Below are 71,379 nucleotides of genomic sequence, written 5' to 3'. Positions count from 1 at the left end.
ACCAACATTCAACATCAACCGCCAGCCAGGTAAGTGAGCCATCTGGGTTGTCTAACTTAGTTGAGCAGTTAGATGACTGCAGTCCCTGTTGACCTACAGCTGCAATTGCATCAGAGACACCAAGGAAGAACTGCTGATCTGAACCCAGTCAACCCACAAAACCACAAAAGATAATAATAACTTGTTGTTTGAGGGTAGCTTGTTACACAGCCATAAAGAACTGGAACAAAGAGAGCCTGAATAAAGAATTTCATTTGACCATGTAGTTCTAAACCCATCCTCAATTGCTTAGAATCTTTAAAAACAGGAAGCAGGTTTTATTCAAGAGCTAGCATAGCAGCTGGTACCTAGCAGACATTAGTGAAGTATTTTTATGAATTAATGAATGATTAATCCCAGATTTTTAAAAAGAATGTTGACTAGCTCATTTACAAATCAAACACATGAGAATTACTCTTCTTCCTTAATTTATCTGGCTTCCTAGGCATGGCCAGATCTCCAGACCAGTATCAAGACAACCTGTTTGATCACAAGTTTGAGTTTGTGTAGGAGGATATCCTAGAACTGGTTTTGCTATTGCTGGGCAACAGTTGGAATTTGATGTTATGACCCTAGCATGGAGGCTCATTTGTCACCCCTTTTAAAGCTTTGAGAATGTTAGATTGAGATTCTGGGGATACAATCTTCAGATCTATGAGCACAAAGTGTTTTTTGTCTCAAAAAAAAAAAAAATCATTCTGAAGCAGTGGACAGCAATCTCCTCCCCACCCCCCAGCCAATTAGCTTATCTATGTGCCTCTATCCTCTCAATCCGTGTGCTCCAGCCTTGCTGACCTTTCAACAAGTCCTGGAATACACCATGTTCCTTCCTGCTGCGGGACTTTTGCACATGCTATATTATCCTCCCATCCCCACTTGTCCATTTCTTCCTCAAGCCAAACTCATCATTTTGCATCAGTTTAAACACAAGTTCCATAAAGATGCTTTTCCTGGCCTTTGCAGGGTAGGTGAAGTGCCCGAGTTACATGCCCCCATAACACCATATATTTGTCCATCACAACATATTTTGCAATTATAATTAATAATTAATTGTGTAATCACTTTATTTCCCCTAAGGTGCATATTTTTCACATGTTTATAAGCCCACCTACATAGCTTACTCCATACATTAACATGACTTTACTATTCCTCTGCTGTCATCAACATAATTTTACTATTCTAGGAAACTCTTGACCAGGAAGATAAAAGTTACAAATGACTTTATTGTTGATTCCAGGGACTTCTTGAAAGACCCATAAACTCTTCAAAATAAAGCATCAAACGACAATTTATACTCCAAGACTCTTTGAGCCCATTGCCTCAATTTCTGTGTCTACCAATCCTAAACTATTTTATCATGATCCTTATCCAGTGCTAACCAAGACTTCCCTCTTTCCTCAGTGACAGACCCACCTTAAAACAGACTTTTAAAGTTCAATAAATAGCCCAATTTGCCCTTACTCCTCTTTGAGATGCTATGAAGGCTGTCTAGTGTTCTCCCTTACTTTGGTAAGCAATAAACTGAGTTTTGTCATAGCAACTCGTTGCCTTGGTGATATTTGCAGGGAGGCATTTTTGATGCTAACATCCAATCAGTGTACATGTTTAGTACTTTTTTTCTTGAAAAACTGCTATTAAATCCATGATGGAAATCAATGACGCCTTAGCTTTGAGGAAATACAGTTGTTCATTGATAGACTTCTCATGAGAATTTACATTCTTTGTAAGGACATAGACCTGGTCAGTTTTGCTCATTGGTTTATCTCTGTGTCAGAGCAGAATAGGTGCTTAATATACAACTGTTGAATAAATGAGTGGATCGAAGAGTAGATGAGAGACCAAGACGGATTTCATGGCGTGCAAAGGCAACTCTTAGTGATGAGACTTCCTGACTGAGACTCTTGTGGCAAAGTGACTCAGAAAAGATAACTCCACTTTCTTACCTTTCCACTCTAGCCCAATTCCAGAGAACATCATGCAGTCATACAGGATTTTACATGGAGTGCTTATGGTGATCTCATATTGTCCTACAGCTGCTTATCTGCTAGAACATAATTTTTATTTGCTCAGCCTACTTACATAGTATTGCTATTATATGAAATAGAAGTTGTCCACACAGGTTGCCATTGTTTGAAAAGTGAGTAAAAATGAGTTCCTTGCATATGATATGTCATTGTGGCTTGGCTGATTGAAGAATGAAGGGGAACAGAATATGCCATCCCAAAATATGCCACATTGGCATAAGGATTATTTTCAGCTGAAGGCAATAGAGAAGAAGCAGATGTAAGAAAACGTCTCTACCCTCCCATAGTTGCCTAAAAGCAGGACATAAATTTGTAAAGATGTACCACTCTCTCCTCTCTACCTGGAAGGACAGAAGTTAATCATCAGAGACAATTCTAGACCCTTATCAGCCCAGAGATGGCACCAGAGGAATCTACATAACAAATCTCACTAATTAGCCCTTTTCTTCCATTGGTTCCCCCATATATATACCTTTCCACAATTTGCCGCTGCTAGAAACTCAAAGTCCTTTCCCTTCCTCTTGACACTTCTCTAAAAGTTTATTATTCTTTTGTTAAAGTGCTAACACCCATGTGAGAAACTCATCTCTGAGTTACTTTCTCTGAGTGCGCCCATGTGTATGTACAATGCACATGTTAATAAACTTCTGTTTGTTTTTCTCTTGTTAATGTCTTTTATCAGTCTAATTTATGGGGCACTAGCCAATGAACCTAAAATGAGTAGAGGAAAAAGATATTTTCCCTCTACAAGAGCATCAGCTGAAATTTGAGTGATCCTGTGCAGAAGTTTATGGTGCTATGCCCATAGGTGGTGCCATGGCAGCAGCACTGGGACATGCCGCATAAGAAGAGCCATCATTGAGATTTGTCAGTCAATGGTGTGGTCGATAAAAGCCAGTCACTGTTATGTGTTATACATTCAGCCTTTGTCCTGAATATAGTCTCTCGTGGAGAAAGACACCAACACCTGTGTGTTCAATATAATTGAACATTTGTTAAAATATATTTGTTGATTTTACAAACAAGTCAAACACTAGATATTTACAGAAGATCTGTTATGGGCTAAGCCCTGGAGACATAAAGAAATTTACAATCCTCAAGAAACATACACGGCTGGGAATGTAAATTGATACAGCCACTATGGAGAACGGTATGGAGGTTCCTTAAAAAACTAAAAATAGAACTACCATACGACCCAGCAGTCCCACTACTGGGCATATACCCTGAGAAAACCATAATTCAAACAGAGTCATGTACCACAATGTTCATTGCAGCTCTATTTATAATAGCCAGGACATGGAAGCAACCCACGTGTCCATCAACAGATGAATGGATAAAGATGTGGCACATATATACAATGGAATATTAGCCATAAAAAGAAATGAAATTGAGTTATTTGTAGTGAGGTGGATGGACCTAGAGTCTGTCATACAGAGTCATGAAGAACCTAGGGGCAGGACAGGAATAAAGACTCAGACCTACTAGAGAATGGACTTGAGGACACGGGGAGGGGGAAGGGTAAGCCGGGACAAAGTGAGAGAGTCGCATGGACATATATACACTACCAAATGTAAAATAGCTAGCTAGTGGGAAGCAGCCGCATAGCACAGGGAGATCAGCTCGGTGCTTTGTGACCACCTAGAGGGGTGGGATAAGGAGGGTGGGAGGGAGACGCAAGAGGGAGGAGATATGGGGATATATGTATATGTATAGCTGATTCACTTTGTTATAAAGCAGAAACTAACACACCATTGTAAAGCAATTATACTCCAATAAAGATGTTAAAAAAGATAAAATAAAATGATACCACAGAAATAAAAAATTTAAAAAAATAAAAAGAAGCATACACAGAAGGGTAACTAACAAAATACCCAGGCCAGCAGAGTCGTGAAGGACTCAGTGATGTTGGTAGTGGAAGTTCAGTGGAGAGAGAGATCATTTCCCACTGGGTGGTCAAGAGGGACTTCCTGGAGAGAAAGGGGACTTTAAATTGCATCTTTAGAATGGGGGAGACTTAGAGGAACGAGGAAAGGAGGCGTAGCTCTGGGCTAGATGCCAGAGAGGGAGACAACAGCAGAGGGAGTTGACATTTTTGAGGTCTCGTCCGTGGCAGGCAATTTCACAAACATTGTCTTCATTTAATCACCTCAAAAAATGTGGAGGACAGTGATGGCAATGAGGTCTCTGCTCTCAAGGGTACAAGTATTACGCTTAAAACAATTAGAAAATAAAAGAAGCTGTTAGAGGAGAAAATACTGGACTGAATATAATCAAGCATGGTTCAACTCTTACTTGCTAGTGGACTTCTGGGAGAGATTAGGTTTTAGTAACTGAGTCCAGAAGCCCAATTGATTGAGATCAGGTTGGTACCTGAGAGCTGGGGAAAGTCAGGCTGTTGGAGGTATGCTCTGTTGGAGGTCCAAGTTCACTAGCTGAGTCCTTTGTCACTCTGGGCCTGGGGTGTCTGGAATGGTTCTGAGAGCTATTTAGGGAATTTTCAATCTGATTTTATTTGACACACCTGTGGCCTGCCCTACTGATTGCTGAACACTGTGGTGGTCTTGGCAACACAGAAATATTGCAGATTGGAGACAACTCCACAGGAGGTGGAAGTCAAGGAACTAGGCATTCAGAGAGAGTTCTTTTCAGAGGGTCAAAGGCCTGGAGTTTGATATGCATGCCAGCCATAGTACACTGTAGCCAATCTCTTCCTTTGCCCTTTCTTCCTGCTGACCATGCCTGGGTGGACAGGAGTTTCTTATCTGTTAGGCTTCGATGCATTGTTCCTCTTTCTGGGAAGATGGACTGAGATTTATTTTTGGCTGAGGAAAAAGCAAAAAGATTTAAGTAATCCTAGAGCTTACTAATAAGGCAATGCTTTCCTGAGGACCCAATCAATGAATATGTTGGATATTTATTAGGTATAAATCACTATGTTAAGTGCTGGTGGGAAGGGATACAGAGTTTGGTAAGGTGTGGTCCCTGCCCTCATGGAGCTCATAGTCTAGCTGGAAAAAATAAAACATATATATAAAATATTATAACTAATGGTAAGTAGTCTAATAGAACTTTCTGTGATGATGGAAATGTTCTATAATGTGCATTGTCTAATAAAGTAGGCATTAGCCACATGTGACTGTTGAGTATCTGAGCTGTGGATAGTGCAATTTTTAACTTACTTTTAATTATTTTAAATAACCATATGTGGGTCATGGCTTCTGAATTGGACAGCTTTGTATGAGGAATTATGTGAGCACTAATAAAAGAGCTGAGGTAAACAAGAGGGCAAAGGTAACCCACTTCAGGTTGATGTGGACAGGAAAGGCTTCCAGGAAGGGGTGTGATTATAGTTGGGTCCTAGGAATATGTGGAATTCTGACGGGAGAATAAGTAGAAGATAGTACCAACTTATGGGAATTTTCAGAGCCCTGTTGGGGGTACTAGAGAGTAAATATTGAACAGAGTAGAGTCCTCTTCTGGTTTTCATTTCATCTATTGTGTTAAAAAGGTGGTTGGGTTTGATGAGACAGTGCTCTTTTTTTTAAGTGCCCTCTGACACTTCCTTTCCAGGGACCTCAGCAAATAATCCTAAGGGCAATGGGAAGAGCACTAGAATGCGAGTTGGGAGGGATGGGTTATACTCCTCCTGTGTTGTTAACTCACCCACAGGATTTAGTTTTCTTGCCTAAAATTAATCAAGTGTTCTTTAGTAAATATTCTCCAGGGTTCTCTCCTGTACCAGTGTTCCCTGATTCCCACCACATTTTAGTGAAACAGGATGGGTCAGCCAATGCCATCCAGCTTCAAGTCTTGCTCAAGGTTGAGAAGACTCGATGCGGGGGATGCAGAGAAGCAAGAGTCTACATCCTCTCCACCTTCCTGTTTTGGAGGGAGAAAGCAGAGGTGAAGTGGTAACCTTGCCTTGAAACTCTCTCTCAGCCCTAAGGCAATAGGAGATCTTCTGTAGGTTGCGAGAGGTGAGGAAAAGTAGAGGAGGAGTGGAAAACCCCTTAAACTGAATTGGGGATGAGCTGAATGTGTGTTGTGGGTATACTTTTAGGGTAAAGTTGGGTATGGGGAGGGGGTATCTGGAGGAAGGGGCAGGTGGTGACAGAAGTTCAAGTCCCGGAAACCTTTTCCAACTTTACTAAGATTTTTCACCATTGCTGCCTACTATCTGTATCAAATGTGGTACTTTAGAGTCATTGAAATAAAGGGATGGTTCTCACACAATTGTTGGACATCTTTTTTTTTTTTTTTTTTTTAATTTTTGGCTGTGTTGGGTCTTCGTTTCTGTGCGAGGGCTTTCTCTAGTTGCGGCAAGTGGGGGCCACTCTTCATCGCGGTGCGCGGGTCTCTCACTATTGCGGCCTCTCTTTTTGCGGAGCACAGGCTCCAGACATGCAGGCTCAGTAGTTGTGGCTCACGGGCCTAGTTGCTTCGCGGCATGTGGGATCCTCCCAGACCAGGGCTCGAACCCGTGTCCCCTGCATTGGCAGGCAGACTCTCAACCACTGTGCCACCAGGGAAGCCCAATTGTTGGACATCTTAAAGCCAGAGTTCTGTCTTGACAAAAACTCTCTCCTTGGCCAAAATCTGGTCAACTTCCTTTGAGCCCTCTTCTCAACTAGGTCTCAACCTTGGCCTGTAAATACTATGGACTTTCAGCACAAATGATTTTGTCTACACCACCCACCCCACCCACTCACCCCTACACACCAAGAGATTTGAACAAACACCAGGATAGTTTCTAACAGCTCGAGGCCACATTCTTAGAATGACCCCAGCCCCCCTTAAAATGCCTGCCTGAGAAAGCGCAATACTGCCTGGAGAATTTACTGTTTATTCCAGCCAAAACTTGGTGACAGCCAGACAGGCCACAGGACCCCCTCTTAGAGCAGTTACTTTAGAAAGCTTGCAATTATAAATCTTTTTCTGCTTCCTTTATCTTCGAAATGCAAACATTCAAAGAGATAACTCTTACTCCCAGCTCAGTGGACAACTTGCTCTAACTTGCTCTACGGCCTCTTGTGATAAAGATGCAAAAAGTTTGCCTTCTGCAAAATTCAACATCCATTCATGATAAAAACTCTCATCAAAGTGGGTAAAGGGAACATATCTTAACATAATAAAGGCCATTTACAACAAACCCACAGCCAACATAATGCTCAACAGTAAAAAGCTAAAAGCCTTCCCACTAAATTCAGGAACAAGACAAGGATGCACACTCTTGCTGCTTCTATTTAACATAGTATTGGAAATCCTAGTCACAGCAATCAGACAAGAAAAAGAAATAAAAGGTATCCAAATTGGAAGGGAAGAAGTAAAACTGTCACTATTTGCAGATGACATGATACTTTATATAGAGAACCCTAAAGTCTCCACCTAAAAACAATTAGAACTAAGCAATGAATTCAGCAAGGTTGCAAGATTAATATACAGAAATGCATTGTGTTTCTATATACTAATACTGAAATATCAGAAAGAGAAAGTTAAAAAAAAAATCCCATTTAAAATTTCATCCAAAAAATCCCCACAAAACTTAGGAATAAACTTAACCAAGGAGCTGAAAGACCTATACTCTAAAAACTATAAAACATTGATGAAGGAAACTGAAGATGATTCAAAGAAGTGGAAAGATATACTGCGCTCTTGGATTAGAATAATTAATATTATTAAAATGGCCATACTACCCAAAGTAATCTACAGCTTTAATGCAATCTCTATCAAAATACCCATGGCATTTTTCATAGAACTAGAACAAATGATCCTAAAATTTATTTAGAACCACAAAAGATACTGAATCACTATGTTGTACACCTGAAACTAACACAATACTGTAAATCCATTATGGTTATGGTCTTCTAGATAAGTGTCAATTAACAAACCCAGATGGTCCAGTCATATGGACCAACCCCCTTATCACTCCTCAGTGCCTTTTCCTTAGCACACTCCAGCTTTTAAAAAGCCTGTCTTGGGTTTCAGCTACTGTTGACTTCAGTTCATACTGGGCCCTCTTCCCTATTACAAGAGTTATTACTGAATAAATCTATCCTTACCGCTTTAACTAGGTGTCTGGCTTTGTCTTTGGCCATCTTCTGGTTTCTTGTGCTTATTCAGAAGGGGGACAGTTTCTGGTAGTTCTTGTCCTTCCACACCAGGGCAGCTTTAACTTTGACCTCGAACCACACAGCACTGCCTGTCTTCCTCCTTCTCTACCCCACTCCAAGCCCCTCTTCCCCTGTTCTCTGACTTGGTTGGGGCCTTGTTCCCAAGCTGTCAGTTAAACTGGATATCTCTGGGCCAATTTTAGCCCCTCACTTCCCTTCACATCTTCAGATTCTATCTCCTCTTCTCTGGAATCTCCCCTCCCTTCCATTCTATATGCATTTGCCCTAGGTCAGAACACATCATCTCTCTCTCTCTCTCTCTTTTAAAATTTATTTTATTGAAGTATAGTTGATTTACAATGTTGTGTTAATTTCTGCTGTACAATAAAGTGATTCAGTTACATATATATATATTCCTTTTCATATTCTTTTCCATTGTGGTTTATTACAGAATATTGAATATAGTTCCCTGTGCTATATAGTAGGACCTTGTTGTTTTTCCATTCTCTATATAATAGTTTGCATCTGCTAATACCAAACTCCCAATCCATCCTTCCCCCCACCCCCATCCCCCTTGGCAACCACAAGTCTGTTCTCTATGTCTGTGAGTCTGTTTCTGTTGTAAAGAACACATCATCTCTTTGGGTTTTTTTTCCAGGTAAAATGCTAATGTGTTATATTTTAAAGAAATTTTATGTACAGTTTTTATTTTTCACTTATGAGCACTGAAGAATGTATGTTCTTCAGAAACACTATATTTAATGTTCATACATTACTTTATTATTTGGATATTTCATGATGCATTATACATCTACTCATTTTGGTTATTTCTATTGTCTTGTTGTTTATTTATTTATTCATTTATTTTTTTAAAACATCTTTATTGGAGTATAATTGCCTTACAATGTTGTGTTAGCTTCTGCCCTACAACAAAGTGAATCAGCTACACATATACACACATCCCCATATCTCCTCCCTCTTGCGTCTCCCCAAGAACACTTCATGTCTTGCCTAAATGAATCTAATTACCTTTTAACTAATCTCCCTACCTCCAGTCTCCACAGAACTCCAGAGTGCTCCTTTTAGAATACTGAGCTGATCACCTCACTTTGCTTCTTGGAAACTTTCTTGGCTCGCCACTGCCTACTCCTTAGCAGGTATTTAGGGCTCCCCATGATCTCACCTTAACCTAACCATCTCCCACCTCAACTCTCGTGGAACCTGTGATCACCATTCCCTAAACACATGGGTGTCTTCACATTTCTAGGCTTGTGCTCACTTTCTTTTGTCATTCTGGGATAAATGGCTCCCTCTCCCCCCATCTCTGCCAATGATCAAAATTTTATTCTTTTTCAAGACCTAATTCAAATACCACCTCCTTCATGAAGGCATTCCCAATAGTTTGAGTTGAAATTGTTTCCTTCCTCTGTACTTCTACCTCATATCATTTTTGATGGTCAGGTTCATAATCCGGGTATAATTTATATACTATTAAATTTACCCCTTTTAGGTGTATAGTTCTATGAGTTTTGACAAGCATATACAGTTGAGTAACTAACCATCACCACAGTGAAGCAATAGAGTATTTCCATCAAACCCAAAAGTTCCCTTGTGTCTCTTTGTGGACAATTCCCTCCTCCCATTCCTAGGTCCTAGCAGTCACTGATCTGATTTCTGCCTCTATACACATTGTATTATTTAAATTTATTTTTGCATTTTCCCCCTCTAAGCCTTATTTGTGTACACATCTTTCTCTCAGTAGGTTGTTATCTTGCAGCTAGAGAGCTGTAATCATTCCCCTTTGTATTCCTCATCGTTCCAAGCACAAGTTCCAAGCACATTTATTACATGCCAGGTCATAAATATTTAATAAAAGAAAAAGGGAAGAAAAGGAAAAGAAGGAATGAAGAAAGAAAGAAAGAAAAGAATGAGCCAGAGAACAAATAGCCAAATGGCCCTAGGAGAGTTCTGATTTAACAATAGGGCAATCAACAGGGCTCGTGCTAGTTTAATGAATTATAGAGTTATTCATCTGAACTATAAAAGTAGCTACTCAAACACCTAATATAAAATATATTAAAGTTTGAATCAGCAAAACTGTCACTTTTTTGGGGAAGGAAGTCTTAATGTAAATGACATATAAGGTGTAGTATGGGGTGGGAAACACCCACCCACCACTGCCTCTGATCTCCTTGCATACTACAACATCACAACTATGATATGAGGCATTCTGGCCTTGGTATACAGCAGGTACACTTAAAACTTTCAGGAAGGGGGCTTCCCTGGTGGCGAAGTGGTTGAGAATCCGCCTGCCATTACAGGGGACACGGGTTCGATCCCTGGTCCGGGAAGATCCTACATGCTGCAGAGCAACTAATTCTGTGCGCCACAACTACTGAGCCTGCGCTCTAGAGCCCATGAGCCGCAACTACTGAAGCCCGCGCGCCTACAGCTTGTGCTCCACAATGAGAGAAGCCACCACAATGAGAAGCCCGCGCACTGCAACGAAGAGTAGCCCCCGCTCGCGCAACTAGAGAAAGCGCGTGCGCAGCAACGAAGACCCAACACAGCCAAAAAAAAACTTTCAGGAAGGTAATTACCATTTACTAAGTGCTCCCAAAGTCATTGTACTACATGCTTTTCAATGTTTCATTTAAATCTAACAACTACTGTCGCTTAGGTTAAAGTTACTAGTTATTTCTTGGGAAAGGAAACAAGTAATTAAAGGAAGTATAGGGGTATACCTCCAAGGGGAGGAACAGGTTAGAATTTTTATCTTTGGCTCAAGATGAATTCTTTTTTTTTTTTTAATAAATTTTATTTATTTATTTATTTTTGGCTGCGTTGTGTCTTCATTGCTGCACGCGGGCTTTCTCTAGTTGTGGCTAGCGGGGGCTACTCTTAGTTGAGGTGTGCGGGCTTCTCATTGCAGTGGCTTCTCTTGCTGCTGAGCACGGGCTCTAGGTGCACGGGCTTCAGTAGTTGTGGCATGCGGGCTCTAGAGCGCAGGCTCAGTAGTTGTGGCGCACAGGCTTAGGTGCTGCGTGGCAGGATCAAACCCGTGTCCCCTGCATTGGCAGGCGGATTCTTAACCACTGCACCACCAGGGACGTCCCTTAAGATGAATTCTTTAGAGATTTTCTGAGGTTTTCTTCTGTGAAATCACAATAAGCAGGAAGGGACGAGAGTCTAGGGTAATAAACACTTTTTGACGTCTATCATTGATCCATTCTGGGTACTTCTGATGTGTTGACCACGTTCATTTCAGAAGCCAACATGATGAGAAGGAATTCTAGTGTACTGTTTGATGAGGTGGTCAACTAAAGCGCATGCGTTAAATTTGTGCGTTAAAGGGGTGTAGTTAGTAAATGGGTAGAAATAAGAACTGCCTTCTTTCCATATTTTGGTGTCATGGAAATTTAAAGTGATCATGCAACCACTCTTTTGAGATAATTTTCTCGGTTCTTAGAACAAGTTGGAAGATAAACTTTGGCCAATGTATTACACTATGCCCTTTGTAATTAAGTAACCCAAGATAATGTGTTAAAGTTTAGTGGAGATTTAAATTCCTGAGCTGATTAAAGAGAGCTGTTAAGACAATAAGCTTTTTTAAAAATGTAGTTAATATTACTCCTGAAGTTTCCAGATATTGTATAGTGATGATCTGCGCTATTGCTTATTACTTGTCAATCTTGTAGAATGGCTCAGAATTAAATAACAACTAAAAATAAGTATAACTCAACCCGAAGGCTGGAACCAGGGCACGATTTTTGTCTGGCTCCGGGTTGTGCTCCGTCCACACAACGTGGAGGCACTGAAAGATGTGGGGTTAGGGATGGAAATGTTGTTTCAGGAAGATACGTCTGGATATGGGTGCAAATGGCATGGGGCAGAGAAGAGACAGAGGCAGACAGTCCACTCGGAGGCTGCTGCAATATCCAGGCTGACGTGATCAGAGAGGGGCTGGAAAGGGAATGTAAGAGATCAAACAAGAAAATGGTAGTGCCTGCGGCCAACACTGGTCGATGACCAGACCCAGTGGGGTTGGGTGAGTGAGGAAGAGAACTGAAAGAACGGCTTCGTGTTTTCCAAAGACCCAAAGTTTTCCGCAGAGGCCCCTGGACTCTTCTTCCATCCTTAGAGCGGAGGTCCTGGGACCAGCCGGGAAGCTCAAGCCTCAAGCTGGTCAGGCCAACAAAAGGCGCACAGGAGGCAAGACCTCTAGTCCCCCTTCCCTCCGCCTAGACACTCAGGCGTCCCTCGGGTTCCAACCCCTCTCTCCCCGCCGCTCAGGGTCCCCTGATCCGCACCCCCTTCTTCCGCCAGCGGCCAGCACAGCCCTCAGTCCCTCCCCTCCCCCGTGGGGCGCTGACTCGCCTGGCTGCCACGTCTCACTGATGACATCACCAGGGCCGCTCGGCCTTAGCCAATCCGCTAGGGGGAGTCCTAGCGAAGTCCTAGCCAGCGAGTCCGAGGGGAGGGGAGCAGGGAGGGGCGGAGCGGGGGTTGTTGGGAGAGGGGGGGAATAGGGCGGGCGACAACCCCTCAAGTACGCGTGCGCCAGAAACGCGAGGCTTGGCGGGAAGCTGAGTCCGGGTCGCGGCGCCGTACCGTCGTTCCCCAGCGCCCGCAGCCACGCTCGCAACTCTCTTTCCCGGCATGCCACGCGGTGCGGCCGCCCTTTGGGCTGTGTAAAGGCCCCTTGGTCTAAGGCTTTCCTATTTCCTGGTTCGCCGGCGGCCATTTTGGGTGGAAGCGATAGCTGAGTGGTGGCGGCTGCTGATTGTGTTCTAAGGGGACGGAGTGGGGGGAAGACGTTTGCTCTCTCGGAACAGCGTATCTCATTCCTCTCCCTTCGACTACCCGTGGCGCGGAGAGTCAGGGCGGCGGCTGCAGCAGCAAGGGCGGCGGTGGCGGCGGCGGCAGCTGCAGTGACATGTCCAGCATGAATCCCGAATAGTGAGTGCAGGAGAGCACCGGTCGGCTGGGTCCGTGGGCCAGCTTGGGAAAGCTTAGAGGGGGCGAGGAGGGCGGAGGCGGGGGCCTCGGCCGGGGTGAGGTGGGGGTGATGGGGCAGGAGAGGTTGGCGGCGGGGAGTCGGGCCCCATTGTCTGACGGAGGAGGGGCGGTCGAGGGGAGGGATCGGGTCGGAGGGGTGAGCCGCCCGGGCCTGGACCCGGTCTGGTTGGAGTCCTGGCCTGAGTGCCAGGCCGGTGCGGAGGAACAGTCTGGTAAGGGGGTTGGGGCGTCGGGGAGTCGGTGGTGGGGTCGTGGGAAGGGGTAGCTTCTCTTGGAGGCAGTGACTTTTGAAGGAGGACCTGTTTTTAAGGGGAGGGAGGGGATGGGGTGGGAGAACTCTCCTAGAGGACACTGTTAGACCCTGCGCCCGCGGTCTGCGGAGCTGTCAGAGCCGTCGGGGTGGAAACCAGCTTTACTTGCAAATCTTGAGCTTGTTGGCTCTCTCTTCCACCCTCCGCGCCAGGTTGTAGGTAATATGGATGCTTTTCAGGATTGCGTGGGATTTAGGGGAATGGGTAGATGGTGAGAAGCGATTTAAAATTTTTAGTTCTCTTTTTTAGTTTTTTCCTGGAGTTCTTTACGAACTCAGCGGTCCCATTGCCCTCCCAAAAACCTGGGCATTTGTGAGAATTTTTTATTTTTTTGAGGACACATTTTTTTGAGGACACAGTCATTTTGCCATGTGTAGGTCAAGGGAAAAACAAAACACCAGCACTAAAACCTAGGGACATCTTTGTGATATTACCAACTGAAAGGAAGGCTTTGCTTTCAAGTTGAAAGAGAAACGAATGGGCCCTATGATAGATCTGTAGGGTTTGGATTACCTACTTGAATGCTTGCAGATAGGGAATGAGGTTCCATGACGTGTCATGAAAAGTTAATGCATTTCTTTTTCTTGCTTACTCAGTAAGTCATCACAGCAGATGTGACACACCTGGCACCTTTCCTGGGAACTGGTGTTCGCTTTCCTTGGGAAGACTTTCTTGGGTTCTCCTTAATGGCCCTTAAAAACATCCTTCTACAGTTTGCATATTGAAATTTAGGAATAATTGAAGGAGATTTAATTGGTATTCGTCTTCAGTGTCAGAAGGCTTTGAGGGAAACGGGGGAATTTTTTAAAGCAAAGATCAGTGTTTGACCTAAATGTTGAGTTTATTTGCTGCTTTGGTCAGTTACTGCTGAACATTTCCCCTAAAAGGTCCGCCCATGGGTTTAGCTGACTGTCATGTGTGTGTCACATGGCTCTTGCAAAATGCATTCTGACTTCAAGTTTTGTAATACTGTGGTTTGACGCTGAAATGTCCCTTTTTGTTCTAAATAGAAGCCATAGTATTTTATTAAAATTTTATATACCTTAAGAAGTTGAAGACAGTGTTCTAGTAGTGTCAGATTTGCTGTGTTGGCAGTTTTTTATCAAGGGCTCCAAGGACAAAGTTGGTTTTGCATAGTTGGGCAGAGTTGAACTTGAGGTCCCTAATTTCGTAGTTTTCCTGGCAACAGTAAAGTACATGGATTTTCCATTTTATGGAGGTTTTTCTTCTGTTCAGGGAGTTTCTTAAATTTGCTACATATATTTAGTACTGTAAATAGCTCTTGAAGATTAGTTGGACAGAACCGTGACAAATGATTTAGACTCTGAATTTGTTTCTCCTTTTGTAAAGTAGGACAGTCATCTTTATTCCTATCCGGGTAGTTGTGAGGCTCAAGTATATGTAGAACAATTTGGTAACCTGTAAGAGGGCTGTAGATGGTGTACATCATTATGTGAGGCATTCCAGTAGTGCTGGGATTTAGGAATATAATCCTTACCTGCAAGGAACTTATAATGGAATATAAAAAATAGATTTTATATATGTTAAATACCAATACGTATGGCAAGTTCCAGATGTGTGGCATGGATTGGAGCCACAAGATTTTAAAAGAAGGTATTATGGGATTGTGGTTGGCTAGTAGGGTTTAGAAAGACCTTATAGAAAACAAACCAGTAAGGGAGTTACTAGCATTAGATTTGGAGAAGCAGAGGGAGTGAGAAGGATTGTTCAAGAGGGAAGAAGAAAGAAGAATGGTTAATAAATGGCAAGGGTAGTAATTCTTAAGTAAATAGAGTGCCAAACCATTCTTTCTTTTGAGGACTCTAGATTAATGACCTCAACAGAATCAGTCCCAGAAATCATTTGTATATTTTTATGGCCTTGAGTGTGCCTGTACCTGGGCTACTGTATTTATATTCTAGACTGTCTCTTAAGTAAAATAACCTAGGAGTTTGGGAAAACGTTTGGAAAAGCACTAGTGAAAAGTACTAAGGTGAGAGGAGGTGGTATTTTATTACAGAAGGTCACAAAGGCAACCGGCGAACAGATTTTTAGAAATCTGAGTTCAGCAGTTTCTTCTTTTTATCTTTAATAGTTTGTTACCATCATAAAAGTAGAGAAAAATTGGAAAATAGAGAAAAGAAGGAAATTCTTACAGTTTAATCACCCAAACACAAATCCATTTGCTTTAAAACCTTGTTCTAAAACTTTAAAATCGCATGTTTTTTTCTTAAGTTAAAACTTTTAATGGATGAGTGCCTTTCATGATTCCACAGTGTTGTCCTAATAGCTAACATTTATGGCCACTTATTATATGCCAGGTACAATATTGTACATTATAATACATGTGTATTATAGCGTACACTTTATATGCTAATTTGAAATAATAGTATACTAGGTAATGTTTACAGGTGCACCCCCAAATGTTCCTTGTTTTGGTTTATCATCTACTATTTATCTTAATTCTTTTAGAAACTTTCAAAATCTGCTTTATGTGTGCTGCTGAATTTGGTACTGAAAATGTGTTCTTGACAAAAGAAAAAGTTTGGTTCTCTCAGAATGAACAGGATTTTAGATTTGTATAGGTAGGTTGACATACGATTACCTGTTGCTAGCTTTATTACTGGATGCTTTTACTTTATGATCTTTAAGTTGTAAGCTTTTGGTTTGGGAGTGAGGAGAATAAGAAATGTGTCAATCAATGATTAAATTTTAAGCTTTTTCTTTGACTACTTTCTATGTTATTTGGCTGATTTGGGAGAAATGATGGCCCTGGGTTATCTTTATGGTAGAAATTAAGGGTAATGACTGACTCGCTTGAATTACAAATGCTGCAAACAAAAACAAAATGCAACTGAAGTGGAATCTGAGCGGTGGAAAAAGTAGATGGAAAGGATCAGAGCTTTCTTTTTTTTTCTGGAGATTTGAGGAAAGATTTTGATTTTCCTGAGCTAGGTGGTGAAGCAGGCAGTGATTATTTCAGCACACTGCTTAAGAAATACTTAACATTATTCTCATACCAGAAGCATTTTTCCTAATCCATTAGCTTCTAGCAGATTTTTTTTTTTTAGTGTCAAGAAAATAATTTTGGCCGCTTCATCAAGGAGTGTGTTAAGAATAAAGTAGGTGTACCTATCACGAATATGCCAGTTAACTATGATAGGAGGAACTATATGTAGTAGTCTCTTTGGATCGACTAGTTTAATGCAGAAAAAATTTGTTTAAAAAATAATTTACCTTGTTTTTAACTTTTTAAAATATTATGGCTTAAGTTTTAGTCAGTCTCTTAAACTTTGTGTTCTGTCATGGTAGACTCAAGGAACAGCTGACTTTTTTTTTTTTTTTTTTTGCCAGCGCTCTGCTTTGAATAAATCTGTCTTTTAACTTAAGGGTTTAAAGGTAAAAACAAGTTAATCAGTTCTGTTATCTGTCTGACAGAGTGTAATTTCATTAATAAGTATATCATTACTGCCTTTTACATAATTTTTAGTTAGAATTTTTTTATTAGAAAAGAAGCAGAAAGCAACTAAAAATAGATTTTCTTTTTGTTGGTTGCCTTGATGACTTTTTCGTCGTGTTGGTAATGATTTGAGAAATTCAAAGAAGTTTAAAGAAGAGGTATTCTCACTATTCAGAATATGATTATTGTCCGTAGAGAATCAATGTATGTAATTCTTTGGGTAATGTAAGTTACCAGTAGCTACATAGACTTTCCATCTTAAGAGTTTTGTGTGAATGGATGATCTTGAAGGATCATTGAAAGAAACTGAAATTTTGCATTTAAAATTTTCTTCTTCCTTTTCATCATAATTAGGTTAAAGTATAAGATGTTGACGGTTTCTTACATGTTCAAGGGTTATTTTGTTGGGTTTTTTTTTGTCTTAAAGGTGGAAGAGCTTCAGAATCAAGTGTTCTCTTGCCGACTGTTTAGTTGACTTTTAAAGAGAATTTTGCTTTCTGAGTAATTTCTTTAATATTTCAGTTTTTATTCTAGAAGCAATCTTAGTGATTTATCTAAGTTATTATGATTAACAAGTGCTAAGCATCTTGCTGGATTCATATCCTATCAGCAGTCCTTTGGCCGTGTGTGTTTTCTCTCCTTGGCAACTTTTGATTGTACATATATGATGGTTTTACTATTTGTAGTTGTAATAGTTAAGTTTCATTTTTGATAGTTAAGAATAGCTTCCTTTTGCTAATGTTACCTACTCTTGTCTCTTTCCTAATATATAAAAACAGGGTTAAATAAAATGCTTTTTAAGATTTTGAGATTTTTAAAGATTTGCTAAAAAATACTTTGAGTGTTTTAAGATGAAGAGAAACCGAAAATGGGTGTAGGATGCCAGTGCATGAGATATTTTAGATGTGTAACTTACCTGCTTTTTACCACTGTTTGTCTGAACTACATTTTGGAGTTTTAGTAAGAGATTTAGGCAAAATGTCCCCTCCGCCCCTTTTGTTTTTTAATCTTACAGGGAGAGGGGAGCAGTCAGACTATTCCACTGTTTTCTTGTAGAAGGTGGGGCTGAGAAGAGATTGCTTCTTTGATATCTGGAATAGAATTTAGGGAAAAAAACCAAAGTCTTGGCTTTTCTTTGGAACCACCCTGTGATGTTTCAGATTATAAAAGGGTAATGGTGTAATGATATTTTGGGGAAAAAAATAATCCTGAGGCCTTAGGGAACCAGAGAACAAGTGTTTGTTGGTTTGTTTACTGACTTAAACGTGAAGAAATAGGGTACAAAGGAGAGGTAGGAAATGAAATATTCCTACTTTTTTGTGACCATCAGTCACAAAAGTACATCAGTACTTTTGTGACTGATGGCTCAGTTGGTCAGAACACCCCACTTTATTAAATCCAAGATTGTTGATAGGTTCCAGTTGTTTACTCTGTTCCATGTTTATAGATTCCCAATTCTGACAGGTAGTGTTACCTTTGCTCACAAGGGTGACCACTCTTTGGAAACAGTATTTTTTAATAATAATAGCTACTGTTTAACAAGTGCTTACTCTTTGTGCCAGCTACTTGGCTAGGGTCTTTACCCAGGGCATTTTATGCAGTCTGCATCTCAAACTAGTGATCTTTACAAAGGAAATTGAGTAAATTATATAATTGAAGTTTTCTAGGAACAGTGATGGATTTAACTTGTCTGAATGTATTTTTTTTGAATAACAATAGTACTTAAGTGGAATTGTTCTTTGTCCTTGCTACTCTGCCCGTAGATATTTTCCAGTAACTTGATTTAGGGCAGTTATTCTTAACCCATTTATGGTCATGTACCCCTAGGAGTATTGGATGAACCCTGTGGATCTGCTCCCTATGTGTATACATACTCATAACATTTTGCATGAAGTTGCAAGTTGTTCACATTCCCTGAGCCTATTCATGAACCTCAAGTTAAGAATGCCTGATTTAGAAGATTGAAAACAGAAAAGAGAATGTTCACTACCAATTCTTCTGAAATGTGGAAACCCAAGAGGGACAGAGTTTAAATTTAAATCTGGTATCCTGAACTGATTAATTTCGAAATGTGAGATTTGTTTGGGCATGGCTTTGTTTTGATGACCTAGTCTGTGCTTTTCTTCTCCTTTTATTAAAATGCTTACCTGTTTGTTTCTCATTAAGTTACTAATATATGAAGTGTTTCCAAGATTCTTGAAACAAAGGCACAGTAAGTTCACAGAACATTAGTGTTCACATTAAGAACAATGTCATCTCTGCAGTATCTTTACTACTTTAAAATTCATATGGATGTAATTAGGATAAATGCCTAGCCAAGTGTAACATGTAATATAGTCTTAATCGAATTAGATGGGATTTATAAAAATAGTTAAGTAGCCAGATTTATAAAAGGACATTTGAAGCAACTTTGTCAAATATACACTGGATAATTATTTAGTGCTTAATTTTTGGGTTGGTGGCTGGCATCTGTCCTCATAAAGAGCAACTGGGTTCATCACTTACTAAAGCTAATGTAGTCTGAACTCCAAAATTTACCATGCTCTTTTGAGCTGAACTAACTTATTCTCTACTAAGACAAATGTTCTAAGTTAATTTAAGCAGTGAATTACACTTTTCTTTATATTTGGTCAGGTCTTTATGCTAGTTCATAGGTGGTTTGATTCATTCTGATGTATTTTATATACAAAGTAGGACTTAACATGTTTACTGACATTTTTATCATATCTGAGTATATATCATTGAGGGAATGTGGTGAGATACGAAAAAAACAAAAAAAACCCAGCATTTAGAGTTGTAAACCCTAGGTTTAAGTTCACACCACCACTTACCTCATAAAAGTCATTTATGCCTTTTGAGCCTGTTTCTTTATAACGTGATTAGTACCGCCTCAGTTCTGAGTCTCAAGAGTAAACTGTACAGTGCTATGCAGGAGTTGACACGTGTATTCCAGTAAGGGATATTAGAATATATGTAAGAATATATGTAATATATATATGCAGGTGGTTTGAATTTTAATGTTTTTCTAACACATTTAATCATTACACATTGATCTCTGATCTTGTCTATTTGAAAAATGTTTTCAGTACAGATATTTAAAATCTTCCTGTGAATGTACACACACACACACACACACACACACACACGCACACACAATCTGATTTCCCTGGAAAAAAAGCTTGGTGAAGAAAATAGCCAGCCCTTTCTTTCTCTTTTATGAGTTAGACAATGCTAGGAGTTGAGGGGTTTTTATTTTTTAATTATAAAACACGGACTTTGCTCCCAGGTGCTTACCAGTTAAGAAGACTCAAGCTCAAACAAGCATAGTCAATTTAACAGTATTAGCACAAATTAAATCTTGTGATATTTTTAAAGAATAAGATGGCATAATAGTGCAAAAGATTTGGAGAAGGGGCCTAGGATTTCTATTATTAACAGAAAGTTTTAGTTATATTGCTTTAGCTGGAGAGGAACAGAGCACTGAGGAGGACTTTCCAGAAGCCCTGACACTAGTCTTGGGATAAGGTCAACAAATAACAATTTGAGTTCCCACCACTAGTCAGAAGTTTTATGTATGTCCATTATTTCCCCTAATAGTATGAAGAAATAGTGTCCTAATTTTATAGAAATCAGAGCCAGAGAAGAGTTAAATGGCTTGCCCAGGGGCATTCAGAGGAAGCAGTAGAATTGGAATTTTAACTCAAGGGCCTGTGATTTTACAGTCCAAGTATGCTGTTTCCAGTTTAGTGTGTGTTGTTAACTTCTAGGAATTTAAAATTAAGCCAGTTAATTAGGCAACTAGCATTTTCGTGGTCAGTTCTGTCTAAAATTCGTGATTGGAGAGGCCTTTTTAAAAATGTTAAGAAGGGTTTGTGAGGTATGTATTGTGAATGGCCCTTTGACTTTCTTCACATCTTGTGTTGGGTTGATATTTAAAGCTTCTCTAGGCTTGAAGTTAATTATCTTATCCATTCTCAGTTTTTCTACCCTCATGACTATTCTTGAATACTTATACTTGGGGCCTTAAAGTCATGGATGTGTTTCTGTGAGAAAAGCAAGTAAAGCAGAGAACGCCTGTCTCTTGCTGGAGAGGCAGGCACATTTGCTGCAGACCGTGTTACTGTTTCATGTGTTGCTAGACTTTGAGAGTTGTGATCATAGTACTTATAACTGTTAGCTGGTAATTTTTACAGTTTTACTTTAGATTATACTGGTAAACTCCTGTGATACTTCGTCACCCATCCATCATCTGTACTGAAACTTTGGATAAATAGCTTCAAAGTTTTTGTCTGTAGCTCTTGAGATTTTTCATCAGGTTGCATCCTGATTTGGAGGGAGGAAGGAAAAATAATAATAATTGCCACTTATTGTGCTCCTGTACCAGACACTGTGCTAAATGCTTTAGAGGCAATATTTATAATCTTGACCAGAGCCTAATTGGGTGGTAGAGAGTGCTAATTGAACCTTTTTACAGATGAGGAAATAGAGCCTCATGGTGATAGGTAAGTACCTTACTTCAAGATCTCGTAGCTAGTATGTGATGAAGCCTGAATTCAAATACAGTTCTTTCCAGGTCTAAAACCCATGCAGGCTTTGAAAGGTAAGGAGGTATGGACACTTACAGCCCCTCCTTGGTGCGTTTTTCACTAAATATTTGCTGTTATGTACGTGGTAAGACCATTTACTCTACTACTTCTTCAGAACAACCAAAGCTTCCCTCATTTTCAGAATTCCAGCTTTGGATTTTTGGAACACTGTTTTAAACAGAGCTAAAGTGGAACCTGGAAAATTAATCTATTGTCTCTAAATATTTTTTTTTTATGTAGCTTTAGGGGTCAGTTATGGGGAGAGTTTTTTAAAAATTGCTTGGCTATTTTCTTAAATATGTGGAAAGACTGTTGCCCTCTCAGATTCTTGGTAATTGTTTATTTTGACTAACAGGCTGCTTTTGTCCATAGCTGAAGGTTTATTTAGTTTTTTTATTAATTTAATCACAAAAGTAGTATGTACTCTGTAAAATTCAAATGATATAGAAGCATATGAAGTAACTAAAAGTTCTTACCTCTTTTATCCAGCCTGATGGGCAATTTTGTTGTTGTTGCCGCCACACCACATGGCATGTGGGATCTTAGTTCCCTGCCCAGAACCCACGCCCCCTGCAGTGGAAGTGTAGAATCTTAACCACTGGACCACCAGGGAAGTCCCCTGATGGTCAATTTTGAATTGTGTTCTGTGGAGCATACTTAAAGTGAGTGAAGAAGAAAAGTAGATGTCAAGCACAATTATTGCAGCTCAAGTTTTATTAATCATTCCATACCCCAAAGACTAATAGACTAGTGTGTAGTTTAAAAGTGAATTCAACTTTATTTGGCCACTATATCGTAATATCATAACCATGATTCTGTTTTAAATTTGTGATGTGAGCTTAGTTTTAGGCTGTTTTCAAGTATGATTTTATAAAAAGATAAAACTACATGATTCCTATCATGCAAGTGAACTTGTTCTAGGTGAAAGAGAACAAATTTAGGTTTGAACTTTTTAAAATAGCAGGCCTTTTCTAAGATATACTTACAGCTGACACTTTGTATTTTGGGGGTACTGTTTGGATAAAAACAATTATATAGTTTTCCACTGTTTACTTTTGTCTTCCTTGGTGTGTTTCCAAAGGGTAGTTGAAACTTGTGTTAATGTCAGTCAGCTATCTCTTATATTCATTGACAGGTGAACTATGTCTGGTAATCCAAATTTTGTTTCATAAAAGAAGAAAAAAATGTTTATTCTTATTTAATCCAAAAAGTTGACTTCATATCTTTGTGGCTATATTGGGAATGTGCCAGTGCTGTCTGCTTACAACCTTGACCTATGCTACCTACTTAGATGTCATTTGTGTTAGGACAGGTATGCTGAAAGAACTTGTAAGGTTGTTCAGTCATTGAATAAATCATTGATTAAAAATTTTTCCTCCCCTCAAATGACATTTTTTTTTCTGGTTAGAAAAGTAATACAGTCTGACTGCAGACTATTTTTTAAAAATATAAAGAAAAGATCAAGTGTAATCGTACAATTTAGAAGTGTCCATTTTTTCCCCAAATCTTTTATGTGTGTACAAATTTTTTTTAACAAAAATGGGTTATACTAGACAAACATAGTCTATAATCTTTTTACATAACAGTATCATGTAGTAGTCTCTTTTGAGATTATAGAATTCCGAGTAGTATTTTAGATTCAGCAACAAGCAGATTCATCTCCTACTTCATATTTTATAGATGTAGTTTGGTAACTTCATAAAAAGGAAAACATTTTACCTAAATAGAATTTTGAGTCAAAATGGGTTTTGGTAACTTTTAAAAAATATTGTTTCATGCTCTCACAATAGTGACATTTTTTAAGGTATAGAAAATGTTAATGCTTACATGCAAAAATGGCATGGGTATCACGATTATGTTCAGATCATAAATAATGGAAATAGAGGATCTAGAGTATTGCTGAAGTAGACCAGGAGTAGACTTAAGGAGAAACTGATAGCAAAAATAATTTTTCACTTGCTACTATATTTGACATCCCACCATCCAATTGTTAAAAGGTTGAATCTGCCCCTTTCCATCGAGCCTTAATCTATGTCAGTCTTAACTGTCTTACTTTCTCACTGAATTATTTCCACTTTAAATTAATATTCTCAAAAAATACTTGTGCCTCAAAAGCAAAGTTTTTATTTTACGGAATCCAGCATGATTTATGATTGTTGATTTAACTCGAGAAAACACAAAATATGTCTCTCATGTTTAAAAAAATATCACGGGCTAGCTTTTCAACGAGATTGTACCTATTTCACTAATGTCCTCATAGTTTGTTTTTCTAAAACCTTTTTATTTTGAAATAAATTTAGATTTACAGAAGAGTTGCAAAAGTAGTACAGAGAATTCCTGTATACCCTTCACCCAGCTTTCCCTAATGTTAACATCTTATATACCATGGTACATTTATCAAAATTAAGATATTAACATTGGTAAACTATGAACTAAACTATAGACTTTTATTCCAATTTCTCCAGTTTTTCCACTAATGTCATTCTTCTGTTCCAGAACCTAATCCAAGATACCATATTGTATTTAATTGTTATATCATGTTGGCCTCCTTCAGTCTGTGAGTTTCTCAATCTTATTTTTCATGACCTTGACAGTTTTGAAGAGTTTAGGTACTTTGTAAATTTCCCTCAGTATGCATTTGTCTGATGTTTTCTCATGATTAGACTGGGGTTATGGATTTGGAGAGAGATACCATAGAGGTGAAGCACTCTACTCATTACATCATATGAGAAGGTACATGATATCAATATGACTTATTGCTGGTGATGTTCACATTGATCACTTAGTAAAGGTGGCATCTGTCAGGTTTCTCCAGTGTAAAATTACTATTTTTCCCTTTCTACACTCTGTTAGAAACCAGTCGTTAAGAACCCACACTCAGGGGAAGGGAACTAAGCTCCATTTCCTGGAGGGAGGAGTGTTCAAAGAATTTGTGGGCATATGTTAAAACCACTGCAGTAATAAATATTTGGGGGGGACAAATTTTGAGGCCGTGCAAATATCCTAATTCTCCTTGAAGTTTCACCCACTAATTTTAGCATTCATCAGTGGATCTTGCCTGCAGCAGTTAATCTACCAGTGATTTTCTATTTCTCTCATTCCTTCTACATGCATTAGTTTGAATCCTCGTGTAAGGAAGTGTTGTCTCTCCTCTCCTATTTATTTAATTAATGATTTATACACTTACGGACTCATGGATATTTATTTTATTCTTTGGGTTATAATCCAGTACATGATTGTTTACTTTGTGGCTCAAATTGTTGCCTTGGCCATTGAGGCTGGTGTTTGTCCTTTTAACATGCCATGTCCCTGTAAATTTTTTTCTCTAGCATTTTGCCCAAAATGTTACTCAAGGATGGCTATAGATATTCTTTAGGTGTTTCTCACAATGAAACAGACCTGATTAAAAACGCAAAATTAAAATGTTCTCTGATCTCTTAGCACAGTACTTTGTAAAAGGCACAGTGTTATATTTTGGATGAATAAGTCAGTTTACCTTCACACAGATAGGTATGTTAAACATAAGAGTGGGGAAAAACAGACTCCAGACTACTTATGGGGAGAAAATATGAAGTGTCATTGTCATAGTAAATTAGACATGAAAAAAACCTGAGGAAATTCTCATTGGGAACAGGGGATAGGATTTACTAGAACTATCTGATTTAGGTGAGTGGTGATTACAGTTGTACTTCTATAAAGATTTCTCAACTGATATAATTCAATTTTTTCACTTACGTCAAAATGGTATTGCAGACTGAAAACTTAATCCAAATTCTTGAGAATAAAAGAAAAATACATTTAAAGTCTTGCTATTTGCTAAATTATTCTTGACTCTTTGTACCAAAATTCTGATTTTGAGCTTTCTAACTTTAGATTTGTATATTTCCTATCAACATTTTTACTGTGTTCTGTTTTGTAAATTGTAGTTACAGAAATGTCTTTAAGTGATCTCAAATCTGAATTCTCTTGTACATCCTGTATATTAATAGTTTAGAAATAAGGTACTATAGGAGTAGGTAATTTAAAACGTTCCAGTGCAGGTAACATGCTGTTGTTCACAGTCTCCTGGTGTGTGAACTCAGTAAGGCAAGAAGTTTGTTAGTTGATTTTGTTTGCCATTCTCCTCCATGTCTCTTGCCGTGTTAGTGAAGCTAATGGTTTGGGAGAGAACAAAATAGCCTTCTTTAGCAAGATTCATTTGGGACAGAGTGCTCTGCTCTTCATATTATTTTTTTTTTTAAAGAGCTCCTGACTTATTTATTTATTTATTTATTTTATTTTTTTGGCTGTGTTGGGTCTTCGTTTCTGTGCGAGGGCTTTCTCTAGTTGTGGCAAGCGGGGGCCACTCTTCATTGCGGTGCGCGGGCCTCTCACTGTCGCAGCCTCTCTTGTTGCGGGGCACAGGCTCCAGACGCGCAGGCTCAGTAGTTGTGACTCATGGACCTAGCTACTCCGTGGCATGTGGGATCTTCCCAGACCAGGGCTCGAACCCGTGTCCCCTGCATTGGCAGGCAGATTCTCAACCACTGCGCCACCAGGGAAGCCCTCTTCATATTATTTACAATGGCTCTGAGCCGTAAATTATCAGGAACTCATAAATTAAATAACGTTTCAAAATAATGCTGTTTGTAAAATTTAAAAAGAATGATAATTGAAAATTGATTTTTTAAAAATTGACTACTAATTTCCTTGAAATCATAATGTAACTTGTAGCACAGTTAGGAAGCATTCATGTTTTTTACAGCCTTATGGTTATTCTGAAAGAGAGAAATTGATCTTTAAGGTAATGAATGATACCACAGGCAGCATATGTGGCCCAGTGCTGTCTTTTACTGTAAAGGGGTCCAGTACCACTGATTCAGAGGATGTTTATTGAGTATTTACTGGATGCCTGGCACTGTCCTGAGGGAAACTGGTAAATTCAGGGCATTTGTTGTATCAAAATTTTTGTTAAAAACTAAGTAATTGTAGTAGTATCGGTGGTGTGATTTTTTTCTTGCTGACTGAAATGTAAATTCATTGCTAATGTTCAGTGTTCAGCATTCTTAAGAATTCATTTGGTCTAATTAAAGAGAAAGCTATCAGTAGTACTGAAGCGAGTCAGCACAGCAACTGTACTGACTAAAATAAAAGTTGTTTGGTATTAGGTATCAATAATTTATTAAGAGTAAATTTTTATAATCATTATCCCCACTACCCCCTTTTTTCCTTAGGATCTCAAACTGGAAAGGATGTTAGTTATTAAGTTCATCCTGTGTTTCAATCAACTCTTCTTAATGACTTATTTAAAAGCTTACTTCCTTCTGTGACCTTTATTTTGCTGCTGACTAGGGCACTTTGGATTTTTTAAAGAATTCTTTCCTTTAGGTATAATTAGGAACAATAAGTGTACTATGGTAACTCGGTAAAACCAGAAAGCTATGTTTTAAGTAATACATAAATCACTGTATAAACCTAGGTAACAGTTGATTAATATTCACAGAGATAATCACTTCTAAACATCTTGCTTACATGTAAATCTGATAATTGTAATCTACATTTCATTTGCAAGTGATATTCGGGGTTCACTTTAAGTACGAAGCATTTTTTAAAAAACTAAATCACAAGGAAGAAAATTAAGAATCATGTATATCTTCTAAAAAAAAAATCTGTAAATTCTGGATTTTTTGTCATTTTGAAATTGCTTTAAAAGAACATACAGAACTGGTCAGAGTTGGGAAGAATCTATGAGAGATTCCTTTGGAGACCGTGGGCTGACCTTCTGTTGTCTTCAGGTTCATGAAAGAATCCCTGGGAATGTTTTGTTTTGTTTTGTTTTTTAACATCTTTATTGGAGTATAATTGCTTTACAGTGGTGTGTTAGTTGCTGCTGTATAACAAAGTGAATCAGCTATACATATACATATATCCCCATATCTCCTCCCTCTTGCATCTCCCTCCCACCCTCCCTACCCCACCCCTCTAGGTGGACACAAAGCACCTAGCTGATCTCCCTGTGCTATGAGGCTGCTTCCCACTAGCTATCTGTTTTACATTTGGTAGTGTATATATGTCCATGCCTGGGGATGATTTTTTGAGTTAGGTTTGGCAGTGGTAAAGGTGCATAAACGTAGCCTAGCTTTCAGTGTTTTCTGAAGAATGCTTTAATACAAGCTTAGAATGTTGGTAAAGTTGTGCATTTACACAAACAGCCTTTGATTTTACTGCATCTCCAGTTTAAGATATTTATAATATAGACTTTCAGAAGTTAAATGATCCATTTTTTTTTAAAGGGGGAGAATTCCAGGTGGATGCTAGGGAAGGATCATAAAAGCCCTTCGTTGGAGGATTGCTATGAAATAATGACTTGAGATTGGAATTTGAAGGAGAGACGTTTCATTGGCAAGAACAATGAAAAGTTAACTCCCTGTATTACTGCAGAAGAGTGGGATTTTTCTAGCATAAGTCTTGGGCCCTCCAAGAATGCGTATCACTTATGTTTCCTTTCATTCATTGCTTGGAAGTGGAAATTCAGCTGATATTAGAGATCATGGGTGGCATTGCCTATCTTATTTTTACATAATTCTGTCATGTTCAGTGATTCATCAAAAGGGCTCCTGCTGTTTGTTGCAGTTTGGTCTTCTGTTAGGCTGTTCGGTCTTCTGTTAGGCCGTTCATGGGCTCTTCAGGAGCTGTAGTCTTCCTCAGTGAGCTGTTATTCTTGGCTCTATTTTTGTTGTTGTAGAACTTACAATACAATATGCTTTTTATTAATGTGATTTTCTTTTTCTCTTTGCAGTGATTATTTATTCAAGTTACTTCTGATTGGCGACTCTGGAGTTGGAAAGTCTTGCCTCCTTCTTAGGTTTGCAGTAAGTTGAAATCAAAATGCTTTTAAAGAAATTAATGCTGTTTATGTTTTCTAGGTAGACAAAAGATTAAACAATTTTATTCAGAATATTAATTCTTCCAGAATTTATATATTCATATATAAAGCCTCCCAGTGATATCTAGACTCTTAAATAGAAGAAATGCTGTTGCTCTTCAAAGAAATTCAAGCAAAGTGTAGTTATAAAGTCAGAGTGTCTAATACTCTTCTTGGAGATCAGTGTTTCATTCCAACATAAGTAGTGAGGTAAGGGGAAAATAATAGGTCTGTGTTGAAAATGACTTGATGGAAAACGAATCTTCAAGTAAAACTTTAGTAGAATAAAAAGAAAAAGCGGGGCCTGGTACAAACTTTTTTTGACAATGGCATAGAGTTCTATATGCTGAAATTTACAAACTGATAAATAACTTTCAACCTAGTAAATAAAATCTACAGTCTTATTCATAGTCTTATCAACTGCCTTCAAATTTAGCATGTTTTCCTTCTCACTGTCTAGATCATTGGTTCTTAAGAGTATGGACCAGTGGGGATTATCAAGAACGCCTCGGGGTCCATGAGATCAAAACTACTTTCCTAATAACACTAAACCATTAGTATTTACTAAGTAAATAATTACTTAGTACTAAGGCAAAAGACATTTGCCTTTTTTCACTCTATTGATCTTTGCTCTGATGATGCAGAAGCAGTGGTGGGTAAAACTGCCGGTGCCTTATTAGCACCATGTTGAAGTAGTGCTAAGCCCCAAATTATACTCATAGTCATGGTGTTTACCTCTGTTCACGCACAGTGGAGAAAAACGCCATTTTCATTTAAGAGTGTCTTTGATGAAACAGTAAAAATGATGAATTTTTTTCATACTTTTTAAAATTGAGGTATAGTTGATGTACAGTATTATGTAAGTTTCAGGTGTACAACATAGTGATTCACAACTTTTAAAGGTTATATTCCATTTATAGTTATAAAATATTGGCTCTATTCCCTGTGTTGTACAGTATGTCCTTGTAGCTTTTTATTTTATATATAGTAGGTTGTACCTCTAAATCCCCTACCCCTATCTTGCTCCTCCCTCTTTCCCTCTCCCCACTGGTAACCACCAGTTTGTTCTCTATGAACAAACTGTGAGTCTATTTCTTTTTTGTTATAGTCATTAGTTTATTTTTTTAGATTCCACATATAAGTGATATCATACAGTATTTGTCTTTGTCTGACTTATTTCAGTTACGATAATACCCTCCAAGTCCATCCATGTTGCTGCAAATGGCAAAATTTTATTCTTTTTTATGCCTGAGTAGTATTCCATTGTATGTATATGTATGTGTATGTATACATCTTTATTCATTCAGTCTGTTGATGGACACTTAGGTTGCTTCTAAAAATGATTAATTAAAAAAATCTTGATCCTCGAGTATTCTTTTTTAAATATTCTGTGTGAAGAAATGAGGAGTTTGCGTAAAGTAGTTTTACTGAAGACTGGAGTATGTTGGCTGTCTCAAGAGAGAGAAAAGCACTTGTATAGTTGTTTCCATTTTGAGCTAAACTAGCTGCTTTTTTCATTGAACATTTTTTTTTAACTTGAAAGAACAACTAACAAACTGTAATTATGTAGAATTGAGTACTGGGTACACATTTTATCAGATGAACAGACATTATCACTTCAAGGAAAATATCTAACAGCATTTGCTGCCTGTAATAATAAATTCAAGCTTTTCAAAGGAAAATTAGAATTTTAGAAAACTTAAAATTCACCACTGCAAGCTTGACAGCATCTCAAATACTTAATATGACTTTTCTGATGATATAAGTGATATTAATGAATCCCATATATATATATATAAAACTTCACTATATATAATAGTTAAAAAATGAGACCATGGAAGTACCAGAATAAAACCTAGGTGGCTCTTTAATCTTGTGTGGAAGTATTTTCTAACACAGAAAAAAGTCAGGAAAGAAAAGATTGTTAAATTTGATTGCATTAAAGTTAATGCTGAGCACATAAAAATGTTGGAAAACAAATGGTACTAGGAAAAAAATATATATGAGGAAGGGGTGATATTCTCAATACATAAAGCACACTTACACATTAATAATAAAAGGATGTTTGCTCTGATGGAAATATGAGCAAATACATGAGCAGGCAGTTCACAAAAGGAAAAATACAAATTGCCAATAAATATGAAAAAAATGTTCAATTTTATTTGTATTTAAAGGACTTTAAAGTTAGATACTACTTAATTTTTATTAAATTGGCAAATATTAAAAATTAATTAAAATTAAGAATAATTCCTAGTATTAAATCAGCAATTCTAGGTAGGTGGGAAGAAGCTGGCCTCTCTTGAGGAAAATGGCTATAGCCTGAGGTATTTGTGCTTCAAAGAAAATCCTTTCCAGGATGCCTATTGATCTAAGTCATAGGTTTTCATACTACCTACACAGTAGAATCACCTAGGATGCATTTTGAAAGTACTGGTTCTCACACCCCTGAAGTAGAGACAAGCTGCGAAAGGTATGATAAATGTATAATAAGCTTTGGGAGCACAGAAGGAAGAATCTCTTAATTATTGGCTGAATAGTTGGGGAATGTTTGGACAGTCAGTATTGCCTGAGCTCAGAATTGAAAAATGAATAAAAATTGCCATGTGACCCAGGGACTGGGGAGTAGGGGGATGAAGCTTGGGAGTGGGGAGAAGGAGATGCTGAGAATTTGGACAGTAGGAAGGGCATGTGCAATGGCTCAGAGGCACGCAAGTGAGGGTCATTTAGGGGTTTATAAGAATTCTAACAGCATTTATAAGTATTTCTAACAAAGTACGTGGCATATACGAGTGCTGAATGAATGTTTATTGCATTCATTTTGTTCTCTATCCACTTTCTATAGTACCTGATGCTTATTAGACAATTAAAAAATTTTAATTTAATGATGAGCATTTTGTCAAATTGCATTCAATGCTTCAAGAGTATCCTTTTATCCAGTGATTCTGTGTATGCATTAATGTGAATATATGTGGAGGATAAGTCAGCATAGCTACCTCTAGCCACTTGGAACTCTCTCTGATCACATTTTATTCTTTAGTGATCTTTGTTTCAGTCTCATGTACACATCAGGTTCAGCATTATCAAGACTTCCCCACACTGGCTTCATTTAATCCTTTTTCCCCTTCTCTTTGTTGGGAGTGCCACAAATGCAGATCCCAAGTGTGTCGTTTTCCCCTTATATACTTCAATATGTATTCTAAGAACTGGACATTTTCCTATAAAATACATTTGTTGACTTAACAAAATAAATTTCCCTAGTTGTCTAAGAAGTGTGGTGTTATAGTTGGTTTGATTCATGATTCAAAACATGGTTCACACAGACTCATAGACATAGAGAACAGACAGTGGTTGCCAAGGGGAGGGGAGGATGGGGTGGGATGGAGTGGGAGTTTGGGGTTAGCAAACGCAAACTATTATATATAGAATGGAAAAACGACAAGGTCTTACTGTATAGCACAGGGAACTATATTCAGTTTCCTGTGATAAACCATAATGGAAAAGAATTAAAAAGGAATTTGTATATATGTATAATTGAATCACTTTGCTGAACAGCAGAAATTAACATTGTAAATCAGCTATACTTCAATTAAAAAAAAAAAGGTGTAATTTTAAAAGTTTAACCTTGAGTTAAACATTGTTCACATAAAAACTTGTACACAAATGTTCACAGCAGCATTGTTCATAATAGCCAAAATGTAGAAACCACCCAAATGTCCACGAACTGATGAATGGATAAACAAAATGTGGTATATCCATACAGGGTACTATTTTTCAGCCATGAAAAGGAATGAAGCCATAAAAAGGAATGATCCATGCTGTAACATGGCTGAACCTTGGAAAGTTTATGCTGAGTGAAAGAAGCCAAACACAAAAGGCCACATTGTATATAATTCCGTTCATGTGAAATGTCCAGAACAGGCAAATCCACGGAGACGTGAAGTAGATCAGTAGTTTCCAGCGTCTAGGGGGTGAGGAGGAAATGGAGAGTGACTGCTGCTGGGTATAGGGTGTTCTTTGGGTGATGAAAATGTTTTGGAATTAAATAGTGGCGATGGTTGCACGACCTTCTGAATATACTAAAAACCACTGAATTGTACATTTTAAAAGGGTGAGTTTCATGTATGTGAATTATATCTGTTTAAAAAGTCGTAACTAAGAAATAAAATTGACTTCTAAAAAAATTTCAGGAGAGTGACACGATCATAGCTTTGTGGTGAATAAGTTGGATGGGGAGGAACAGGAGTTCCACTGATTAGAAAATTAGAAAAATCATTCATAATCATTGAAAATATAAAACCTTTTTCTATATGTATGTAAAGAATTTGCCGAGAGATGTTTAGAAAAATTAAAGAATAGCTATTGAAAAAAAATCTTTTAAGAAGAAACCATTGTTAAATAGCACTTTGTCTTCAGAACATGAACAGAGTGCAGGAGAGGATGGAGTGGCTGTTCTCAGCATGTTACGCCTTATAAACTGTTTATCAGCTTTGTAGATAAAAGTTAACTTTATATTTTCTTATTTACTCTATTGAACATTCATTTTAATTGTTAGCTTTTTTTCCCTTCAGGATGATACATATACAGAAAGCTATATCAGCACAATTGGTGTGGATTTCAAAATAAGAACTATAGAGTTAGATGGGAAAACAATCAAACTTCAAATAGTAAGTAATTTTTGGACTAGAAATTTTTGTGGAAATTATTTTGGTAAATTTAGAGTGTATTTGTTATTTTTTAATATGTTAACAAAATTAAAGTATCTTAAGAATCATTCATCTAATGACAGTGGTAGAATAAGAATTGTTTAGATTAAAAATGATATAAGATTACCTTCCTCATTGAATTTTCTATTCATGAAGCAGAGAAATACATGTTTTTAAGTCAAACTTGGTCCTAGTTCTTTTTCTGGTGCTTTTATCAGCGCGGTCTGAGGGGTCTAAGCTGAGGTTTACCTTGTCTGGCAGCAGAAGTATATCGAGCAGTTTTCGTACGTCCTTGTTGTGCTGAACACTGTGGGACGTCAGAAGAAACCTAGGAGAGGCCCTTCACGTGTGGTTTAGTTGAAGAGTATTTATTAGATAGTATGTACCAACTCTGTAGAAAAGTAGAATTTTATTGGAAGCGAACTTAGCTTTTCTTACGTATTTTACCGCTCAGAAGATGGATGCTAAGAGATTCGGTGACTTGCCTACAGTTACTAGCAGAACCAAGTGACCCATAGCTCTCTGTTTTCAATATTTTGTGTCCCTGTGCCATCCTCATTCCCTTATCCATCCTTATATCCTCAACCCTGAATTAGAAGTAGGCAGTTGTAGTAGAAACTTAATATGGGTCTGGGTGCTACCAGTGTGGACATAACTATGGTCATAAAATAAAAAATCTCTGGGTATCTTTTAGAGTTGGCTGTTAGTATGAGTTAACATAGAAAACAAGTGACTGTTCTTTATATAAAATTGGTAACACCCTGAACTGGAAGGAGTTCTGAATTTGGAGTCAGAAAACTTGGATTTGTTGTCTTCATTCGGCTATTTATTACAGAGTCATGGGTTTAACTTACTTCAGTCTTTTTCCTGAGACTCAGTTTCTTACCTCTAAAATGAGTGTGATAATGCTTGATTTACTAACTAATAAGGTAGTTGTGAGAACCAAATCTATAGCTCTGTGTATGTGTGTATGATAATGTATGTGAAAGCCCTTTGTAAACTTTTAGGCAATATACAGTTGTTACTGATGATGCGACACACACCCAGACAAGTGGATATTTGATAGGTTATTATTTTTTTTATTTGTTCGCTTATGTGACTCTGATAAGGAAAAGAAAGGTACATTACAAAAGAATTGTGGATTTTGATACAGGTGAACACCCTTGATATCCCAAATTAGGACTTGCAAGGATGTAGTTATCAGAGATACCTTGAAATACTTTCAACCAATGAACAGAGTATCTTCCGTTTTGATTTTTCCCATTATATGTAGAGTGCCAACTTGGCACCATAAAGAATATTTCAGAAAGAAGCACCCAAGCCTGTAACTACTGATGTGAAATGATTGTGTTATGTGTGATCATTGGTCTTCATAACATTTGGGTATATATTTGTGAAACATTTATATATTGCTACTTCCTCTGGCTGGAAGGATCTTATAGGTCACTCACTCAGTCTTCTTTCATCTTCAGTAGGAATTTCCTTTCCCTATCTGGTGCCTTTTTTTGAACATTTCTGAGAAGCTCACCATTTTTCAAAGCAGCTAGTTCCATTTATAAATAACCTCTTAGTTATTAATTCTTTATTTTGAGCCAAAGCCAGTTTCCTTTAACTTCTGTCTCTTACTACTCTGCCTTTTGCAGCTGCCTGATAGAGATTAATTTCTTTTCTATTGGCAGCCTGCCGTTTAGATTGATCTTACCACACCTTCTACCTCTGAAGTCGGTCATTCTTTTCTGGAAGCATGTTTTCAGAACCTTTTACAATTTGGGTTTCAGTTACTCTCACATTTTATATGTGCCGTTTATTAAAATATGATTCCTAAAATCAAATACAAAGATATAATCCAGCCAGTGTGGCTACATGGGGTAAATTCTCTACTGATTTGGACTCTGAATTTCTTTTTTTTCTCTCACACTTCAGGGACTCATGCCATTTTCTCATCATTGGCCCATTCAAGGACATAAAAAGAAAACCTGCGTTTACTACATTTGCTATCTCAATAACCATTTTACCTACTAGTTTGGATCTTAAAGTTTTTGGTTGTTTTTTTTGTTTGTTTTTAAGTCTTATATTTTGTGACTAGGGCATTAAAAATCTAAATGCAGGATTTTACTTTTAACCCTGTTACATTTCATCTTGCCTGGCTTGAATTACCCTTCCAAGTTTTCTGGGTCTTTCAAAATGATTGGGTTTATCTATATTTTAATTATCTTTTCTGCTTTTGCTGTTCAAGTGTGCCATTTGGGTCTTTATCAGAGCTGGTGATTACAAAACATTCAGCAGTGCGGGGCATGTACAGAGTCTAGTCCCGTACCATGAAAGGCCTCTTTCTGTGATGGTTTATTCATTTTCGAAGCTTTATGGAAATGCATACGTTACACAGACATTCAGATAGATTCAGGGTTGCAGGGACGAATGAAACACAGCCCCATAGGAGGAGATCCCATTTCAGTGGGAGAGACAAACATGGGAAAATCAGTTACCCTGTGATTATGAGGGGTAATGAGGATTATGTACGTAAAGAGTGATCAGTTACAGAGGAAGGTACTGTTAGGATATAGAGTCAGCAGAGTTTTCAGAGTGGCAAGGAGACATCAGAAATTTTGCTCTTTGGATGCCATTGCTTAGTCAGCTACAATTCTTTGTTAACATTTATTCAGAAACATTTTCTTCCTGTTGTTGTGCTATCTTTGTGAAAGGGGTTGGTGGGCAGAGACGGGAACTAACATTTTATTGAGCAGCATCTATAATCAGGCGTTGTGCTAGGCATTTTACAAGCATTAGTTCATTTAAACTTAGCAATTCTATAAAGTGAGCTGTATCTGGGATTTATAGACGAAGAAACTGTTAGGTGACTCTTCCTAGAGTTAAATAACCAGGAAGCTAAAGATGATGTTTTGAAGTCACGTTGGCTTGGCTCCAGAGGTCATGCTTCTCCAAGGATGTCCTGAAAGACTTGAGGCTCCTTACTGATACAGTAGATCTAGACAGTCTCCTGACTCTCATAGGCTAGTACTTTGGACGAAAAAGGTAATGAAGCTGTGGTGGCTTTTGTTTGTTTTAAATTAACAGTTGTTAACTTACTACCTTATTTGCTTCATTATTACTTCTCCCCGCCCTCCCCCCTCAGTATGTTAAATTATAGGTATGATACTTTACTCCAGAAATACTAATTATGCATCTCTATTTTACTATGTAACCACCATTATTACATCTAACAAAACTGAGACTAATGCCTTAATGTTATCTAATATCCAGTTTGTATTTAAATTTCCCCAAAATTGCAGCTTATTTTTAACAGCTCTGTGTTGGCTGGGTCTTAGAAAAGGAAGTGATTTCACTGAGTGCTCCTGAACTTTTTTTTTTTTTTTTGCCATCTAGGACTAGGGGGGATCAATGTCAAGTTCACAGATATATTCCAAAACTTTACAATTGCTTCCCACTAAAGGCTGTTGCATCTTAATCTCCACTTGTCTTAGGCTTTAAGTCCATTTTTTGTTTTTGTTTCTTTAATGGTAACCATTAAGTAACCATTCTGTTATTTCCCCATCAGTCAAGATGTTATCTTTTACCGGTATTTTTTAGTGGGGTAGGTAGCTTTTCTAAACAATTTTTTTAAGAAAAGGACATTGTCTAGGAGCAATTTAAACAAAATTCTCATTGCCCTGGTTAAAATCGTGGCTTTAAAAATCTGTTTTCTTGATTTTTTTTTTTTTTTTTTTGGCTGCATTGGGTCTTCGTTGCTGCGCACAGGCTCTCTCTAGTTGCGAGTGGAGGCTACTCTTCGTTGAGGTGCAGTGGCTTCTCTTACTGCGGAGCACGGGCTCTAGGCGCACGGGCTCAGTAGTTGTGGCGCACGGGCTTAGTTGCTCCGCGGCATGTGGGATCTTCCCGGACCAGGACTCGAATCTGCGTCCCCTGCATTGACAGGTGGATTCTTAACCACTGTGCCACCAGGGAGTCCCTTGATATTTTTAATAGTTTTTTTTAACCCAGAACTTTAATGTAGCAATGTTATTTGTTTCCAGTGTTGGAGCCTAAATGAAGTGTAGTAAATTGCTCTTAAAATGAATTTTATAAACGAATTTGGAATCATCTTCCTTACATTGTTTTCCCTAGGATTATAATAATTGTTCCTGAGATGGCTAAAGTGCTGTCTTGACTGGTGGTTATCTGAATTAGGTCCTTTCAGTGCTTTCCATGATGATAAATTGTGCTAGCAAGTAATTTTGTCTTATGTGTGAGAGTTGTACTGTGTTACAGGGGTGTTAGTAGACCAGTAGCTTTCCTAATACCAAGTCAGCCTGTCTTTGCATTCATACTAGCCTGGCACAATGCTAAAGGCTGTAGAGAATATGAAAAGTATGACAGTTTCTGATCTCAAAGAGCTTATAATTATAGTATTGGTAGCATTACTGCAAGCTAAATTAGACACTACCTTCTTTTCTGGACCTTCGGGTATTTGGCAGTTACCCTGCAATTTAGTAGTGTGAGCACAGAGAGCTAATGTTTCTATATCAAATCCTGGTAGTCCACAACTATGTAAACTAAACTGTTCTCCCTCCTCCCTCCTTTTCCCCAACTCTGTTTTAATGGAATTGTTTGGATTTCTTGATTGTTTTATAATAGTGGGACACAGCAGGCCAAGAAAGATTTCGAACAATCACCTCCAGTTATTACAGAGGAGCCCATGGCATCATAGTTGTGTATGATGTGACAGATCAGGTAAGCTCCAGGAAAAATTCTGTTATACTGACAAAGTAGTGAGTTACTATTTGATAAATATCAGACTATTTTACTTTACTTATAAGCCATCAGTATCATTTATATGGCAGAAAACTTTGTCCACCCCTAAGGAAGTGAATGACATAAAAAACGTTTGTTTTAAACCAATGTATCTTTTAAGAACAGGTACATTGTTATTTTTCTCCCCTACATCATTTGAACACCTAATGAATTGGGTCAACCAAAATTTCCTAATATTTTCCTTTAGTAAATAGGAAATTTAGTAATTGGTTTTACATTTGCTTTCAAGGGACCCAAGTTATATTTATTATCAACTAAATAACTGATCATTTTGTCAAGAGTGTGTAGGGAACTGGGATTGTTTGGCTTATACTGTGTTTTTGGTGCTAAGTGTTAACAGGAATTTGCCTGGTAATTAGACCTGTCGGAATTGCCAAAAGTAAGATTAGAGGCTTCTGCCTGTGGAGTATGTGGTTCAGAAATAGGATGAGCTTTGAGGCAGATTTTAAGAGGAGAGTGAGTAGCTAAAGGAGAGCTCTTGAAAGAAGGTAGGGGGATGTGGAGATAGTGTGAAGAATGTGGTCTGAGGGCCATAATTGTTCTTTTGATCAGAAAGTTAGAAAATTTCAGGGTCCTTTTATTTTGCCCGTCAAAGAAAAGAATGAAAGATGAACTTTGAAAATTAGAATATATAATTCTTGTAGGAGATGTTAATAAATCTCACCTCAACTATGAAATCATAGCTAATTAGGAGATAGCTAGAATTATAGGCTTTAGATTCAGCACCATTAGGAGTATTGGGTGAGTGATAGCAACATGAGGGAAAAAATGTCGCTAGTTTTAAAAATCTCAAGTAATGACTTGTAATATTTAAAAATGGAAAATTTCCTCCCTTAAGTATGACTATGGAAAAGAAAACAAGCATCTTTACTTTGGACCCGTTTATTTAATGATTTTTGACATCACTAGTAGTTCACATTTAGTAGGCTTATTTATAAACCAAAATTTTGTCACGTTTCAAAAACCAGGTTTTGTGGTGCACATAAATGGCATACTCCAAAACAATTGGATTTGCCTGAGCTGTAGTTTAATGCTGAGCTGTATTTCCCTCTCAGATAAGGCATTTTCATCCTCAAGCCTTCAAGTTCTGTTTTCTTATTCATGTACTTATGTATCATCATTTTAATATGTCAGTTCACTTCTTTCCCAGCATTAGAGTTCTTTTTTTGTAGCTAGATCGTCTCACCAGCTTTTCTTAGGTCAGGAGAGATGCGTCTGTTTATCACTTGCTTCATTAGAACAGTTGTGTCCAGAACTATATTATTCTTTAAAACGTCTGTCTTTTTAGGAGTCCTTCAATAATGTTAAACAGTGGCTGCAGGAAATAGACCGTTATGCCAGTGAAAACGTCAACAAGTTGTTGGTAGGGAACAAATGTGATCTGACCACAAAGAAAGTAGTAGACTACACAACAGCAAAGGTATGTTTAAAGTTTGATTTTCAAACTGAATTGTAAGGTGCTGAATTTGAATTATATATGGGTATGGAGTCACACAATGGCCGCAACCACCTTAGCTTTTAAAAATACATGCGCCAGAATACTTTGACAGTAATAATTTGTGCAGTGTCTACTTGGATTCAGTAAACTTAGTCCTTCATCACTCCCCCTTTTCAGATGATGAAATGCACTAAGTGAAAAAGATTTTTCAATTAATTGTGCCTTATATATTCTCTTAGGAATTTGCTGATTCCCTCGGAATTCCATTTTTGGAAACCAGTGCTAAGAATGCAACAAATGTAGAACAGTCTTTCATGACAATGGCAGCTGAGATTAAAAAGCGAATGGGTCCTGGAGCAACAGCTGGTGGTGCAGAGAAGTCCAATGTTAAAATTCAGAGCACTCCGGTCAAGCAGTCAGGTGGAGGTTGCTGCTAAAATTTGCCTCCGTCCTTTTCTCACAGCAATGAATTTGCAATCTGAACCCAAGTGAAAAAAACAAAATTGCCTGAATTGTACTGTATGTAGCTGCACTACAACAGATTCTTACCGTCTCCACAAAGGTCAGAGATTGTAAATGGTCAATACTGACTTTTTTTTTATTCCCTTGACTCAAGACAGCTAACTTCATTTTCAGAACTGTTTTAAACCTTTGTGTGCTGGTTTATAAAATAATGTGTGTAATCCTTGTTGCTTTCCTGATACCAGACTGTTTCCCGTGGTTGGTTAGAATATATTTTGTTTTGATGTTTATATTGGCATGTTTAGATGTCAGGTTTAGTCTTCTGAAGATGAAGTTCAGCCATTTTGTATCAAACAGCACAACCAGTGTCTGTCACTTTCCATGCATAAAGTTTAGTGAGATGTTATATGTAAGATCTGATTTGCTAGTTCTTCCTCGTAGAGTTATAAACGGAAAGATTACACTATCTGATTAATAGTTTCTTCATACTCTGCATATAATTTGTGGCTGCAGAATATTGTAATTTGTTGCACACTATGTAACAAAACAACTGAAGATATGTTTAATAAATATTGTACTTATTGGAAGTAATATCAAAATGTATGGTGATAAGTATTGTTTTAATTCTTATGGCTAAAGGGAAATAGAGCCTTGCATTATACTCAAAACAGCCATTTGTGTGTGCAACCAGGGCATTGTAGACCTATCTTAGAGCAGCATCCAATATGCTTTCCAGATAATATAACTAATAAATGACGTAGGGAGGCTTCCATGCTGCACAGGGATTTAACCAAGCTTAGTGGTTCAGGGAGATGTATGCTATCTAGCCTGTTATCTCTGATCCTTCTCTAAAACCATTTGAAATGGCTTCATTGATCAACATTTTAATTCTGTGGTAGAGGTGGAAAGCAGCACACCTTTCCTTTTGGCAGATGATTAGACTAACGTGTGCTAATATTGTTTCTTCCATGCTTGGAGTCACATGTCAGCTCTTTTATCCTCCACAACTGTGTAGGTTGGAGGAGAGTTAAAGCATTGAAGTAGAAAGCAGGAAATTTACTCTTTGCCCTAATTTTAGAAATTATATCCCTTAAAATTAGCTGAAAACAGGAATGCTGGGTGGGAATGATAAATGAGAGAAATATATTTATTTCAGTCGAATTTTGCACACATGAAAATTTTGTTAACTAGGACCTTAAAGATCCTAGGGGTTGGTTTTTATTGTGGGGAACAAAAATCTTTTGCTAATAACACTGGCATTTTAAGGTGATAGAAGTCAAAGAAAGATTGTTTCCTTGGGGTTGAACTAGCAGCCAGAACATTCTTTACTTAGGGGCTTGGGATGTGGCTGTTGGCAACGCATTTCGTGGTGGGGTCTTTAATTCAATGGTAAAATTTAAGCTAAAACAAGCCAAAAATTATAGGTTTCTTTATTTTCACTAAACAGGCAATTGAAATACACGGTACAAAAATAAGTGGTAAGATTATTGTAAAATGAAATGGACAGAATAAATATTCAATTTAATTTTCCATCTATGAGAATTTCACAATAAAATCACAGTTTACTTTGTATTATAGATGTGCTTGTTGGATCTATTCATCCTCACATAAGGCAACTGAAAAATTACTCAAGTTACCAGTAGTATTTGGGTAAAGATTTTTTTTTTAATGCTTCAGAAGGTTTGTTTTTTTGCCTTATCAATACAGTATACGGGGGGAAAGAATTCAGAAACTGTGTTTTAAAGTAGATGATACAAATGTTAGAAGTGTGATGTAGTTCAGTTTTATACAGCAAGTTGTTCAAACTGTCAGCTTATTCTTGGTGAGTTAGCAAAAAACATTACGTGAATTTGAGATGTAAGCACATTTACATACTTATTTAGTTTGGAAAATTCTAGTGTTCTTTTTCCCCCATGGCAGTCCAGACTGGGGCTTACTGCAAGATGTTTCAGCATGCTTCACTACTTGCTATTTTGAATTTGCCAATAAATGCAGTTTCGGGGGGAAAAAAAATTCCCATTCCTACCCCCATTATTTTCAAGTACAAATATTTCAAGCTATTATGGGCTTTTAATAATCCGTTCAACTCAGTAAAGGGAATTATTGCTTGCCATATTTTAAATATTAAGTGGCTGCCATGAATTAGCTTACAGAAGTGAAGAGTGTTCTAAACCTAAGCAGTCACAGTCTCTGGGAATCCTTACAGAATGATGATAGCCATTCTGGTATGAGCAGTAACTTCCTGTTCTTTGACCTTGGACCAAAATTTCCTTTGGCATGTATGTTGCCATTGCAGCATATTTTACATCGGCCCTTCTTTATGTTCCCATTTAAGCTTCAAAACAGCCCTGTATTGACACTGTCTCCTATCTGCAGATGAGCTTAGCCATGGAGCTTCAACAAGAAGCCAGGTTTTGAAACTGCCAATCCAGCTCCTAGTACTGCCACTTCCCTGTGGACTTAAGTTCTACTAATTTAAGGGGACTACTAGGAAATTATAATACAGGTAAACTTGGGATTTTGGAACTACATGATATGTCACTGTAAGCCACTGCTGTCCTTAAGGTAATATGTACCACAGTGCACTGGCCAGCCAGGCCACTTGAATCTAACCTGGCTGTATTTGCTCATGGAATGCTGCTGGCAGCGTCTTCCTAGTCAGAAACAATTTCAGCTTGAGTTGTAAGGGGGGGTCTTAAACTTCTTACAGCACTGCCGAAGACATCATTACCAGCTGTGTTGATACGCTTCAGTGACATTCACAACTAGGTCCAGAGTAGGCACCCTTCAGTCACACCTTATTTCAAAGGAGGTGAACAAAAGTATCTTAGATCATCTCTAGGTAAAAGCAGTACTTTGTTGGGAAACAGGGTACTCCGAAATAAAATAGTCTGTGAAAATTCCTGTCAGCTGAAGCTGATTATAATTATCAGGTTGAATGGTAGAATGGCATGTTCAGCATTCAACTGCTATAAAATACCATCAGCCAGTTAGTTTCTATAGGGTTGTCATCTTCAATTTTTTTGCTGACTAGTAAGACTTACTTTCATGCCGATCAAATGTTTGTTAGTAAATAAATGGGTTTAACTCCCAAGGGCTATCCTGTAACACACTCATTGGAAAGGCATGTACCAATTTATAGCCACAGAGAGAAGGTGAAATATATCAATTTAAGAACAGAGGCCATTAGATAGACCTTTTTAACCAATTCTAGGCTTTTAAGAATATTTTACATATATAATTATCTGCTAGGAAGGTGTTTTGTCTTTTTAAATCTCACTATGTGTGGAACCAAGATTAAAATAGAGATGGCAGAATCATAATACACAGTTTAGTTCTGATCATGCCCTTACTTACGCATTATGATAAATCATACCAGAGTAACAGAGGCACTTGAAATACTGCATTTTATATAGCTACTATTGAATTATATATAGTTTTACTTCATAGTTAATCTTTAAATATTAGAACTTACAGCTCATTTTCCAGCATAAAGTCTGAGAAATTTTGAAGAAAAGTCACGTTCATAGGATTTTAGTTCACGCCAAGGTGGACGAGATGGTGTTAAGATTATGTGGCTCAGCCCCCAAAACTAAAGTCCACAACTTCTCTTAAAGAGGCTAATTTTGTATTAAATGTTTTATTCTGAGGGGCTATCAGAAGTCTGCTTTATAACTTCTAATGTTACCTTCTCTGGGTTCAGGTGACTTGTTCATTTCTTTATAAACTTAAAAGATCTTCCTTTCTTAAGCACCCTCCTCAAATGAGAATCTGGAGTTTGAAAAAAAGATCTTTAAGTGTTTATCTCACATATTTAAGTGTGAAGAACCTTTCCTCAAGTCTTAGCCCACCGTAATACTAAAAGTAAACGGGGAAAGTGCTTTCCTCCTTCCATGTTCATTCACAGCCCAATAAAACTTTTTTTTGTGCTTTTTTATTTTTGCAGAATCTGTGGTTACCAGCAATAGCCGATCATTTTGCTTTAAAAAGCCACAGAATTGGCTTTAAATGGTTGATCCATATTTTTTTTTTCTCTACAAGATACTTACATGTCAACTCCCAAAGCAACGAAGAATTACCTTTTTCCCCTCACTTTCGACAGCCTTAGCTTCTGTAGTTAACCAGGCTGTGTGATCTATCCATGCCCTTCTCTGACCTTGGACTACTCTTCCAAGGGAGAGCAGGAATGGAGGAAGGATCCTCCCGGAGGTACCCTTAAAGCGGATAATTAGTCCATAGTCCGGCTGAAGCTCAGTGGCAGTTCCCCAAGTCCCTAACACATTCTCCTTCAAGATGTTAGTTAGGCAGGCAGATGGAGCCGTGAGCACTTAGGATGATAAATGATATCCTAACAGCCCAAAATAATTGACAGAGGTTCTATTTGTTCAGAACCTTCTATTAATTGGGAGAGTTAAAAGTCTCTTCTACAATCTTCAAAGAGGGATTTATAAGCCTATGCTTCATTTTATGAAAAGACCCAAATTCCTGGCCCACCAGTCTCTTGGATCCTCTTGTATGCCTGAGAATACCAAGTATTGGGTACCTGCTTCCTCATACCTTCTTTAAATGATCTCAGCAGGTGGACTAGTTAGGAGCGCTCTCTCCTCTTTTTAACTGGACAGAGGAGAGGAAAGACCTGTAAGCCTTATTTGCATTATTTTATCAACAACCGCAAAGCTACATGCTCTTTGTAGAGAAGCACCAAAGGAAAACCTTAATTTGGAAGGATTCATTTTAAATAAAAATAGTAACTCAACAGCCCTTACTTCAGGGAAGAGAAAGGCATTTTAAAGCTAGTACATGAAAGTTTCCCCCTTGACTTCAGTATTGAATGGCTCTTACAAGGACTTCTGAAAGTTTCCCAATAGCCAGATTTTGGCTTACAGATTACATCTCTTCCTGAGAAGATGCCTGAAAGAGAAAGAGAAGCATCTGTTAAAGGCAGAATGCTGCAGAGGAAGAAATGACACGGCAGTCACCTGCATTCATTTTAGAATTAAAATGACTACTGCTCAGATTTATTTGAGGCAAACAAAGGGACTCCCCTGCTCTCGATATACCTGGATTTATCCTTTACCTTCTTTTGTCTACAGTGAATTCTCACCCAGAAAATCTCTTGAGTTAAACGCCAGACTTTGGCTGTAGGAGAGGAAGTCTCAGAGAAAGCATGCTCCAGTTGTGGAATCGTCATGTTGGGCAGTGGCAACCCCACAGCCGGCAGCGATCCCTCTGTTCTCTTGGCCTCCCTTCCCTATGACTCCTGCTTGACTTTTCCAGAGATAAAAAGTTGTGCTGTTAAGTCTCCAAGGCATGGAACTCCCATCTTATCCCCCTAGCCTTTTTTGGAAGGGAGCCTTTTCAGGAAAAGGAGGTATGGAGAGTGGTCAGCAATTCTGGATCCCCGTGGGTACTTGGTGCTGTTAAGAGCTGCTTAGAGATGGGGCACCAAATGAGTTGGGTGAGAAGAGTCTGCAGAACAGAGGCAGCTTGTACTGGAGAAGTGTACACGTACAGACGTAAAAAAGTAGGTACAGGTAAAGTTTGCAGTTGTTCTCGGGGGGGTGGGGGTAGTGTCGGGTCTGCCATAGACAACGGAAGCTAGAGCACCCTAGTCCTCAGCAGGTGTAGGGCTGAAACTGAGTAATGGGAAGCACCACCGTGAGCTTTCATCATCACTGGAAGACACCCCCCTGCCCCCTTCCTGGCAATGGCAGCATCTCCCTTTTTCAGTTTCAGGGGCTTCTCCCAGCCTCTTATTTGTTTCAGCAGCTCTTAGCTCCACAAGCGTCTAAGAAACAGCCAACTGTTAGAGCAGGAGCTCTGTACCCTAATTGGGCACTGGGGTCCAAGGACAGATGTTCTTCTCTTGGGTTGCTCTACTTACCAGGCTAATCCCCTTCACACTGGCGCTCCTGTGTGCCATTGGTGTGTTGTCGGGGATGAGGGTGCAGCCAGCCAGTGTGTCCAGAGAGGCTAAGATAGTGTCATACAGGTGATCTGCATGGCTCTCCAGCTCGCTGGGCTGCCTGGAGATCCTCCCGAGGATGTCCTTTAACACTAACAAATGAGGTTTAAAGCAGTCAGGCCAAAGAGACAATGCAAGTGTATTTTCAAAAGAACATGTAAGGGTGTAGCACTTTATACAAGACAGGAACACGGCAATAGTTTCACAATGTCCACTTTTTTTTTTTTGACAGTGACTCTCCAGGGACTGTATTGCACTGGAGGATCTATGCTGTTAACTTCTTTTTTTTTTTTTTTTTTTTAATTTATTTATTTATTTTTGGCTGTGTTGGGTTTTCGTTTCTGTGAGGGCTTTCTCTAGTTGCGGCAAGTGGGGGCCACTCGTCATCGCGGTGCGCGGGCCTCTCACTATCGCGGCCCCTCTTGTTGTGGAGCACAGGCTCCAGACGCGCAGGCTCAGTAATTGTGGCTCACGGGCCTAGTTGCTCCGCGGCATGTGGGATCTTCCCAGACCAGGGCTCGAACCCGTGTCCCCTGCATTGGCTGGCAGAGTCTCAACCACTGCGCCACCAGGGAAGCCCCTGTTAACTTCTGATTAAAGCTGAGAGAATTATTTCACTGGCTCCACTTTGGAGTTACGTAATCCACAAAAAGGCACAGAGACATAGGTGTCTGGTGACTGGAATTATCTGACTTTTGGAGATAAGACCCAGGGCACACACCCAGATCCTGTGGGGCAGAAGTCTGAAATGAAACAAAACAACATGCCAAGATTAGGACTCTGGGTCCTGCTTCCAGGTCCTATCAGCTTGTTGGCTGTCATTTAGCACGTATATGGGTGATCTGGTAATGTAATATGGGAATGCTTGTGAACACTTTTTTGTGGGTCCTAAATGAACAGACTTCAAAAGAAAATTACCTGAAAGCAGGCTAAGACAAGATGGTTAGTGAGGCCAAGAATCCATCCCCTACAGGTCAAGTGTTCATTTGAGGAAGGGATGGGCTAGGTTCACAGTGCATCACCCACAGCAGGCTTGTTTTTTTCTCTCAAAAACTTTACTTCCTTTGTTAAACACAAAGGCTGCTTTTGCTTCCTGCGCCTTTATCAGCTGTGTTCACACTCTCCCTGGTTTCCTGCCACAGCTGCAACATCTGCTAACAGAGGAAGGGAAAGGGGAAGCTGCATATCTGCAGAGGATACTGACGGATGGGTGGAAGAACAGGGGCTGGCTGTGTTGAGATCAGCCCCTAGGGAAGCCACGTCAGTGCAGCATCGTCGGGGCAAAGTGCCGACCTGACAACTTTTATGAGAGCCAGCAAGGCAGGCCGAGGAATGCAGCCAGGGCACGCAGCACAGCTCACCTGGAAAGGCGAATGGGCTGGGTTCTCCCCTCCCACGTTCACCAGACCTTTGCCCGGTCCTCCTGTGAGTGGTCAGTGGAATTCAGGGGACCTTTATTTTTTGAACTTTTATTTTAGAATGTTAGAACATTTGGTTGGCTCCAAATAAAAGGAAAGCTGGGGGCTTCCCTGGTGGCGCAGTGGTTGAGAATCCGCCTGCCAATGCAGGGGACACGGGTTCGAGCCCTGGTCCGGGAAGATCCCACATGCCGCGGAGCGACTAGGCCCGTGAGCCACAATTGCTGAGCCTGTGCGTCTGGAGCCTGTGCTCCGCAACAAGAGAGGCCGCGATAGTGAGAGGCCCGCGCACCGTGATGAAGAGTGGCCCCCAGTTGCCACAACTAGAGAAAGCCCTCGCACAGAAATGAAGACCCAACACAGCCAAAAATAAATAAATAAGTAAAATTAAAAAAAAAAAAAAAAAAAAAGGAAAGCTGGGAACAGTGATGAAATTATCTTTTCTCAGTTGAGACTTTGATGTTTTAATTGAATACATGCATACAGGGGCCTGGTTCAGCTTGATGCCAATGGGTTCTAGTTATTTGATCCAGTATGAGAAATTAGGATGTGAGACAGGACCGTCAACTCGTGCACCAAAGTAACTGGGTCAAAATGTTGTGAAAACCTGCCAGAGAGCCACTGGGGAGGCCTTTGGCTGGAGGCCGAGGTGGGCACGTTTTGAAGGAATTAATTTGACCTCCTGTCCCTAAAGTTATACTTGTGGCTGAGGAAGAAAGCAGGCTCTGAAGAAGCTTGAGGGGGGCGGGGGCGGGGGCGGGGGCGTGGGACGGGATGGGCGGTGTCCGTGCTCAGGCTGCACTGTCTCTGACAGCATGCTCTGGAAAGAAGAGTTGTGCACCTAGCTGGAGAGACCCTGTGAATGTCTAGGGAAACTTGCAATTTTCACAAGTAGCCAAGTTCCTGATTATTCCAAGCAGAGAGTCAGGAGGGGCAGGGTGTCGCTCTGAAACCAAAGAATACCCAAAAGCCTCTTTTTTTTTTTTGGCTGCGCTGTACAGCTTGTGGGATCTTAGTTCCCCAATCAGGGATCAAACCCAGGCCCACAGCAATGAAAGGGCCGAGTCTTAACCACTGGACCACCAGGGAATTCCCTAGCGCCTCTTATTTGGGCAGTAAAATACCTCTAGACTCCTTTGGAGAGGAGGGCAAAGTGGGTTGTTATTACAGATTAAGCACTGTGAAGTATTATTGAATCAGTTTTTAAATGAAGGTCCAAGAACCTGAAGCTTGTAAGAAGCCCACTGTTACACGTGGCCTCCAGGAAGTGTCCTGGTATTGAGCTCTTCTGTGCTGCTGTGTCTAGAGGCGCAGGAGCATGAGCCGGGGGTCAGCGCACACGGGATGGAGCCAGGCTGCCACTCCTTGTGTGGCGCAAGGCAAATGCACAGCTCTGTGAAATAAGAGTAATAATAGTATCCATCTCACAGGGCTGTGATGAAACGAAAAAACTGGTATGTCAACTGCTTCGGCACACAGTATTCAAGAAAATATTGGTGTAATTACAAGTGGCAAAGGAGCCTGGCATACTGAATTTCTGCCCCAACAAAAACCAAAAAACCCTAAAAACCCTAGTGCAAGAGAACATCAGAAGAGCCAAGACAAAGGCCTCCCGCAGGCAGGGGATCACCAAGGGCTCACATAATTCACACTGGATAAGCCATGCCCTGCTGAAAACCCTTCAGTAGCTCCTCGTCCCATCAAAACCCCTCTGCCCATTCACAGTTTTCAATCTTGGTTTTTTCTTCCCAGGGGACTTTTGGCAATGTCTGGAGATGTTCAGGGCTGTCACAACTGGGGGGATGCTGCTGGCGTCTAATGGGTAGAGGCCAGGGACGCTGCTGAACACCCTGCAACGACAGGACAGCCCCCTCACAGCAAAGCATCGCACGGCCCAGAGCGTCAGCGGTGCTCAGGCTGAGAAACTCTGGTCTCCACCACCTCCCTACCACACACCGCCCACCACTTCTGGTCAGGAAAGCGCCACCTCGTCCCATCTCAAGCCAGTGGGGCCTGCCCACTTCTGCTTATGCTGTTTGCTTCCAGCGTAAACCCCATTTCACTCCAAAACTGAGGCAAGATATAGACAGGCTCTTTCAACACTTGGTTGTTCAGTCTTACAGGAAAATAGCGACTGCTCTGGGGGGTGGGGGTGGGGGTGGTCCATCAGTTCACTGCTTTAACCTAGCGTTCTCCTAGCTCATCCTATCATATCTGCCCCCAGCAAGGTCAAGGCCAATCATAAACCCCTGCACCCTGCACGCTGACATGTACTCTCGAAGTCTGTGATTTTCACACCTTTCTAACCTGGGAACCCATCCTGCAAAAGGGGCTCGGGCTTAGTTTGTGCCCTGCTGTCCACTTGTCCCCTCTCATCAGTTCACTTCTTCCTTCAGTCTCTTCCTGTAGAACAGACTGACTGCTCTCAGATCCTGGAACAAATCCCTCCCCAAATAAATCCCTCCCCAAACCAGAGAGGGGTCCAGCCTGCACTACGAAAGGAAGGGAACCCTAGGGGCTCCCCGCTGTGAGCACCCTAGCCGAAAGCCAAGGACAGGACTAAAGCCAGCATTCCCATCCAGGACACCACCAAGGAAAGATAAAAGCAGAAACTAGAGAGCACCGTTCTTACAGGCTCAATGCCTAACTTCTTAGCACCTGCAGGGCTGTGACTGCCTCATCATGTGTTTGCGGGGCCGTGATGATTCGAGGGGCTGGCAGACGGCTGTGGGAGTCGAAGGCAGCGGGTACGGATGGGAGGGACTCTGGCACTAGGCTCCTTCCCAGTGACAGTGTGGGTCCCGGACTTACACTGAGAGGGATTAAGCCCTGGCTTAATTCAAAACCTCAAGCGTCTCACCTGGGGTATTATCCAACAGGCACTGAAGTAGAATCTCCCCTTTCTGTATGACGCTCTCCGTCAGGGACTGGTGGTCATCTATATCTTTCTTAAATTGCTTAAAGCATATCAAAAAAAAAAGAAAGAAAAAAGTTTCGTTACTACCATTTCGTAAAAGTTATTAAAAATGATCCCTTGTTCAGTAGCTGGATTCCCCTTTAACCCACCCAGTCTTCAGAATCCAAGTAAACAGTACAATAGTTTAACTTCACCTTCTCTGAGCCCAAGGCAAACACAGAGTCAATCCTTTTTTCTGTTTACAGTTTGACAAAAGAAAAGCTTTCTTTTCCCTGGCAGAGCCTAGCTCCCGAACAGCCTGGAGTCAGGGTTTCCTGCTTGTGCCACACCTCGCAGGGTTCTCTTTAAACTCACAGGCCTACGAGAGTCTCAAAACACGGACCTGGTAAGTAAGAGCCACAAGAGCGACGCCTTTCACATGACCACAGGGAGCTGCTGCCTCGCCCCACATCCTCCCCTCAATGTCCTGCTTTCTGTGGACCTCAGGACATGGGAAGGCGTCAGGGAAGCTGACAGTCTCCTAAGCAGCTGATTTCTTTTCCCCTCGCAGCATCAAGCCTTGTAGCTGTTTTTGGTTTTTCCTTTGGCTGCTAAGATGTAAAGTCAAATCCATGACCACCTTTAGTACAGGGTGCAGAAACTGGCAGTTTAATTTTGAAGTTACAATTTTACTTTTGGATTTACTGTATTCCTGTCTTCAGTTTTCCTTTGCCCTAATACCTATACTTATTATTTTATTCTTTAGCACTCTCTGCAGTTTATATGCTGCCAGGAACCCACTGGGTTATTAAGACAAAGTATGTAAGACAAGAGTCACAAGTGAAAATATGTGAACACAAGCGTGCATGCTTCTATTAGGTCAAGGTAGCTCACACATATGCCTGAGCCAAGCCCCATTCTGTGTGGGGAGGGGTTGACAGTGTGGTCCCACTCTGTGACACGGTTGTGTGGATGACACAAGTGGGCTAGGCTTCGCTGACCTGCAGGGGTAATTCCCAGCTCAGATCTCAGCTCTACCCACAGAGCAAGATAGTTGCTTACGACCACCCTGGAAGTGGAGGTGCAGGAGGACAAAATGCGGGATAAAACGGAGGGTATGGAGCTGTTCTACGTGACACCGGCTCTGACGGGAGCAGGGCGGGGGCACTCCAGAAGGGCCACCCAGGTAGATCCAACTAGGGCAACTTCCAGGCAACGTCCTCTCCGCACAGTGGTGGTGCCCCTGGGCCTCCCGGGGTGGGCCCTGCCCAGCTCTGCACATACTCTCCGGGGGTCCCACACAGAGGACCCTTGCTCTCGGCCTTCCTCTCCTTCCTCAAGCGTACTCCGGGAAAGGAACTCTGGCAGCCTCTCTCCATACAGCAGGAAACAGCGTTCCCACTAGGGTAGGGCAGCTGGCCCACCCAGGCAAGCCCCCCCCCGACCCCCGCAAACCTTAGTTGGCTCCAAGTTGTAAAACAAAGGCCCTCCCTCCTGCCTGGGTGTGGTGGGAACTCTGAGTTGGGTGGTACGGCCCTGGCTCAGGCACAAGTAAATCACACGCTCTCCTACTCAAAGAACTGTCCCAGAAAACCCTTTCTAGACTAGCATCAGGTTCAGACCACAAATACCACCTCTGCCCCTTCAGAAGAGGTGAGAAAGGCTTCGCCAACCAGACATGCTAGAAGTCAGTGGGTACTTCAGTCAAAGTTAATGTTTATACTTAGGGTAACTGATTATCATCCATTTCAGAACACTTTTGAGTGAAAGGTGTCAGAGGTACAAGCTTTCAGTTATAAAATAAGTGAGTCATGGGGATGTAAGGTACAGCACGGTGACTACAATTAATAATACTGTATTGCTTATTTGAAAGTCTCTACGAGAACAAATCTTAAAAGTTCTCATCACACACATAAAAAATTTGTAATTATGTATGGTGATCAATGTTAATAGGCCTATTGAGGTGATCATTTTGCAATACATAAAAATATCAAATCATTATGTTATGCACATGAAAGTAATATAATATTAAACATCAGTTACACCTTAAAAAAATAAAAATCCTGTAGTGGTGGTGTGTAAATCACTTTGAACTCTACCATACAGGCTAAGAGACAAGGGTTAAAAATAACTATATCTACAATATTATGTTAATGGATATACAATATAAAGAGATGTATACTGGGACATCAAAATAAATTATGGAGGTCACGTAAAAAAAAAATTTTTTTTTTTTTTTAGGATGTGCTTCTTTATTAATGTGTCAAATAACAGGATCCAGCAGCAGGTCTGGTAACTACCTAAGTTTCAAATTAGTGATGCACGTGAATGATAATTCAAGATAACTGTTTACAACTATATGTAATGTGAAATGAAAATAAGTGATTTCTGATGGTGACAGAGGTACTGCTAACACTACTGTGGCTTTTTGCCTACATTTACAGAAAAAAAAAATTATACTTCATTTACAGGTTAGTGAAAATGATTAAAAAAATTTCCCTTCCATGTGCACAGGCCCCTTTGATTCTACCTCCAGATAAATGGGGCCCCAGTTAAACACTCCTGCGCCGATGCCTTCACATAGCAGGTGGAGTCCTGTTGTTGGCTAACTGACAGGCCGCTGCTCTGAGATGTGCTACCTCAGTCCTGCTGGGCAGCCTTTCCTTCTCTCTCCACCTTGTCCTGCCCTCACACCTCTGGTTAGTGCCGCAGCTCCCAGCTTGGACCCTTGCTTCTTGTCTGAGCTGGCAGGGAGTTGGGGCGTGGAGGTAGCTGCTTTTCAGTGCTGTGTCTTTGGCTTGAGGGAGATGACTGTCATTTTGCAAAGATTGGCAGGAGGGGGCCCAGTCGTCTGTGGGACACAGGCCTCAAACAGGGAGGCTAAGGACAAGAGGCGACATTCAGGGTGTCTTTCTACCATGAGAGCATGTCTGCACCCAGGCATGATGCCCCTTAGAGTGTGTACCTGCTCAAATACTGATAATTATGCCAGAACAGCACAAACTGCCACCCAAAATACACCTGTTCTAAAGTTAACCAGAACCCACAAAGAGATTTTTTAAATAACAAAATCTAAAAAGAGGCAACCTCCACCCCCCAAAAAATACCTTGAGAAGCAAACTGGATCCTATTTTTGTTTAAATACCATCAAAATGCCTTGTGTATACTCTGGAGTTAGTACAATTGCTGCTCAGATCCTTAAATCCAGTCAGTGTTGTCCAAAAGAGCTTTCTGTGATGCTGGAAAAGTTCTGAATGCTCTGTTCAATCAATATGGTAGCCACCAGACAGATGTGATGACTGAACACTTGGAATGTGGTCAGATAACTGAAAAATCTGATCTTTAATTTTACTTAATTTCAATAGCCATGTGTGACTCATGACTTCTGAAGAGTGCAGATCTATGCCTATCAATCCCTGAGATATTTGGAAAATCACATCACAAATAACCCTGAAGTATTTTTGATTGAGGATAAATAAAATGCACTTTGTTCAAATTCTATTTGGCCTGGGAAATAACTCATACATGTTACAGTTTTTCAGCACTAAGAATTTGAAAAGAACCTCTAATTAGATTTCAGGTAAAACTCAATGGACCACAACATACATAGCATCAGTTATTTGAACTTCTACTTTCTAATCAAGTAATTTAGCCACCACTCTCATGAGTGAACAGTCAGATGCCAGGACCACACATTACCCGGTAAAGCTGCAGAGAAGACTTGAGGCCTGTAAGGCTGGACCTGGATGCAGTCAGGTGGTCAGCAGCGTCTGCTACATTATACAGCCAGCAGATCAGCTCTTCCAGCTGACAGCAAAATGCCTGTGTAGACAAATTAACACGTGGTGTTACACACGGAACCGCTGTTTACATTCTCAAAGGCTAAAAATACCTGGAGGAATCCCAGGATACAGACTGTGCACCTTTCGAGAGCATTCCCCACTGAGGCGTTGTCTCCTCTCTCCTCCATGCCTGCCCCGACCCCGTGACTCCAGACCTCCGCCAGGGAAATAAGAAGAGCGCACCTGGTTCTGTGGCCCCCTCAGTCTGAGAAAGTCCAGCCCCACAGGTAGGGACAGAGGAGCTCAGGTGAGGGCAGGGACGGGGACAGCCCAGAAGGGGCCTGCCTGGCACAGAGACCAGTTCCTGGGTCAGCACTACCGCCAACTCTAGAACTGCTCCTGGGGAAAACGTGGACGTCAAATACGTGACCATGATGGTGACTGACCTGATCCTATGCCTGAAAACTACTGAATTAAAACTGCTTGCCCCTGTTCTGCTCCCACCCGCCCAGGGAGCTGCGGCCCTAGACTCCTGCCACCCACTCATCAGGGGTGGCTGTGACCCAAGCACTTCACCCCACGGTGTCTCTCAATTTTTCATCACAAAGGAGGGCACACGCTAACACCTGTCCTACCTGCTCCACCGTACAAATAAAGTCATCCACGGGACATCGGGGGGCAGGTTAAAGCCCTTCTGTGATGTCGCTCCTGGGGACACAGCCCTCGGGCTGGCTGCCCTGCTGCCGTGTGGACACAGCACCTGGGCGCTCAGCCGGAAGGCAGGCCATGGGCTCTCCGAGTGTGTGTACAGCCACGCTCCAAACATCCCTGCGTCAGGGACTACGCGAAGCGCTCGACATGAATTACTTCATTTAATCCACACAACAGTCCCACAGAGGCAAAGCTCCCCATTCTACAAACGAGCAAACTGAAGAGACTGAGCCAAAATTCACATCTGCCTGATGCTGACAACCCTATTCCACGGAGCATTAGCTCCACCTCCTGGTAGTCTTAGGTGGTCCACAAGAGAAGGTTCAGTGACCAAGAAGCCTAGGAAATGGTGCATCTGATACCTCCAACCCTGCAGTTACACCGCTTTATCAAACTGAAGCTCTGAGAAGTCCTTCGGCCAAGAAACACTTTCACTGAGCCCGTATTTCCTGAAGGCAGGCATCTGAGCACAGGTCCTTCCTGTGCAGAGTACCCGTTAATCCTCAAGGTCAAGTGCCTCGGGGAGCAGCCTGGGTAGTTTTAGCAGCTCAGGCTCCAGCCCTTGCTAACTGTGCACGGGTAGGTTACCTCATGTCTCACTGCCTTTTTCTCCAACTGTGACACGAGAATGCCAGTAGAAAGTCATGAAAAAAAAAAAAAAAAAAAAGAAAGTCATGAGGATTAGACAGGAGAAGGTGCAATACAGTGCCTGGTGCCTAAGTACTCAGTGTCACTAGGTTTTATTATGAGGTTAGTGGGCTGGGGGAAGAAGAAAGAAGACTCCTCTGAAACGCTGAGTTTACCTTCACACACTGCACGAGCGACTCTTTTCCCTGCTCTCCTCCTCTCCTGGGAGGCTGCCCTTCGGCATCTGGATCCGAGAATGCCCGCTGGTCCAACATCGCCGGCAAGGAGGCGCGTGTTCTCAGCGGTCCAGAGGAGACCCCCAGGGCCTGGCTGCTCACCAGACCGCCCTCTCCCGCTGAGCCCCTTGCACGGATGAAGGAGCGCAGCAAACAGTGGTTGTGGTCCTCAGGGCTTCGGGACCCTCTGAGGGCAGCCCCAGAGGGAAGCTGGCTTTGGCTGGAGTCCGACGGGAGGGAAACTGGCCCATCACTGTCTGACACGTCCAGGGATCTCTGCCCTTCGGCAGCATCAGTGGGCAGGGGCACCAAGGTGGGAATGCAACCCAGATACGACACCAAGCTAGACACCTGCGTCAGCCGAGAGGGCAGGGCCAGATACTCGTCATCACTTTCCACCTCCTCTTGTGGTTTCCATCCAGACTCCGTGCAGGCGAAGCGCCCGATACCCTGGCTGGCCCCCTTCTCCCTTTCCAGCCTGGGTGAGGGCCACCCTCTGTCCCGTGTTCTCAGGTGGGGAGAGCCCAGCTCAAGGTGCTTGCCCACAGGTGGCCAGTGCTTCATGCCCCTCAGGGCTGGCTCTCTGCTCTCCCAAGGAGTGTCCCTACTGCCTGGGGCTCTGGGGGTAGAGGCAAGGGGGCTACAAGATGCCAACCCCACACTGCCCTGCTTCTGGGGTACTCCAGAGGGCCACCGCTTAGAGATCGGCTCTCTGGGCCCTGAGAACGGCAGGGCAGCGGCCTCTGCTGGTGGGCAACTGTGCGAGACATTAGTGGGTGACTTCAGAGTGCTTGCTGGGGAGACGGAGAAGCTATCCAGGTCTACACCTGAGTCCTGCAGGACGGGCTCAGCCAGCACGTGGCTGTCAAGGTGTTTTGGGAGCTGAGGCCCGGGCCTGAGGGGGTAAGTATAGTCCAGTAGGTCTTCATATTCTTTATTCGGGCTCCAGAACGGGGAGTGGCGGTCAGGGGAGGGAGGCAGGGAATCCGGCAGCACGCAGGCCCAGTACTCGGCCTGGAAGGAGAGGCGCCTCCTGCCCAGCCCGGGAGCATCGCCCCCTGAGGACACTGGCTGGGGCGACCACTGGAACCGAGGCCCCAGCCCCACCACCGAGGGGGCCGACGGCGGCACAGCCAGCTCCAGGGAGGAGGAGACCTTGGCAAGGGAGCAACTCTGAGGCTCCACCTTCTCCTGGTGACCCTGGAGGCTGCTGCCCGGGGATGAGGCAGAGACGCTGCAGCTGGAAGACTGAGGCGCAGTGGCACCTGGGCTCACGGCGGACCTCCACCTTGACGGGAACGGGAACCCCGAGATGTGAGACTGTGGGCTGTGGTCTAGCACCTGCGGCGACTCCACTGGGGACGGGTCATCTTCAGTGTCGGCATCATGTCCTGAGCAAAGAGCGGTGGTTCTGGGAATGGTGCGAGTCTGAGGTAGCTCCTCTGAGGCAGAAAGCCTAGTCTCCTCCATCTGCAGTGACAGGAGGGAAGGAAAAGGTGAAAATAAGCACGCCAAATTTCTTTCCTCAATGACAAGTTGGCACTTTTCTCTGGGGACCCAGATGATACTGAGGAAATGTCTTGAAAGGAAGAGGCTGCTACCTGGTGCAAGAATCAGACAGAGTGTGCTGCTGGTGGCTGGAGACGCAGCCTGCTCCGGGGAGCAGACGGCCTGCCCCGAGCTGATCCCACCCCCCGTCCCTTCCGAAGTTCTCCCTCCGCAGATGCCTAGTTCACAGAACTCAAGGAGCTCTGTCGTGCTGAAGTTGGAACACACTGCCTAACCTTTGAGAAGCGTGTCCTGGGCGGGCAGAACCTCAACCGTTCTGTCGCTGATGGGACTCGCATCCAAACCCGGCAGTCAGGCAGCCCACCTGGCTCAGCTCACGCCCAGCAGTGACGCGTGGCAAAATGAGTCATCCGCTTCAGCCTCTTCACTTCAGGTTTATAACATGCTCGGTGAAGAGGCTGCCCCCAAGGCGGGCAGGACAGCACAGAGGTTAAGGGCATGGGCTTTGGAACCAGACAGACCTGAGGCCAGGCCCTAGCTGCCAGCTTCCAGATGTACGACTTTGAGCCTCACTTCTCTCACCTGTAAAATGGGGGTAGTGGTAGGACCACTTCCTCAGGACATGCGGATTAAATGAGCTCAAGGGTGAAAAGCACAGGGTGAGAGCTCAATAAACAGCAGCGTTACAATAGCACCAGACTCGCACTCAGGAAACAGCCCATTTCTGCGTTTGCTCACGTGCTGCCGGCCTCACTGAATCTGACTCAGGTACCCGAGCCTTGCACCGCCCCTAGCCCCCAGGCAGGTGGGCCTAGCCTCTGTTTTCTCCCAGACAGTCAGCTCAGCACCTCCTCCCAAGATGGGGCTCTGGGGGCAGCATGTGGCGGTCAATGCCACAATGACACGGAAGAGATCAAAGCCGTTCCCATGAAAGGCCTTGGCAAGCAGAACATAACAGGATGTAGAGATGGGAGGGACAGGTCCATCAGGTAACCTTCCCGACTATACTGAGGGCCTGAAAGATCCAGTGATTTGCCTGAGGTCACAGACACAGGCAGGACTCCCTGCTCCACGTGACTCCCATCAGGCGAAGCTGCCCTGTCATCAGGGAGGCCCCCAAAATTTTCCTTGCCCAGAGGTAGTGCTGCCCACCATAGGGGCTCTAAGGTACCGCCAGGTTCCCTGGGTCCCAAGGGGATACAGTCTCAGAGCCCTCAGGAGCCCACAGCCCCGGACCCTCCTTTCCCACATCTCCTCAGGGGCCCTGTAAAGCCTACACATCACCGAGTCAAAAACAGGACATGGCTCCCCCTGTCAGGGCTCCCCTGGCCTAGCCCTCTGGACAGTAGGTCTTGGCCATAGCTTCCCTGATCCTCAAAAGGTCACCAGTCACACTCTTGAGGAACAGGAGATGCTGTGGACAGAGCCCCCTGCTGGCCCCAAGGCCCAACTCTCCATGTAAAGCTGTAAAACAGAAATCATCACACCCAAGCTCCCCGACTTCCCCACCTCGTATGGAGGCTGGGAAAGCGTGTAAGATGCTGACACAGTGCTGGAAGGTACTCTCAGAGGACAGCTTTAGGTGAAGCTACAGCCCCACTTGCCTCAGCCCCTACCTGGCTTCTCATGGAGTGCAAATCTCCAGTCCCCAGGCTGGCAGGGGGAAGCAGGGAACTGAGAGCCGGCTTAGACCCACCCGCTGCCGGCTCCCTGCTGGCCCCGTTGGCCTGCAGCTGGCAGGCTCCCGAGGGGCTAGGGCCAGCCCCACCGTGGCAGGCAGGGAGCCCCTGGGCACCCCCGACAGGGGAGGCAGGCTCCCCCTCGGCTTCCAGGTGGGGCGGCTGCTCCCCGTGCGCAGGCCCTGCAGGGTCCAGCTCCTGCTCCGGGCAGCTCCACCCCCCAGGGCACGGGGCCTTGGCGTCCACGGCTGCCTCTGCCTTTTCTTCTCCCAGGGCCATCGAGATGTTCCTAGATCAGGGCTCTGCTGAAGCTTCAGCTCCCTACAAAATGGGAAGGGGAGAGAAAAAGAGAAGCTTTCTGCATCTACGGCTAAGAAACCTTGTTTTTTTATGTTTTAATGATTAAGACAAACACTTTTTTGGCCAAAGAGCAAATGATGGCTCCCTCCTCGAAAGAAAACAGAGGTCTGGCTTTTCCTCAGCTCCAGACCCGTCCACAGGGGACACGGGAGCACATCACTGTGTCCTCTGCTGTTGCGTGGCTGGCAGCAGTCCCAGCAGCAGGTGCCAGGAGGCTCAGTGCAGGCCCCAATCAGAGTCAAGGTCTGTCCCGCCTCAAGTCACCTTTCCGCCCCTGTCGCTTTGGCCTAGCCCCGCTGGGGAAGGGGCCTGGCCTGGGCCCTCCCTGCGCCAGCCTGCAGCAGTTGTCGTCGCAACACACCCGGCGGCAGGCGGCTCCAGGCCGCGGCGGCCAAGAGGCAGCCTCGCACCCGCACCCGGCCTGTGGGGCTCCAAGATGGCCCGTGACCGGAGGCAGCGGCAGCTCTCCTCCTGCTAACTGGGTTACAGGTAACCGGCGACTGAGGGAACCGTGGAAATCTGGCTGGTAACAACGGCAACGGTCATGCCGCGTGCGTGCACGTGACAGTGAGAGAGAAGCACACCGGGCAGGCGGCGGGCAGGTGCGGTGGGGGCGGGGGGGGGGACCAGGGTGAGCACTCGGGGCGAGAGAAGGAACAATCTGGGAGCTGGATCTGAAAACAGAACCATTCCAAAAGGAGCTTCAGGGACCACAGAGGGAGACCCCCCAGCCTGAGTGTGCAGGCAGGGGCTCTGCCAGGAGCCCTGGCCGGATGGGGTGGGACAAAAAGCGGGCAGGAAGAGAACTCCAGGAGGATGTGGACAGGGAGGCGAAGGAAGTGCAAGTGCCCAGGATTTGGGCGGCCGCCTGGAATGCACTGGGTCAACCTCAAAGCTAAAACCTGGCCAGCAAGAGCCCCGTGTCCTCAGAGACGAGAAGGCGGGTGACGGCAAGAGGAGGCGCCAGTGGCAGCAGGGAAGCCTGAGGGGGCGGAGGAGGCTGGGGCCGCGGGCTCATCCTGCTCGGCCCTCACACTGGGAACCACCACTGGTGCGGACCGTGTGCCCGGAAAACAAGAGTGTCCTGCCCTGCCTGCCTGGCGAGGCTCCAGACAATCAGAGGCGAGCCTAGAGCACAACACACGTCACACGCACTCTCATCTCCTTCTCACGGCCAGCAGCACGTGCGCAGAGACTAATCAGAAGAATGACTGTCTTGAACCGGTCACACGTGGCTCAAATACAAAATACACTGCACATGTAAGTCTCCCTCCAGCCCTGTCCCCATTCCTAAAACGAGCCAGGGCACGCGGGGCATGACGACAGCGCCTGTGCACAGTGCATGCTGAGTGTCAGCTAGTGTTTGGGGGGGGAGGGGCGGAATCAGTGCAGAAAGTCACCTTGCAAGGAACGAAGGAGTCCAACAGAGGAAGAAAAAGCAGGTATTTTTTCATATAAGTCAAGCAAAATGCTTACCACTACATACTCCCACAAAAACAGGCAAATAGTCTAATTAAAGTTGTATGTGTTTCTCATCTCTTGATTGTATATGCAGACAAACACAAAAATCTACTTCATCCTTCCCCCTATTTTTACATGAAAGTAGCAAACTGTACAGGACACGCTGTTCAGAACCTTGCTTTTCTTTCTTCTTTTTTTAAAATGAAATATCCGGCTTCCCTGGTGGCGCAGTGGTTGAGAGTCTGCCTGCCAATGCAGGGGACACGGGTTCGAGCCCTGGTCTGGGAAGATCCCACACGCCGCGGAGCAACTGGGCCCGTGAGCCACAACTACTGAGCCCGCGCGTCTGGAGCCTGTGCTCCGCAACGAGAGGCCGCGATAGTGAGAGGCCCGCGCACCACGATGAAGAGTGGTCCCCGCTTGCCGCAACTAGAGAAAGCCCTCGCATAGAAATGAAGACCCAACACAGCCAAAAACAAACAAATAAATAAAATATGGTATGAAGTTAAAAAAAAAAAAATGAAATATCTTGGAGATCTTTCCTTAGCGATAAACAGACAGCGCTCTCTTTTTCTTAACCGCTGCCCAGCACTGTACTCCACCGTAAGGATGCACGCCAGCGTGTTCCACCGGTCCCCTACTGGTGGGTATTCACGTTAGATCCAACCTTTTGCTACTACACACAACGCTGTGTGCACCACATACACACACCACTGCGCGCGTGCTAGCACACCCACAGCGCCAACAGTCAGAAGAACTGCTGAGGCGAAGGGGGCCCGCACGTGTACTTCTGGCATATGTTCTACCTCTACCGGGTGGCATCAATTTATACTCCCACAGGTGGCCTGAGAGAGTGCCAGTTTCCCGCAGAAGGCAGGTCCTCCTATCCTCATTTCACAGAGGGGGAAACCTCTCAGAGAGTCAAATCCAGGCCTGTGTGACTCCAGAACCCAAGCTCTTTATGAACTGGGGAACAAGTTACAAAACAGACACACAAAGTAGAAGAGGGGAGAGGCTGGTACAGGGACAAAGAGATGAGTGACCAAGTCCTGCCGAGAACGATTTTCATGGAGCCACATCCTCACCTAGTGGCTATTTAAGAAACTGCACATGAAGACGATTCAGGCAAACTGTGTTTTCACAATTATAGGAATAAGCTGAGCCCACAAGTTGGAAATACTAGGGTGACGGCTGAACCTAGCCTGCAGCCCCCAATTTCTACTTCTTGCTCCACCTCTAGAAATTCTCTCAATGGCCAGAGTTGGGCCATGATGGGTGGCTAATACCCCTTTTACTCTCCTAGTTCCCTCCCCCTCCACTAAAGCGTGTGGTCATAAGACAGGACTGGAATAAGATGATGCTGGGGCAAAAGAGGGGTGCAAACAAATGATCTCTGTCTTTGTTTTAATGATGTATTTTTGATTTGTCTTGTCTGGATCTCGTTATTCAAAAAAGAAGAAGGTATCCATTCATTCTGGGGGTGAGTGGTGAGCTAGAATTATAAGCTATGCAGGAGATATACCTCTAGATAACTTCCAAGTATACAGACAAACCTGAACTAGGTTAACAGTGTCGCCAGAGGCCCTTCAGCAACCAGGAAAGAAGGTCTGAAATTCAGTGACTTTCATGGAAATGGTACTTCTGAAGAGACAGATTATAGGTGGTTATTTTCTCAGTCTGGATACACAGTCCCTTCATAATCTTACGTATTAATCTGCCTAACAAATCATGCTGTATTTTTCCTGCGCCACAGGAGTTTTATGTGAGAACTAAGATAGATTCATGTGAAAGAAAAAAAGTCCATGAGTGTTCATTCCAAATTCTATGTAAAGTACTACAGAATACAAAGAAAAGAGAAATCAACTCGGAGCGAGATAATCAGGGGAAACTCCTTGAAGTAATGACTGCTGAACACATCAATCATGTCGAAGAAAACATCAGCCTAGCAAATGTATAAGCTTTGGATTTCTAGGGCTCAACTCTGTCTGCATCTGTCAGGTGGGCATCTGTAATACTGCATGAAAGTCCAGTCCTCATTTCCATAGATTCTAGATTTTACACATCATCGTTCCTTCTAACCCTCTGAGGGTGAGGGTGGAGATGGGGATTCTGCTTGAACCCTTCCAGTGAGAGACAGCTTACTCCTTTCCTAAACACCCAATGGACTGCTCAGATGAAAACAACCTGCTATGCTGTCAGTAGCTTCAAACAACCTACTACTCTACGTGGGTCCTCCCTGCTCTCTGATCACACATTTTACAGTGTTTCTGGAGGCTAGCAGCTCCTTGGTGGGCAGAGGCCTCAGTCAGCCTCCTTCCTAACCGGGAAGCAACAGGAGATTGGACAGAGTGACTGGAGAGCTCTGAGCACAGACAATGAACCATGAATTCAAGCCTCCCATCTGAGAAAGGTCTGCACACACCAGTTCAGCCCTGTGCTTGGCCAAACCAAGCAACAAGACACATAAGCTTCAGGATGTTCTAGGGACCACCTGGAGTTTGGTATTAAAATTCTCCATTAGTTTCCAGGACCTGCAGAGACCGTATGACCTACCAGATATAATTAGGAGTTATGTAGGCGTGGCTTACTCTTGCCCTACAGTAGAAGTATGGGATCACACTAACTGGGTAAGCCTGGACTGCTGACGCTTCCTGGTACCTGCTGCACCACCCTCGTGCAGGCCTGTCACAGCTACCAGGACTTCCTCCCACTTGCTCCTGTCCAGGATGGAGAACAGAGGACTGGGAGGTGTGCGCGTGTGTGTGTGTGGGGGGGGGAGGGTGGTGATGCCCCTCTCTTAACCATTCAAATGTACAAATGATCGACTTAGGGAACAATCCTCCTCTGATCAAAAAGACTTTCCCCACGATTCTGTACATCACAAGCTCCCCTTCCAAACAACCTGATTAATACCAACTCCGCCCAGGAAGCTGGGTTCTGGTCAGGGCCTGTCTCTGTAGCCAAGTGCACAGACAGCACCTGTACCGGCCACGGAGGCCAGGCGCTGCCTGACAGAGCCAGCCCTACCAGTTCAGGGGCCAAAGCCTTGAAGCTCCGTGCTGCTTCTGCAGAAGGCCACAGGTGTCAGTGGTCACGGCATACACACACAGTGGCAGAATCTGGCCAGAGAAGCAGACAAAGAGGCTCTCAATGCCACTCTTTCTCTAGGAACATAAAGCTACCCACAAGGAAAGGGGGCCAGTGGGGAGGACCCAGCACTGTCAGGTTGCTGGAAGGCTTCTGGGGGAACGAGATGGACAGCAGCAAGGAGCTCAAAGGCAGAAGCCAGTCCAGGCTTGGGAGGCAGCATGAAAGCGGGTAAAGACTTATGTGGGGGAGGCCAACAAAAGGGGCAGTCACAAGAGGGTCAGGTCTGCCTCGGGGGGTGGGGGTGCCGGGAACGCTGTGGCGGGAGGTGTGAGACTGGGAGGCGGACCTACCGCCGTTCCACCTGCTCCTTCCTTGGATGTACGAGCCCTGCAGCCCCTCAGTCCTCCACACTGGCCCTGTCTTTCCCTGTGGGGCAGGTCACCCCGAGTGTTCTGCCCCCCTCCTTGGCAGGTGAAAGCAAGCAAAATGAAAAGGGAGAACAGGCTCAAAGCTATGAAGGCGGGGGGAGGCTTCCCTGGTGGCGCAGTGGTTGAGAATCTGCCTGCCAATGCAGGGGACACAGGTTCGAGCCCTGGTCTGGGAAGATCCCACATGCCGCGGAGAAACTAGGCCCGTGAGCCACAACTACTGAGCCTGCGCGTCTGGAGCCTGTGCTCCGCTACAAGAGAGGCCGCGACAGTGAGAGGCCCGCGCACCGCGATGAAGAGTGGTCCCCGCTTGCCGCAACTAGAGAAAGCCCTCGCACAGAAAGGAAGACCCAACACAGCCAAAAATAAATAAATTAATAAATTAATTAAAATACTTAAAAAAAAAAAAAGCTATAAAGGGGTAGACGTATCTCCCACAGCTTGGCAATAGGTCGACGCCGTCTTCAGGATCCTTGGCCCCAGTAGCCCTTTTCCTTCCCCGCCACTGGGGCAGCTTCCTTACCTTCTGCTTGGAGTCAAAGAGTCCTCCAGGGCCCTAGGAGGCACACTGGGTCCCTCTAATAAAGTGGTGGGAAGGCTGCCACCAGACTGCTCTCCCCTCCTTTCACACTCGCACTCAATAGCTGGCTGACTGGGGCCGCAGAGAACCTCCCAGCAAGGCCAGTCTTCTAACTTGTCATGAGAGGTCTTTAGATGACCTTTAAAGAGGTGCAACTGCCACATCTACAAGGATCTTAGCTGAGCTTCCAGCCACCCCTCCTCAACCCCAAGCTCTATGGCCTCCTCAGCAGTCAGTAGATTGTTGCCATCCAACAAAGCTCGAAGTATGAGGATGATGGGGACTGAACATGTCAATCAACTGGACACTGTTCCCACCAAAGAGCAAGGCCGAAAAACAGCTGCCCTGTAACAAAAATCATTCCTGTCTGAAGAAGCTGGCCCTGGACCACATGGCTGCAGTTCCACAGGCCATTGCTTTTACTGTACTGACAGTTTTCTGTGAGTCTGTTGGGCTACATCCTATGAAGACTGATAAGAATCTTACTGATTTTCTGGAGATACTATTAAGAACACTTCTCTTTGGAGAAGAATTCTCAGGTCTCAGTAATAGAAACAGCTGTTTCACTGAGTAGCCAATTTGTTTTTACTTTATATAGGTACTGGCAAAACTGGTTCCAAAAAATATTCTCCTCTTTGCTCTTGCTGCTTGGAAGCTCAGAACCAAATCAGTAGTCCCACCCAAGTAAAATGTATAGCACAGAGGGGCACTCACCTTTTGTACTTATCTTTGATTTCTCTTAATTTTCTTTTACCCTATCTGCCTCAATCACTTTTATTAAAAATTTTGTTACACTGAAACTATTTTGGAAAGATTCCTCAAATCATTTTTGGAACAAAATAGAGGAACTGTTAAAAACAGAAGGAAAAAAAAACCCAGCAACTCCTAAATCCAAGACTTCATCTCAATACCAGAAGGAAACAAAGCCTGTTTACCAGTACATCTAAAAAGCAAATGTAGATACTTATGTTAGTACCTTTCTACTCAAAGTCCACGGAAAAGCAGCATATGCAGCACCTCCGAGCCTGTTGGGAATGCAGATTCTCAGGCACTACCCCAGAGCTTTGGGATCAGAATCTGCATTTTAGCAAGCTCTCGAGGTGGTTGGTAAGCACAATAATGTTTCAGAACCACCAGGTTAGTAAGCCTGTTTCAGTGCCCTGAAAGAGAACTATGATGGCTTTACAACCATTCATCAAGCGCCTACTTATGCGAGGCATACAAAAGAAGGAAATTTATGGTCCTTGTCCTTAAGGTCTTTCCAACAGGACACTAGAAGAAGCTCACACCTTGTGGCAGGTTTTTAAGGGTTAATTATTGAATGTCACAACTGGAAGGGCATCTTCAGAAAGAACAGTATTCCCTAGAAAGGATTCAAGATTCACGTGACTACACTAAAAGCAGAATCAGAGACCAGAATTCTCCTGAGACAGTTATAAGTGAGAAGAGGTACGGTCTTTGTTTTGGGGACTCCAAATAATTTGAGAAACTGACATGCCAAGGGGACCTACAGCTGGAAGGAAATGGACAACTTAGCCTGTTTCCTGTGACCAGAAAGTGGTACAGGAAAACCTGGAAGTGAGGCAACATCCTCCTAGGGGATGTATGTGCCACCTCAAGGTCTGGCAAATAGTTTTAGAGCTACCAGAAGACTTCTTCCACTTTTCACAATGTTTGTGAACAACTTTAAAGATAGAAGACAGTTTTTAAGGAAGAACAGATTTAAGTTAAGAGGAGAGAAGCCACTTCAAGTCCGCCTCCATCTGAACCAACATTTTTGTCAGCCATATCAGCCCCCATCTCCTCTGCTTTCACATGACCATTTTGAGTAACAGACCACATGAAGACTGCATCAAATACTACTGTACTACTTGGCCAAATTGTTATTTGGCACTTCATCAATCTCCAGTGGGTAGAGGTACTCTAAATGCATAAACAAGTAATCTTCCATGGAATACTTTTACAGTGGGGGGAAAAGTCTGGAATGGCTTAAGGGACTTTTTAAAATCAAGGAACAGATAAGGACCAAGAGGCAGACAGAATCTGAAGGGTCAAATACTATACAGATATTTAGCACTAGTGGATCTGTTCAAGTACGTTTATTTTTATCCTAACAACTGCTAACAGCTACTGAACATTTTCTTTGTGCCAGGAACTATGCTAAGCACTTCATGTCAATATTTTACTTAAACCTCAGAAATAATGGAGTAGGACCTATTGTCACTCCCACTTTATAGAGACTGAGGCATACAGAAGTTAAATAACTTGTCCATAGAGTTAGTAACATGGCGGAGCTAAAGTCTGATTTGACTTGAGAGCCAGAGCTCAACTGTCTCCCTCGCCTGTAAGAATAATTGGGCCGAGTTAAAGGAATTAAAGTTTTTATTTTGTCAACTTTTGGCTACACTGCTGAATTTTTGTTTTCTTTTGGCTTCCTTCAATCACTGAGTGCCTTCTATGTTCCAAGAACTGTGCTACGGGCTGGGGAAACCACAATACAGTGTGATGTATAAAATCAGAGGCTATGTAAGGCTGTGCGAAGGAGGGAGCGATTATTAGTTGTGGGGTAGGGCAAGGGCTTTAAAAAGCTTTCCAGAAGACATGAAACCTGAATTGTTTGCTCTTTTCTGTACCGGGTGGCCCAGAACTGATCGACCCAGATAGTGGAGGGAACAAGGATGAGAAGGGGTGACCTCTACCTCTTTTAACCAAGCCCTGTATCGTTGACTCCTTGACCCAACACATTTTGTCATGCCATTTTAACAATACCCTTTACACCCTAGGTCCAGGAACGTAAGGGTATTTATGAATGCCATCTATCTTCGTGCCCGCCTTCCCCCACCCACTCCAAAGAATTCCCAGTGAGGTCCAAATTTGCTCTGGCACTGGCAGGTTTCCGCTCATTTTTATTACAAACAATACACCGAACCCAACCTAATAATTAAAAGGGCCTGACACAGGTTTTGGACTTGTGCCCCTGGGCTGAGAACCGTTCTAGCGATGACAGTTGGAAAGGGTGGCCCCTTCAGGCAAAAAAAGTGAGACAAATTGCTTTTTTCCCCTCGGCAGCGGGGCTGCTGCATTCAAGGTGACCAGAAGGCATCGTTCGTCTCCATCTTAACAGTGGTAATGATCCTGAGCGGGTGAGAGAGGGTCTCTGCGGTAGACCAGATACGGGAGCAGCGCGGGCCCCTGGGGAACCTGGGCCCGGCGAGCGCGCAGTGTAAACAAGACACGCCCAGGGCGAGGCCGCGAGGGAAAGTGAGTCCCCAGCAGCCGAGGCAGCCCCGCGGCGCAGCTGCTCCGACCGGAGGATGCGCGGACACGCGCGCTCTCGCGGCCCGGCCTCGCGTCGCTCAGGCTTTTCCAACGCCTACCTCCCACCTCCGCGCCTAGACTCCCGGCCGCTAACCTCACCCGCCGTTTGGACTGCAAAATGGAGTCTCAGGCACGAGGCGCCCCCGCCTCCGCGAAGCCTCTGCGCCCTTCCAGGCGGGGGACGCGAGGCCCAGCGGCCAGCCCGGCCCGCCTCCGCAGACCCCGAGACCGCAGGGCAGAGGGGGCCGGGCCAAAGCCCCCTGCGCCGCGGACCCCCGAACCCCCCGCCCGTACGCCGACAGCTACATACCGCGCCTCAAACCCTTCGGACTCCCGGACCGGGCCGGGGGCGAAAGCAGCCGCACGCAGCGGCCCCGAAACGGGATTCCTAAGTGGACACTGCCGCCCTCCCGCCGGAGTCCTGAACGCCTGGGGCGGGACCGAGTGATGACCACGCCCTTCGGGCCCGCCCTGCCTCCGCGCGGAGGGCGCCTTTGGAGCCGCGCGACCAATCCCAGCCGTCAGTCCGAAGTCTCGACCAATGCACGACCCGCTCCTGCAAGAAGAGCCCACCCCTGGCACCGTGTTGGCCTATGGGAGGCCTGACCTTCTATCTGCAGTCCTCCCTCGCCTTCCGTGCTCGCGGCTCGCTTTGCGTGTTTGGGACCAATGGGGTCGCGAGAGGGCGCGTAGTCCCGAGCAGCGAGGAGGGGAGGGTGACTTGGGGCGCTCTCATTGCGAGTAGGCCACAGCCGGAGTCATGCATTCGTTGATTGAATTTGCGCAGAGCGCCGGGCAGTGTTCCTGGCGCGCCGCTGCCAGGGAGGCGGACCCACAGTCTTTGTGCGTCTGTTTACATTCGCATGTAAACAACCAGGCGTGAACCGAGGCCTGAACAGGTGCCACGGGGCACAAGCACCGGAGGGCGAGGTCACCAGGCCGGGTGGTTGGAGACAGGCTTAGGGGGCAGGTGGGACTTAGGCAGGCTCGGAAAGGATGGGAGGGGTGTGGATAAATGAGCCAGGAGCTGCTTAGCGGCTCTCGGAGCAGCCTGGTCCGATGGGAAATTGGTAATGGAATTTGAGGGGAAGTGGGATCCAGCTCGTGGGAGGCCATGATGCACACCTCCTTCCTCCACCTCCTCCTCCCCTCTGCTCCCGCCAGCATGAGGCCTGGGAGCCTAGTGGCACAGCTCTTTAGCTTGTACCACTCAGCGGAGTCCCACCGGGCTGGGATGGGGAAAGGATCACATGGTAACCCCTCTCAGACCGGTCCTGCCTTCTGATGCTTTTGCCCAGCAGCACTTTCAGCAATCTGGGTTACGTTGAATGCCTCGCCAGTTCATAAAACATGTCTGTAAATGTCTGAACCCCAGCTGTGGGCAACTTGAATTCCAGAGTACAAATTATTTACCATGGAGCTCTTGGGCGTCAGAGAGTTTAGCACAGCAGTCCCCAATCTTTTTGGCACCAGGGACTGGTTTTGTGGAAGACAGTATTTCCGGGGCGGGGGGAGAGGGGGTGGTTTCGGGGTGATTCAAGCACATTACATTTATTGTGCACTTTATTTCTATTATTATTACATTGTAATATATAATGAAATAATTAGACAACTCACCACAATGCAGAATCAGTGGGAGCCTTGAGCTTGTTTTCACTTGCCACTCACTGGTAGGGTTTTGATATGAGTCTGCAAGCAATTGATTTATTATGGTCTGTGGTGCAGTCAAACCTCTCTGCTAATGATAATCTATTTTGCAGCTGCTCCCCAGCGCTAGCATCACCATCTCATCTCCACCTCAGATCATCAGGCATTAGATTCTCATAAGGAGCAAGCAACCTAGATCCCTCACTTGTGCAGTTCACAGTAGGGTTCGCGCTCCTATGAGAATCTAATGCCACTGCTGATAAGACAGGAGGCACAGCTCAGGCAGTAATTCGAGCGATGGGGAGCGGATGTAAATACAGATGAAGCTTCACTCGCTCACCCGCTGCTCACCTCCTGCTCTGCGGTACCCGTCCGTGGCCTGGGGGTTGGGGACCCCTGGTTTAGGAAATAAAGACTTGTTGGGTTTTCCAGAACCTGTCATGACAGCTGGAGGTTTTGTCTAATCCAAGAGTCACAAACTTTGACAGCAAGAGCAGAAACTAGCCCACAGATGTTTTTATTTGGGCAGCATGTTGATTTTATTTGCTTTTGTTTTTTTATATAAGAATTTAAATCCCACAAGCACTACTTCTGTATTAAGTAACAGCCACCCACTTCACACATTTATTACCTGCCTGACACTGAAAGATGTTTATGTTTGTGACCCCTGATCTTCTCTGAATACGCAGAAGACCTCTGGTGGTGTCACCTAATCCCACTGGTTGAGAATTGAGACTTGGGTCTTTCCCAGACAAGACAACCAGCTGGACAGAGAATGGGGCCAAGTCCAAATGGGTAACCAGGTCAAGCATAGAACCAGGGCACCAAATCCAAGTGAAGGGAACTTGAAAACAAAATCAAGCCCAAATGAATAAGCTCTCAAAAAGCCAAGGAAGTTATGGGTGGTGGAATTTGAGATAAGCAGACTATGAGCATAAAAGTAATTCTGAAGTTAGCAAAAAAACAGCCCAGTATACCTGCTGTATGTCAGATCCCAGGTCAAATCCCGTCCTGATCTCCTCAACCAGATGTGCACGCTCCCTCCTTTGAACTCTGCAGCATCTGTGTTCACCTTTCCCGTAGCCTTTATAATTTTCTACCCTGTATGGTTTCCTCATCTGTAAGAGGGCATAGGATGGATGACTCCTGAGCTTCCTTTCAGCTATGACATTCTGTACTTTTGTGTTGTGAGCATCTTTTGCTTTTGCCTGACAAGTGATCTTCCCTTTGAGGAATTGTCTGAAATCCCCTGGACCAGATTATTCTTTAGTGGCATCTCATTTCTCTGGCCTTCCAAGGCAGGAAAGGTGGAGAGTGAGGAGGCATGGAGCCCAGGCCTGGCCAACTATAGTTTCCTTCCTCTTCTCCACAGAGACCCAACCTGAGATGGTCTGAACCCTTGCCTGGGATTTTAAAGAATGAGGCTGGCAGAGAGTTTATTTCCTCAGGTGCCTCTAAGCTTAAGCAAAGTAAACCTAGAGCTGTGTATGGTTGTATTCCTTATTATGAGAAAACCTGGGGGACCAGGTCTGGAAATGGTAGAAATCCAGGAAGGTCAGGCAGCAAGATACTCAGCCAAAGTCATGCTGCTTGAGCTGCTCTGGTTAGGGTGTATGCCCGTACTTTAAATGCCACCATGAATTATTTTTCAACTCTTCTGTGATGTTAGGTATTCACTCAAGATTCAAGTTTTGGGCAGGACCACTGACTTGTCTACCTGTAGGTCATGTTCCTGTGTTCTAACTGCCAACAAGCAAGGAGAGTTCTGGTTTCTACTGTGGCTTGTACTGGATCAGTTGGCTTCTAG

The 71,379-nt window shown here is 42.9% G+C and overlaps 2 protein-coding genes across 5 annotated transcripts; one reads left to right on the top strand and one right to left on the bottom strand.

Moving 5' to 3' along the window:
• The first annotated feature begins 12,903 nt into the window (after positions 1-12,903).
• On the top strand, positions 12,904-40,464 carry RAB1A (RAB1A, member RAS oncogene family). The gene is made up of 6 exons (XM_061168517.1): positions 12,904-13,132; positions 28,328-28,400; positions 33,022-33,117; positions 37,789-37,884; positions 39,254-39,385; positions 39,643-40,464. The coding sequence occupies exons 1-6, from the start codon at positions 13,110-13,112 to the stop codon at positions 39,838-39,840; spliced, it is 618 nt and encodes a 205-aa protein (XP_061024500.1). The 5' UTR covers positions 12,904-13,109; the 3' UTR covers positions 39,841-40,464.
• A 746-nt stretch (positions 40,465-41,210) lies between these two features.
• CEP68 (centrosomal protein 68) lies at positions 41,211-68,347 on the bottom strand. 4 transcript variants are annotated; one of them, XM_061168513.1, is made up of 8 exons: positions 68,236-68,347; positions 58,626-59,009; positions 55,441-56,970; positions 53,844-53,966; positions 50,109-50,205; positions 45,750-45,922; positions 44,708-44,776; positions 41,211-43,636 (listed from the first exon to the last, which is right to left on the bottom strand). In XM_061168513.1, exons 2-7 carry the CDS (start codon positions 58,965-58,967, stop codon positions 44,753-44,755), a joined length of 2,289 nt encoding a protein of 762 aa, XP_061024496.1. In that variant the 5' UTR covers positions 58,968-59,009; positions 68,236-68,347; the 3' UTR covers positions 41,211-43,636; positions 44,708-44,752. The 4 variants fall into 4 exon arrangements, with proteins under 4 accessions (XP_061024496.1, XP_061024498.1, XP_061024499.1 ...); XM_061168515.1 differs by lacking the exons at positions 41,211-43,636; positions 58,626-59,009 and having other exon boundaries at positions 43,643-44,776; XM_061168516.1 differs by lacking the exons at positions 41,211-43,636; positions 68,236-68,347 and having other exon boundaries at positions 43,643-44,776; positions 58,706-58,766.
• Positions 68,348-71,379: the final 3,032 nt, after the last annotated feature.

This window comes from Eubalaena glacialis, chromosome 14, assembly GCF_028564815.1.
Source record: "Eubalaena glacialis isolate mEubGla1 chromosome 14, mEubGla1.1.hap2.+ XY, whole genome shotgun sequence".
Taxonomy (NCBI): Eukaryota; Metazoa; Chordata; class Mammalia; order Artiodactyla; family Balaenidae; genus Eubalaena; species Eubalaena glacialis.
This window is presented reverse-complemented; position numbering and strand designations above follow the sequence as displayed.

What these genes read in the sequence shown, in the direction of transcription:
- CEP68 (XM_061168513.1), bottom strand. Translation starts at nt 58,967, where the DNA reads ATGGCCCTGGGAGAAGAAAAGGCAGAGGCAGCCGTGGACGCCAAGGCC. An exon ending in CGCTCGTGCAGTGTGTGAAG is followed by an intron (nt 53,967 to 55,440) that starts GTAAACTCAGCG and finishes TTGTCTACACAG; the next exon opens with GCATTTTGCTGTCAGCTGGA. An exon ending in CTTCTCTGCAGCTTTACCGG is followed by an intron (nt 50,206 to 53,843) that starts GTAATGTGTGGT and finishes ATATGCTTTAAG; the next exon opens with CAATTTAAGAAAGATATAGA.
- RAB1A (XM_061168517.1), top strand. Translation starts at nt 13,110, where the DNA reads ATGTCCAGCATGAATCCCGAATA. An exon ending in GCCTCCTTCTTAGGTTTGCA is followed by an intron (nt 28,401 to 33,021) that starts GTAAGTTGAAAT and finishes TTTTCCCTTCAG; the next exon opens with GATGATACATATACAGAAAG. An exon ending in TAGACTACACAACAGCAAAG is followed by an intron (nt 39,386 to 39,642) that starts GTATGTTTAAAG and finishes ATATTCTCTTAG; the next exon opens with GAATTTGCTGATTCCCTCGG.